Source organism: Anopheles cruzii, chromosome 2 (genome assembly GCF_943734635.1).
Source record: "Anopheles cruzii chromosome 2, idAnoCruzAS_RS32_06, whole genome shotgun sequence".
NCBI classification, from domain to species: Eukaryota; Metazoa; Arthropoda; class Insecta; order Diptera; family Culicidae; genus Anopheles; species Anopheles cruzii.
In genome coordinates this window covers 27,137,602-27,206,730 of record NC_069144.1, presented here as the reverse complement: position 1 = coordinate 27,206,730, position 69,129 = coordinate 27,137,602, and the positions used below count along the sequence as shown (strand labels likewise).

Here is a 69,129-nt window from a genome sequence, read left to right as displayed (position 1 = left end):
AGTAAACCATATCTATTGCTTCCTTAGTGTCTCGGAACAGGAAAGAAAGTATAATATCAAACGGAATCAAAGCAAAAACTCATACTGCTTCAGGAAGCCGCCCCGTACGAAAGACTTCAACGGATGTTGCCTATTGACAGGCGACAAACCTCCGCACCGGCGGGCCACACAACAGCGAACATCGTCAATTGGCAGTAACAAAAGCCAACCGAGTGGTTGGTACGAGGGATTTAATTTTGGCAGCCACCATTACGCAATTGCCAATGTGGAGCACCCAACGGACACGCTTTTGGTGCGACGGAGTGAGTGCAATTTTTTTGTCGTTTCGAAAAATCGTTGTTTTTTCCGCCATTCGTTTCACTTCCCCTAAGGTCGTTCCGAAACCACGACCGACTGAACAGCATCAGCATCGCCCGTTGCCTTGAACTTTTGCCGGTTTCTTTCTCGTCGCAGGTATTATTTGGCCATTTCCGTACTTTTTCCCCCCTGGCGGTACTTTCGACCGTGATCGTCAAGTTGTTCGTGTGCCCGGATTGGACGCTAAACCACGCTTCGCGATGCAGGTGTAGCCTACCGGTGGCCGCTCTAAATTTAGCTTCGGTATCACCTCACACCGCCGCGGCTGGGCGAACCGCGGTGTCGCAGTTTCAATTAAGATTAAGCTTCTTGATTTGGATCGGATCAGTGCCTCTGTGCGCTGGTTTTTTTCTCGAGTGGTCGGTCGGTCGACTGTTTTAGATTTAGTAATTTGGTATTTATTTTTACGCGCAGGTCACAAGGGGTCCATTGGAAGGGTTGCTGATCGATACTTACGGTATCGTCGAGGGCCTACCAGTCGCCCTACCAATGTGTGACAATAAAATGAAAACATTGGTTCCGTCAAATGGACGGACATTGGGTTTAATTGCTCTTAATGGAAGCTGAGTGTCACCCCTTCGCAGTCCTTGGCCCCATTTGATATCAAAAATGGGATTTTTATTCTACAGTAGCAAAGCTGCGAGAACACTTTATGATCATTAATAAACTTATTTGTATTAATGCATATTGAGATAAGATGGCGGATTATAGAATTTGATTGAAAATTCATATTCGTAGACTCTTTCGTGCGGACGAAGCCTTCAATACTACTATTCGATTGTTGACTAAGAGGGATGCCGAATTCAAAATCAGCACCCTCAATCTGAAAAGGGTTTCTATTTTAAAGGTCATGGAGCCAATGCCGACTGTTCAGCTTCGCTAGGCTGTATCGGAATCATTCAGTATCATCTAACTTCCTGTTGTTGGTTTTCATTAGCCTCATAAGCTTACTCGAGAATCTCGAAAGTCTCGCACATCAAAAACAAACGGACTGCAGCATGCTAGAGCTAAGATGGAATCAATGAAAAGATAAATAATTTACGGAAGTACATTTTCGATAGAGTTTATTATTCAGTTCTATTTTACCAACAATATCACAAAATTCGAAGCATTTTGGTTTCTATCGGTTCGATTCGTTATTTACCATCCGTGGGAAGCGACTCCACCGTAAGCCAGATGTGGAGCATAGGATAGGACCTTTTAAAAAATGCCCGAAGAAGGATGTGAAAGGCGCGACCAATTGTGGCCATCGAAAAATGGCACGTTTTTCGCACACGACTCTTTCGTCGTTGCTCTTGGCAATCAAATCGACGGGCGGATTAACCAATGCAGGAACTCCGCTAATACGTTATTGATTGAACGACCGCGACCATCGACATAGTTTTTGGAGGAAATGCAGGAAAATTGTAAAAAACCTTGTAGTGTGGGATAAACGGGTTGTGTATTTAGTTTTGCTTGTAATATCTTTCCGTTTAGATTTAATTAATGCAGGTAAGTTGCACCTGCACCTGAATGTCGTTACGTTAGTCAATAATATAATTGGAACAAATGACGAAATTCAAGTGGCCACTTATGTAATATGAATAAATCATTGCGGCATAATCATTACACGGTTTAATGGATGGACGCATGCATGCAATTCACTCTAAACGTAACCTTCACAGCCCTTTATCATAAGTGATACTTAGGCACCGTGAAAGGGTCGACGATATGCTCCTAATAAGTTACCTGCCATCATTTGCATCTGATAAAACACATAAATCGGCATCGGTCATATAAATATGAAGAAGAGCTCTGTCGACTTTTAGTGTGAACGGTGAGCAGCTCAAGCCCTGTTGTGATTCAGCCGAAAGTGTGCTTTCAACAGAGATGCTTTTGAAGGTAAGTTAGGCGACCGTTGCGATCACCGAAGAATGAAATCTACTTTTTTCTAACAGCTTTTAGCAATAGCCGTCGTGGTACGGTCGAATGCAGCCCAAATGGAAGCGCTTGATCCTCAACATCGCTATACACCGTCTGACAAGGAGAATCATCCGTCAGCAGTTAGTTACGTTAGCTTCGTGAAGCACATCCTTCCCACTTGGCATCGTCCTTCGGTAACCACCGCCAAACCAGCAACTGCTTCACCAACCTTAGAACGCCCCGCGATGGAACTCTCGGCGCCAACAGTTCACAATCGTTTCGTGTCGATCATATTCGTGCCAGTCTGGTCGCTTGATCCTAAGCCCAACATGATTGCACCACAACAACCACAACAATCAATCTACCAACAACCACGATATGGGCCACAAACCGAACCGATCTTCTACCGCAAGAAGGTAGCCATTTCTCCAGAGGTTATGTTTGATGGAGTGCGACCACCAGTTACCAGATATTCCGGAAACTTTAACACCTTGGGGCTCATTCGAACGCCAAACTATTCTCCCACAATGGCGTTCATGAAACAGAGTTATTAAAAAAAGGTAACTCTGCTTCTGTATCAATATGTGTTAAATCCAGTAATGAAATAAAATTTGATTGAACCGTTCCATCAAACATTCCATCGATGACTTCTAATGTTTCTTCTTTCTAGTAGTGGACCCAAGACCGCTTTCTCACTAAACGGTCCCAAATCGACCCGTAATTACAGCTCAGCGTTCGGCGGTTCGGTAGTAAGCAATCATTAACACATTACGCCTGTTGGCCAACGTTCCGGCTCCCTTTTCGGAGATGGAAAAGCTGACCTTCACCCCTTCAGGTGGCTCGACAAGAAAATGACTTCTGTCTACGGCACGTCACGTCACGTACTAAAACCGTTGCCGGTCCACGCGGTTCGCAGATTGCAAATTTGTTTCACGCTCCCTCACACGGCCAGTAGCTGCGGGTCGCGGTGCCGATCAATGAACTGGTCAAATTTTGATCGCTTCGTACGGCCCAGTTTACTTCGCCCCCAGTTGACAGCGAAGGCCTCGGCGGACGCTAAATGCAAATGGTTACGAAACCGAAATGCCACCCGTCGTGGTACTGGGCAAAAGGACCACGATATTTGCGGACGAGGTTTGTACTCCGCCAGTCACGTGCCTGTCCAAATATGTGCGATGGCCAGAGCGATACGCCGAGTAGTAGTAGCAGCGGCTAGTTGTGGAGGTACCTGTTTGCATGCGACAGATCGTTACTAAGTAGGTTCTTCTTGAGCTCCATTAGAAAGCCGTTACTGGGCCAAAGCTTCCGAAAATCCTGTTTCATATTCCAAACCTATGATCGGTTACGTCAATCACAGCCAGCGGGATGAAACCCGAGCATTTCCTGAACCGAGGACCATTCGACCGATGCCCACCGATTTGTAGCGCCCATCACCCGTTCACAATGGCGTCGCGTCAAGGACAGTCCAAGGATGCTGGGGTCCAACGTTGGCGAAAACCGTCCAAACAATCCGGTTTAAAGGTGGTCCTCAAATCTTCTCGGATGCTCTCGGATGCGCGATGCACAGCACGCCTCGGCGCAGGCTGATCCAGTTTCAATTGACCGGGTTCCGAGCTGAGGCGTGTTCCAAGGTAAACCAGGCCCTTAGCACCAGGCCGTTTGCACCATCGATCGGAAGAGTCCGCCCGTTTGCAACTTGCCTGAACCTCCCCTTGCCTATCCGCCAATCCGGTTTCCGCGGGAACAGCGCAGCCCAGAAACCGGTTCGGTACCGGCGGCCCAGTTTCCGCTGTGGCGCACGATGATGCTACAGGAATCGAAAATGGCAAACCCGCGGGTCACTTTTACTTTCCGTTCCTGCGCAAAAGGTTCGCGGGATTTCTTTCGCCCATCTCGCTCTGCCAGCGAGCTAAAAATGGGAACCTACGAAAGTGCGTCGCACCCGCCACGAAACTGGCCACGATCTCGGAAACCATTTTCAAGGTTGCGATCCGACGACGCGCCCGAGCGAGTCGTAAAGAAAGTGTTGGGCCGTCGCCAGCGGCCAGTGACGTAACGTGGCTCCGAAAGGGTCACCGGGTATGAAAAACCGGTCGACAGTCGACCTGGATCTTGGACTGGAGTGGCCGCGCACTACGAACTCTCTCCCCCAGGGGCCTGGGAATTCGTTCCCTTTTCACGCAATATGCCGTGCGTGCACCCCTTTTCTGACTCTATCACACTGTTAATCTCTGCGCTTTGGCTCGATGAAGGGCTTTTCGGGTCATCGGAGAGTTGCCGAGACCGATCGATCATATTTTTCACTTTCGGGTGTTGAGAAAACGATCAACAAGCGAGCGTTTGCGGCAACAAACCGGTCGGGCCCGTCGCGATAAGGTGGATTAATTTTAATGGCTGGCTGGCGAGTTATTGCGGTTCGATTTGTTACATTTTTCGATGGTGGCAACGTTGGGTATTAATTCACCGAAAATAACGGCCCCAAACGGCACGTGTGAACGAAACCGAAATTGATATGAAACACATCATTGGAAGTCATCGTCTGTCCTTCGCTGCCAACGTTTGATACGAATTGGCAAACGGATTTTTTCTGTACGGTTGTTTATACAATTAGTTACATCTAATGGCGGAGCACAATCGCCGTGTGATTTGTCGAGCGTGAAATTTATTTGCAGGAGCCTTGATCACACATGCCGTCCACAAGTTCCCAAGACACCACAGACAGACAGACAGGCCCACTATCGATCGATTCGACTGCCGCCGGCTGCGAGCGTCCTCGAAGCGTTTTCTTTCGTCTTACTTTTCGCGCGAACGTCTTGCTGCCGCGTAACGATCACCTGCGATCGCCGACGATGAACTTTATCCAATAAATGGCGTGCACTTTCGAACGTGTACAGTTGCATTTTATCGTTTTGGAGCCGTCGACTCGATCATCGGACAGTGCGTCGGCCATCAACAATAATTTTCTGTTAAATCTGCAAAATGTATAAAACCGCACCGCATTAGTCAACAAAGTTCTTTCATTGACCTCTAAATACAATTTAACAGTTTACAAGCTTCTAAGCTGTCTTACAAGCTGCGACAAAGAAACTGTTGAAACAAAGTCACATGTTCAATCTATGATTAAATGATTGTCGTACTAAAGGGAGTAATTATTTTTAGTGATCATCGGAAATGACAAAGAGACTGAATTGTTGCGACCACGGGGGCCAACAGGAACATAACGGCGTGTCCTTGGCGTTCCATTAGCTTAAGAATCTGCTCCTTCTAGGCTCATCATCGATTTCGAGACGATAAAAATCATCCTCCACCGGTGGCCTACCGAAGGTGGTGGAAAATTATTTTCCCTCCCCTCAACCACAACAACGGCACAATGGGCACCACAATACACACCTCGAAAGCTGCCTCTTCATCCTGACAGCAACAGAAAAAAAAGAACAATAATTCGCATGTGCTCGCCAGCTACGCCTTTTCTTCCGTTTGGATCGATTTCTGCCAATGTCACGAGGGGTGTGAATTGGCTGCGATCATCGATCATCGCCGGTGGGAACAGCGCTACGAGGTGTGTGAGGTGTGCAACTGACTCACCCCGGCTCGAGAGCGACCTCGGTCCTTGGAGGACCGAGCACACACAGGGCGTGCACAGGGCCAAAGCAATCCAATAAATTATGGACCCACCACGTCGGTGCGTTGGACGTGAACGAGACACTACTCCCATCGTGAAGGTCGGCGAAGCCTCCGCAAAGTCGCCGCCGAGGTGAAGCTCCTCAGAGACTCACCGGTAACGCCAGAGGCCCACCGGTAACGCAATCTTCGCATTTGGCTAACGATTTTCCAATCTAAGTTATGATGTTTGATTTGCGTGCACCGGCGCTGGCTGGCTGGGCGGGTATCCTTGGCACGGTGCACCACCACGGGTGAAAGGTTCCGGTTCTGACCCGGCGCCGGAGACCGGACGAGGTGGACATAAATTAGGCAGAATTATTGCCCGGGCTCGTAAAGGTGCCCGTTTCAGCTAGCACGGATTTGCGTGTGCGATTCGCCTTTTGGCGTTCGCAGTGATCTTGAAATCGGGCCAAAGCGATCGTCCGATCATTATCGTGCCGGTCTGTACCGGAAATCGATAAATGAGAGCCCTGTCGGCATCGATTTCAGGTTTCGGGCGCAGGTGGTTTGATTAATAGACCTAATGCCTTTGCCGTGGGTTGGATCATGACAAGCTAATAAATTTCGGAAAAGAGGTTGTTTAATGGTCTCTACTCAATTTGATCCTTATCTGGTCTGGCTTAATCGTTTCGTATGTTCGTAGCCCATAAACTACATTGTAATAGCACAATAGTCCAATGATTGAATAAATAGAATGAAGAAAGTAAGTGTTCGTCACGCCCGGGGTCGCTGATAAAAGGAACTGACACACCTGCAATATGGGTCACCTGGTGGTATCTGGTCCCGTAATGGCTAAAAGCTTCATAATTCCCGGGCTCCAAACCCGGGCAACCAATTTGTTACATGTCTGTTGAAGTAATTGTAAGCCCCCCGGTCCTGGGCGCCCCAGTCCAGACCCTCACTTCCTTCAGGTTCGCTCGCCCAAAACGTTTCGCTTGAAGGGATCGCGCGGGACCGACCGAGTGTGGTTTCGTTCGTTGACACCCTGATGCCCTTACGACATGCGCCCGGCCTGACATTCAGCTTCATCCGAGCACCGAGAACTGTTATTTAACTGCACCTCTATAAAACAGCATCCACCGGGTTGCCGATCCGCGCCGATCTGGTGGGCAGGTCATCGAAAGCACCATCGACCGCCATTTCGCAAAAATCGCAAAGCCCATAAGTGTTTCCATCGCACCGCCGGTTCAGCCCCGGTGGATCTTTGAATGAGGTGTTAAATTTGTATGAATGATAATTATGAATAATGTATGCATGGCCGGAGCGTGGCTGGCTGGTGCTGGCGAGGTTGCGCAATGCACACGAACGATGCCACCAATCCGTCGTGACGCCTTGTCCAGCCCACCTAACTCCGGGCGCGACACTCCTGGGCGACGCTGTCTGCCAACGCTATCGCTTTCGTCAAGACCTTTCGGGCGGCTGGGGCTCGCCCCCCGAAGCACGGGGTTAGCCGGTATGATCGATGATTAATCGGACTTTCGGTCGTTGCTGTCGCGATCCACTTGTCTGCTCCAAAAACCCTACGGCAGGGCTTAGGCCCTGCTCAATGGTTCGCAGGCGCAGGATTAAGTTATTAGCTTTCGGCGGATTGCTGTCAGAGGTTCGACTTCGCACCGGGCCACGACAAATGGCCCGTGCTCCGAAGGCAATGGTAGCACTGAAATCCTCTTATGTCGAGCATTCACTCTTCTAATTGGAGTATCGTAGATTAATAGAGAACCTCAAGGAGTCCTAATGGCGCCCCACGTAAGCCCACATAGGTCAAGCTTGAATTTATCACCCCCGAGGGGGTCCACCGTACAGTTCGTTAAACTTTTACCCTCCCCATTTTGGGGGGTGCCCATTCATGGGATGCGCCTTAATCGGCGACAACGCCAGGCGGATGCTGCTGCCTTTGGCCGCGAGATGAGCTGCGCCGATGATCATGACATTGAACTCGAACAACACGCTCGACACACGGAAAAGAAACCGGTCCGCCGGTCGGTCGGTCGGTGGGTCTTTCGAAAGCTCCACTGGCTCATCTGCCCGGGGAGGAAGATGTTACCGTGGCGAGGGTATCTCGCAGCTGTTGCGACGGCTTCATTCATCGGCCCCGGATCGGCTGACACGCTGTCTGGCCGCGCACGAAGCACGAAGATGAACGCGTGAAGATGCGCACGGAACGTTTTACGCACGAGAAGGTGAACGCACGCGAAACCCGTAAGTGGTCGATGGAGCTTGATCAATCAATTATGCAAGACGTTGTTTGGGCTGGTCCCAACTCGTTGGAGGCTCGTTTCGCGTTCCGCGTCCGATCAGCTGTGCTTCGCAGAGGATTTCTTAGCTGAGTATAGCTGTAGTATTTGTTGTGCTTACATTTCACATTTATTTTAAAAGAATTCACGATCGGAAGCCGCGTGGCTTCTTCGTGGCATTGATGGCGATCGAATTTGTCGATCTCTGATTAATGTTTCCGTTGGCTAGAGGCCCGCAGGGTAGTCGGCAGCAGCAACATCGTATGTTGGACACAAGATTCCCACTGTAGCGTCAGCGTCTGTCGATTGCCTTTTGTGGCTCTCCGGGTGACCATTAAAACAAAAATGTCATAAATATCGAAAAACTGCGTAAGCGCTTTTTAGCTTCGCACACACACACACACACTGACACAATCCGATTAGTCCAGTGCCCGGAGGGATCAACACAATCCGGTCCCCCCTTCTTTAGCGTTGGCATCAATTTGTCGGATCGTTATGATTGAACAAGAAGAAACCTTCGAAACAAGACACAAGTTTCAAAAATGTCCAAAAGAGCCAAGCACCAGGTTGTTGCGGAATGTGGAGGGGCCCTTTACAAGCTTCACCTTGTGTCGGTGTCCGGCGCTCATCATGGGCAAATGGGCCGCACGAAAATTCCTCCAATTCGCGGTGGCCCCCGGCCAAGGTAAGACCGGGCTCCGAAACGCTTCACGAAATTGGCCATCGGCGGAGAGAAGTGGGAACCAAAAACAGAGGCACGTTAATCGATTACCGATCTCGCTAAATGCCACCCCTCAACCGCGCAAGTAGTCGAAATTACATTCGACGAGACTCCGGTTAACCCTTCATGATACGAGCGATACGGCCTCAAGGAGGGACCATACGCTTCTCGCTTAAGTGAAACCTTTTTCTATATTCCGAAACAGTTAATGCATCTTTTTATGCATATAAAATCAAGCGTTTCATATCGAAAGCCTCCATTTAATGTTCTGGTATATGAATAACTTATTTCAAATGCACCATTTCACTCAAGGCCCACACCTCACGGGTTAGAACTTTTTTGTCCGTCCGAAACCCGTTGCGAAACCGCGGCTATTGCGGCCAGCCAGTTAAAATTACCATCCTAACTGTCCCAGAAAGGCTTGAGCCATTTATTATCGGCCGACTTACGGCTGCCGAGCCGGGGACTGCTGTACATTGCGTATGTCACATTATTTATCCTGCCTACTCACAGTTGGACCCCGCACGGTGGGGGCTCCTTTTTTGGCACAGCACAGCGCGCGTGTGAACAATATGTCAACTGTGAAAGGTTCGGCGTGTCCTTGGCGTCGGACACATCGTGCGTCGTCTGTGCGATCGCGATGGCACCACGGATTCATCGTTACGGATTACGGATCTTTTCAAAAACGAGAAAAAACGAACAAACGATCATTCTCACCGATGGCGAACCGAAAACGATCCGACCAACCGCAGGTTCCAATTATCCACATCCGATCTACTTCCGCAGCCCTGGTCAGGCTGGCGTTTCCTGTAATATATTGCCCAAAACGGAGGGACCCCCCAAAACCCATCAACCCAACAGCGCCCCAACCAGCGCGTAGGTCATGTAATTATGGGAAAACTAACCTCCCCCCGGTCGCGGTTTAAAGGTTGTGTCACAACGGTCTTCGGCCGAGGTCTGAAACACCCCAAATAGCACCGACAAGGTAATTAACCTGCGGTGGCCCCGTGCGATGCTGTGCGATCGCAGCAGTCGATTGTCTCTCGAATCCGATCTTCCGACGTTTTTGAGGTTCGCGTTTCGATTTCATCTTAGACCCGATGACGTCACCATGGTGGCCTCCTGCTCGGAGGCTTCCTTCGCCGCCGGGCCCGCCACCCGGCTGGGAATAATGGATCAATCTTTTCGCGCGTGTCACCCCGCGTCCCAGTGCAGACTTGGGCAATAAAAATCGACTAACAAGCATGCGACAAAAATAAACAATCGACACCAGCGGGCGACATTCCAACGGCACAGACCGGGGCGCCATATTGGCCGAAATGAAAAAAAAAAAAACGCTTTTAAACGAAAACGAAATCACTAACGAAGTCCTCCGGCCGCTCCGGTTGTAGGTGAGAAAATGGATTTGTTCAGCGGATTGGAGTGGAGGGAGTTGGAACTTGGAAGCCCCAAGTGCCCCATTGATTCACTTTGAGAAGAGTGTGATGTGATAGTTCTCTTTCTCGCTTCTCGTTTCGGAGCTCGTGCCGTGGCCGTTTTTATAACTCATCCCAGAAGGTCACTCCGGTGTGGGCTCCGCACTCCGCTCCTCTTCAAAGTGGCGTGAGGAGGCGCCTGTGACTGTAGTGTCGTGTCGGCGCGGATTTTCATATAAATATTAGGCGAACCGCTTCCAGTGGCATCATTGCACCTCTAGCAGCGACTTAGTGCAGACCTACCAAGAACGCAGCGAAATGGCCTTTAAGGTAAGTTGGTGGTGGCCCCACGGTTCCAGAGGACATTCCGTGTGTGTGTGTTTGTGTGTGTGTGACCAAGTGAACCCCTGTGGCGTGGGATTCCGGTGCATCCTTTCTGATGTCTGTGTCTTGCGTGCCTTCCGTTCCGTAGATTGTTGTTCTGTTCGCCACACTGGCCCTCGCCAGCGCTGGCTACCTCGAGCCGGAACATCACCACCAGGTGTCGTACGGTGCGGCCCCGGTCGCCCACGCCCACTACTCGTCCGCTCCGGCCGTGAGCTACAGCTCGATCACCCGCCACGACTCACCGGCGAAGGTGGCCGTCGCCAAGACGGTGGCGTATGCCGCCGAGCCCTCGGTGCACTATGCCGCCCCGCTCACCAAGACCCTGGCCTACGCTGAACCGTCGGTCCACTACGCGGCACCGCTGACGAAGACCTACTCCGTGCACGAGCCCACCCTGAAGACGGTCGTTGCTCAGCCAGCGCCGCTGTACGCCAAGACCGTGTACGCCCAGGAACCGGCCCATGTCTACGCCCATGGCGCCAAGACGGTGGCTTACGCCGCGCCCCAGGTCCACTACCAGGCCGCGCCCCAGGTCCACTATCAGGCCCCGACGCTGCTGAAGAACGTGGAGTACAGCAAGACCCTCGCCTATGCCCCGCAGTACGTGTCGCAGCCGACCTACACCAAAACTCTGGTCGCCGAACCGCAGCCTCTTTACCACCACCACCACAGCGCGCCGGTCTACGCCCATGGCGCTCCGGTTGTGGCCACCAAGACCCTCGGATACGCCGAGCCGCACGTGTCGCACGTCAGCTACGCCGACAACAGTGCCCACTACGCCTGGTAAGCGTTCCGCAAGGACCGCAAGACCGCGAACCAACCAAGTACTCAGGAAGACACAAACACCTTGCCTTGCCAATATGTTGAATGATCGTTGAAAATACATAACTTATTATGAACTCACGAACTCTCGAGCACACACTTCGCACCGAACGAAAGAACTGAAGCACGCGGGGACACAAGTCCCTAGACGAAGTCTGGTGTGAGAATTTATGGCTACTAATTAAGGCGTTTTAGGCTTAGGCCGCGCGCCTTAATGACCAGCCCGCGACCGCTCAAGGACCGCTCGCCGGGGCTCAAGGAGAGTCGTTTACATCCCTAGGAAGGTTAAGGTAAACCTAGCTTTTATGGCGGACCGGGTGGCTAATGAGAGAATCCTAATGATGGACTTCTCCCAAGCGCTTTCAGGAGCTCTCAATTGCATAAACACATTTTTATAGGCTTCACCACGACTGCACAACTCAATTCGTAGTTTCAAGGGATCATAACATGCAAATGAAGAGCGGGCCACTTCACTTCAGAGCTTTTCATCACATCTTTCTGGTCCATGATTGATATGTTGCCTCAATGTTCCACGTGACCTCGGTACCGTGCGGAACAAAGGCCAGCGGATGGAAGTCCTTACAAGGAGTGGGGCTGTCGAAGTCGAACCCCGATCGTCCGATGCTTCCCGCGGTTTGCAAACCATAGCCCCGGGGTCAGTTGGAGTCCTCGCGTCAGTAGGGCGGCTAGAGAAAGGTTAGATCGGGTGTTGGCCGGCTGACTGGAACCTTAACCTTGCCGGGTGCCCTTCTGCGCATTGCCGGAGGGCTTTGCGGTCGCCGCCATTAGCACCGCGATCGTCGCCATCGCCGTCATTCATGAGTAGCGGACCTTTGCCAAATTCGTAGCCCGTGTGCCTGACATTGAGCCGAGTGATTAATCGAGTTACTCAATCGACATCGTCGGGCAAATCAGCCGGATAAATTGTAGCTCCTGATGCGTTTCGTAACATCTCGTCTCGGCTCGTCACGCCCAGCATCGGCACTTTCTTTTGCTTACCATTCAATTACTGCCCGACTGCGGACCAATGGAATGGGACCGTGGGACAGGTTCGGTGTACCCGGCATGACCCTTTTTATCTTTTTAGCTGCGACTCCTTTTGGGCCCAATCATTCGTTGATGGGGTTCGGGAGTCAATCCGGGCCGTGAGGGGGCAGGGTTTGGTTCTCCCTTTTCTTGCGCCGATCCCTTTATCGCCGGTTTCCGCGGGTCAAGGTGTATAAAATCGAGGATCCGTGCCTCGCAGGAGCGCACTCGCGAACGGTACGGTGCGTAGGAAAGTGAAATTCACCATGCACACTGAACTGGTAAGTGGCCGCCCATTTTGGACTGATGCGAGTGAGTTCACTCACGCAAAACACGGTTCTGCTTTTCAGATAGGACTGTTGGTTGCTGCCGTGGCACTGGCTCAGGCTGGCTACATCGAGCATTACGAGGGAGCCACCAGCTTCAGTTCGATCGATCACAAATTGGGCCAACTGCATGGTGGCAAGCTGGTGCTAAGCAAACCCACCCTGACGTACGGGGTCCCCGCGGTGATAAAGGATCACGCGGCGCACGGCAAACAGATGGTCGGCTACGAGGTTAAAGCTCCAATTAGCACCGTACACTACACGCCGCCGGTTACGAAGACTATCGCCAGCTACACCAGTGTCCCGGTTCATAATGGGCCGGCTTATCATTACTCCGGTGCTGCTGCTGGACCCGTACACACTTCACTGTGTGCGTTGAAGGAACACCAACTTGTAAATCCTGTTGCGTCAACCGTTCTACTGTCGGGCCATTCCGGAGCTCACGTGAACCTACAGGGATCCTCTTCGAGGAATTACTTACAGCCGTCGGCTCCAGCAAAGGGCCCCACATACGGTCAGTTTCCTATTTTGCACTCCAAACCGGTGGTCTTTGTCGGACACACCCACACGAGTCCTTTTAAAGTTACAAACTCCATCGCTCACCAGTCAAGTGGGGCTTGGGCTGGAAGTAACACTGTAGCTGCCGTCGGGGTTCCGGTCACGACCGTCCATCAGCACCAGTATGGAGGTCCAGTTATTGCCACGGCTGGCAGTGCGACCTGGCAAGGATCCAGCTATGGATCGCAGGCCCACAAACAAGGATCTGCCGTTTCCCACATCCACTATGCGCCCGCGAAAGTTACCGGTCACAGCTACACAACCGGGCCAGTGGCTCCTGTGGCAGTCGTCGGTTCCCTCACGCAGTCCTCCCAGGGATCGAGTAGCACCCAGCACATCGTAGACCCTCCGGCACGGGTGTATCTACCTCCCCGTGAATATCTACCACCGCGCGACTATCTACCACCGACCGAGGAACAGAAGAAACCTTCGCCCAATCCACCATCCAGTGCTTCCAGTTCCGGGTCTTACGGCCAATGGCAACAACCAGCCCCCGCAGCTCATCCCTTCAACGGCCAGCAGCACTCGACAAGCGCGATCCATTCGACTTCTAGCACCGTTCACCATCACCCAGCTCAGTATGGTTCCGGGCCGGGGGTCCTGTCAATGCCTCACGGTTCCAATCTGAACCAACCTTCGGCTACGGCTTCCGGCGGGCCACAGCCGGACTGTAAGTGTGACACCCCGGGTACACCTCAATAAACCGTTGACCTCCCCCGGTCACACACGTTATGGTGAAGACGTAGGATGGCTTTTGTTTTTAATGGCGGTCGAGTTCTTTAATGGTCCCCCAGACAACGCCAGGGCGTAGCTTTCACGCCAGCCAGCAATTTTATGTCCGTTCCGTAGCATTGACATTCCTTGCGTGGCGTGGCATTTGGTGCAGTTTGACCTGCCGCGCATAGCTGCATAGCTTTCCCACGCTCCACCCAGAACTCATCTTTGAACGGTCAGAACCCCAGGACAAAGACAAATAACTGGCTCGCGCACCACGCGAGTCAGGACACTAATGTCTCCATTAAGATCGCGCACGATCGCGCACGCGCCCGTGTCCTTCAAACGCGCAACCGACGCGAGTGTGACTCACCACAAGATGCCGGTGCCGTGGCCACTATTTTTAACACACAATATCAATCACGAAGCAAATCGAGATTGTGGCTGCCGGCGACAAACGGTCTCAAAAGTCCGCTCATGTGTGGCTCGTGTGGCGTGGTGCAACTCAGAGAGCGCCACGGAGCGAAGGAAAAGGGACTCGAATTGGAAAAGGGTGGCATTTGTGGCAACCGTTTCCATTTCGGCAACAAAACGACGAATAACAAAACCCAGAAGGCCACCCCGGCCCGGGAACTGGTTTTCCTCCGGGGTAGTTGATACAATTGTTAAGCAACCGGCACAGATTGGACCACGTGTTTGGGGGGCCGACCAGCCGGCCGGCCGGCGGAACTACCCCGGGGTCTGCTCCATCTCTCTCTCTCTCTCTCTGTCCTAGGAGGCTTGCGCACCGTATGACGATGGCGAGGGGATGGTTCGATTAGCTGGAGACAGGTTTTCGGAAGGCCGAACCCGGTGGAGAACCGTGTAGGTGTGACGGGAACCGAGAACACCGTTCCATGTTTATGTAATTTACGCACAAAATGGAGCCATAATTTGCGTGCATTTAAGGTCCCGATGCAGATGGTATGAAAGCATTTAAAAAGGAGTAATTCGTTCTAAATAGAGCGGATACTGGGAATTTCTGTAGTTGCTCCACTGTGGGTTAGAAATGTTTCACTAAGAAAATCAGATTAAGAGCTTATTATGAGATCCGGTTAATAAATTATAATCCGTGAAGTCCTTACCCGTCCTGGGATTTTAAAGTACCGATTACATGACTTTTAAAACTTCAAACTTCATTCTGGAAATTGTAATCATTTAGAAACTTTGACATTTCGAGAAAAAGGGTAGCTATACGTTTGCAGAAAATAGGAAAATATTAAAAACTTCTATCCAAAGAGGAAAGGTCTTCAACTCAATCTGTGCGAAATTTGAAAAGCTCATTTCATTTAAGCTTATTTTCCTCTCGGTGGCTATGTTAATAAGCAGAATTGTCGTTTTCGAGGCTCGGAAAACTCAAACGTCGTTCAAGAGGCTATAAAAAGACAAAAGACAAAGTGTCTTCGAAAATGGCGAAGGAACTGTAACGGTCGATGGCGTACGCTACCGAAAAATGTTGGCTGATTGCGTTCTTCGCGTCCTATCTTTGGAATTCAAAATGTAGTCCGTCATTTCCAAAAATGTCTTTTTGTCTCATTTATAAAAAACGTGCTGACAACATGTACATCATTTATCTAGCAGAACGGACAGAGCTTTAATATCAACAACAGCAAGTTGCGCACTCCACAATTTGATGCTCTCCTAGGCTTCCGTTGGCTCGGTAAGCAGCCTAACAGGATGAACCACGGACGAATCCGCAGCCCGTCATATCTGTAGATATCAATAAAAGAGGCGGTGGCCATTACAGCGATCGTGCAATGTTGCTTTATTAATCTTATTGCTGGATGCAGTCAGTTATGTAACAGTTTAGCAAAATCAACCTTGCTTTCGCTTCGTTCGTTGAATTTTGGACCATTTTCAAGCCTCATTTTAAAAGGTAATTACTGTTGCCAAAATAGTTCGCCCGTTTGGCTTTGACCGCCGCCGCCGTTGGTGGGCGAGATACAGACGTTCGAGGGGTCAACGATAGTTCATATAGTTCGTAATTCGGTTGTCGGTCGGTTGATCCTTGCGACCCGCTGCCAGTGGCAGCGGGGTGGTGGTCCTTAACTATACACGCAATTATATCATGCTGTTGTGCGTTGAACTATATTCGGGCGGTGTGATACCAACTGGAACCGGGTCGAGTCGGGCCGGTAATGAACCTGTGATCTTGTTGCGCTGCGCTGCACGGCGGCATGGTAATCGATCAACAACAACAGCGCGGGGAGACCGTAGCGACAAGGCGGGTCCTGCCCCATGTTTAGGGTCGCGGTGCCGTGTAGAGATTTATTTTTTTCCATTTTTTCATTGCGCTCCAAAAATCAGCGGTGCCAAAGTGGGACCCAACGAGCCAAAAACCTACTTCTTCACCTTCACCATCCCGCAGTATGTCGGTCGCCACCGCTCACTTACCCTTTTCCGCCTGGAGGTGAACCTGTCCGATGATCGGTCGCGTGCGCTGGGATTGACGGACTTTTTGGCAACAGCGCCGAAGGTGGTACCGCCAGCGCTGCGATCACCTTGCCCGCGGTTCCAGCAAAACAACCCGAACTCCAGCACTAGATGCTGTGCGTGATGGATAGATGAAGCATTGATCGACTCTCGTGTGGCCGACGCGTGTGGCATTGCCGCCTAGTTGCTCCGCGAGAGCCTTAACTTCCTCCTGAAGCTGAAGGCTGAAGGTGCTGCCAGCTGGGCGGGACACACACATACAATAGTGGCGCGAAATGAGCCAAATATCGAGCGTCTGTTACCGTGGCCGTAGTTTTATTATCACCACCATCACCACCCAGAGCTGCTGCTGCTGTGGTGAAGTAAAGGCGAAAGTAGGGGGCTCGTTTCTTACGCTCGAATTGCTTCTCGGGCCCCAATGCCACCTCCACGTTGGCGTGGACTTTCTAGACGCCGAACACACGTTTGAGCGGGCCCCGATCTTGGGATGTCACCTCGAAGGTAGAGTGACAGGGAGAGAGAGAGGTCCTCGAAGGTGGGTCGATCCGATGGAAGTGGACATTTGAAGCGAGTGGCGTACTGCAATCGCAGGCTGGCACGGATTTTCGATATAAATAATGGCGGCGGTGCACGAATCGGTATCATTCAGGTCCTCGGTTCATCGGCAGTAACACATCTTACCAGACGACGTAAGGCATAATGGCATTCAAGGTACGAAAGCTCCGAGGGAGCAGGAATCGAGTGTTAAGTGCTCTCAAGTGGATATTATAGTGAAACCATCGGTGACGGAGTGTAATAATGGTTCCATTGCTTTTCTCCCGCGATAGTTCATCGTATTCCTGGCTTCGCTGGCCGTGGCTAGCGCTGGCTACCTGGAGGCTGGCCATGCCGTCCAGTACGCTGCTCCGGTGGCGCACTACTCGTCCGCGCCGTCCGTGAGCTACAGCTCCCTGTCGCACGCCGCTCCGGTTGCCAAGACCGTCGCATACGCCGCCCCGCAGGTGTACGCCGCCCCTCAGGTCTATGCCGCCCCGGTGGCCAAGACCTACTACTCTGCCCCGGCTGTCGGTGCCACGCACGAGAGCACTGTTCGCTCGCACGATGCCACCGTCTCGCACTACTCCAAGTCGGTTGACACTCCGTACTCGAGCGTCCACAAGTCGGACACACGCATCACCAACGAACTGCCGAAGCTGGCCTACGCCCAGCCCGTCCTCGCCAAGCAGGTCGCTTATGCTGCCCCTGTCCACACCTACGCCCATGCTGCTCCGGCTGTCCACACCTATGCTGCTCCGGCCGTGCACACCAGTTACGCCCATGCTGCCCCGGCTTACACCACCTATGCCCATGCTGCGCCAGCCGTGCACACCAGCTATGCTGCCCCGGCTGTCCATAGCTATGCTGCTCCGGCTGTCCACAGCTATGCTGCCCCGGCTGTCCACACCAGCTACGCCCATGCTGCTCCGGCTGTCCACACCAGCTACGCCCATGCTGCTCCGGCCTACACCAGCTATGCCCATGCTGCGCCGGCCGTCCATAGCTACGCTCATGCTGCTCCGGTTGTTGCCGCGCACGCCACCAAAACGCTGACCTACTCGCCAGCTGTCCAGGTTGCGCACGCCACCTACGAGGACGCCCATGCCCATTATGCCTGGTAAGAAGGGTTCTGTCCGAGCGAACGTCCTGAATTGAAACCATCACTCCTGAACCTATTTATTGAAAAAGAAAAAAAAATATGTAAAAAAAATCCCTCGATTGTGATCTCATTATTACGTTTCTGAAAGAACTACCACACACAGCCTATTGGGACACTCTCTCTAGATAATCACGCGATCCATTCATTCTCCGGGATGGAATAAACATATTACAGGATACGTGATCTTTACTGGAGTTGGCTACATATCTGATTGATTCGTTACAAACCATGAAGACTATTGGTTCAGGGTCATCTTCAAGATTTCGTTTAATCCATTCGCCAAATGGTTGGTCCTTTTTGTCAAAACGCGACGAACCTTTGTCGAAAGCTTTGGTAAAACTGTGGCCCTAATCGTTTTCATACAAGCTTTTGACAAGAGAACCATATTTTGGAAATACGCGCACCCGAAAAAGAAGAACGTATATTATTTCAAGAAATTCAATATCATATTATTAAGGCGTATCAAATGCAGCCGTCTCATAAATAGACTCTAAGACACGGCCCTAAACCTAGCATTGAGGCACGCTTTGGTCATGTGAATAGTTTAGTGAAAACCAATAATTTGCTAATGATTCTCGACCTTTTAAGAAAAGTATATCATCGTTTAACACTTGCTCTAGATACTTAACTGTATCAAGTTGTAAATGAATCTTACAAACTTCTCTTTGATGCAAATTTGAGAACCGACGTCAAACGAACTAAGCTGCTCAAAACATTATATTCTGCTTGTTGCCGAATAGTTTTAACTAATTGGTCGCACTCCTCAGGTAGCCATCTTTGTAGCACATTGTAAGACAGGTCCCTTAGATTTTTTTTATTAATAAAACGGGCAGATTACAGCAACTTACAATTTTGGTACACTATCAGGGTTCGAACCGACGTCTTTCACATTTAAATGAATGAATGCCTTGCAGTCGGATGATCCACAAAGGATCCGTAGTAGCGGTTGTTAAATAGCGAACAAAAATGGCAACAATCTGAATATGTTTTAAACATAAATGCTTAATAACCACGCCAAATTGTGCGTTCCGCAAAAAATAACTGTCACTTTTAAAAGTCACCATCCATGAAGGTCCCAATTAATTCCCTGCTAGAGGCAACGAAAGAACGCATGCGGCCGGTAGCTGCCCAGAACAACCTAACACGCCCCGCACGTGAGTCTTAAGCTCAGCATCGGTAAATGTCAAGGTCAACGCACCACTGCCTTGGGGGCGATTGATTTCTTGAAGAAACGCCCGAAACGGCCAAAAGCCAACCGAACGAATGCCTTTCTCCACCAAAAATTGGTGGCACAGGGTGCAAATGGTCAATGGTTGGAAAAACGGTTAAATAATTTAGCAAAAGAGACAAAAGAAAAATAAAAGGAAGTCCCAAAAAACGATAGTTTATCATGATCGATATCGCGAAAACGACGTGACATTAACAGCAGCCAATTTAACCGTTGTTTGGGGAGACAATTTATTAACTTCCTTCCTTTTTGGGGGATGCTTTCCTATTGTTTTTATACCCCTCTCACACACGGTTGAAGGCGAACTGAGTAAAACGCCTTCCTTCTTTTCCTTGTACCAACACAGAGCCTTTTTTGTATCGTACTTCTACGTGTTTACTTTATGGCAACAATTATCACGTGCTTTTGTACCGCTCACTGGGCCGGGGCCGATTCAGCCTCAACTTGGGGAGAAAAAGGCAGAAACTGAAGCAAATAGCTTGCGAAATGTCAAATTTCTTCTGCTGTTGAATGTCCCGCGACACGGGTTACAAGCCAGCAGAACCGGGGCAGGATTATGGCGATTGTGTGTGTGAGCTGTAACCTTCCTTGAAACGGGTTCGGTTTGAGTGTTGTTTATTTTGCAGCCTGACACAGGTCAAGCGGCGGCCACAGCTTCTTGGGCCGACCCTTTGCGGCTGGCGGGCGAGTCCTCGGCGATTCCCGGGTCCTTCAGAACGGTGAGGCTGTATCGGTCTCGGTTCCTTCGTGTGATCGTAACCTGCATCCCCTACCGGCAGCAGCACTGACCGTGGTTACTTTCGTGCCCAGCAGTAATTGGGCGATGGACACGCTGAGTGTCTTACGGGCGACGTCTTACGGACTTATTTTTATTTCTTCGACCGATCGCCCCCCTCTCCACGGTTGGCTGCGTTTTGCGATGCAATCATGGCCGGACACACACCGGACTTGCACTTTTTCTTCGCGTCACGCCGCGCTTATCGTTTGGCCTCGCCGTCGCACCGTGTTCCTTGCGTTTCCCGATGCACCGGGGTCCGTATAAATATACGGTGCCGTGGTACGGAACCGTATCATTGATCAACCGGCGTCTCGAGTAGCAACACTTACTTCTCACCCAACGTCCACCATCAACTCCCCAGGCATAATGGCATTCAAGGTAAGAACGTTTGGGGAAGTTTGTCCGCCCGGCAATAACTGAAGGCAATCCATTTGGCGTTTCGTTTCAGTTCGTCATATTCCTGGCTTCGTTGGCCGTCGCCAGCGCCGGATACCTGGAGGCTGGCCATGCCGTCCAGTACGCCGCACCGGTGGCGCACTACTCGCCGGCATCCTCGGTGAGCTACAGCTCCCTGTCGCACGCCGCTCCCGTCGCCAAGCTGGCCTATGCTGCCCCGGTCACCAAGACCGTCGCATACGCCGCACCGCAGGTCTACGCCGCCCCTCAGGTCTATGCCGCCCCGGTGGCCAAGACCTACTACTCTGCCCCGGCTGTCGGTGCCACACACGAGAGCACTGTCCGCTCGCACGATGCCACCGTCTCGCACTACTCCAAGTCGGTTGACACTCCGTACTCGAGCGTCCACAAGTCGGACACGCGCATCACCAACGAACTGCCGAAGCTGGCCTACGCCCAGCCCCTCCTCACCAAGCAGGTCGCTTATGCTGCCCCGGCTGTCCACAGCTATGCCCATGCCGCTCCTGCCATCCACACCAGCTATGCTGCCCCGGCCATCCACACGACCTATGCTGCCCCGGCCGTCCACACCAGCTACGCCCATGCTGCCCCGGCCTACACCACCTATGCCCATGCTGCGCCGGCCGTCCATAGCTACGCTCATGCTGCTCCGGTTGTTGCCGCGCACGCCACCAAAACGCTGACCTACTCGCCGGCTGTCCAGGTTGCGCACGCCACCTACGAGGACGCCCATGCCCATTACGCCTGGTAAACGAAGGACGCGTTGCCCGGACACGTTGATACAATGATCCCATCCTGATCCTATTTATTGAATTGTTTGTTACGAACTGTTGGATTGTTTGGTACCCTCTGAGGCAACGCGGTCGTACCCCCGCCAGGGAGCCCGGTTGCGATTGCAAAATAAATCAACATCAAGATCAATCTGTTGTGTTGTTGCATTTATCGAATTCGCTGGGAAGTCCGGTTCATTTCGCTAACCGCTCAAATGTCGCGAGATTAAAGTTGCCATGCTGAATGTTAAAGTAAACTAAAACTCTTGTACAGTAAACTTACTTTGTAATAAAACTCTTCCATTGGATGTGACGAGTGAAATACGGTTTTGATGAAAACGAACCACCAAAGACGTGGAATTCAGGCTGACATTCGCCTAAAGTATGAACTTCAACCGAGCTATTCTTCAAAAGAACCACATTTATTAGTGTCCCATTGAGGTGCAAAGTTTCTTTACAAATAATGCAAGAAAATCGCAAAATGCTATACGTTTAAAATGTGTTTTTGAAATTTGAATTTGAATTTTGAATTGGACCACAAGTCTTGCTGCTACCGCCACCTGGTGGTCGGCACCTGAAGCATTCGTTCGATTTCAACGAAATTCGATTTCGAAAGAGAAATCGAAATCGAAATCAAGGTTTTGAATTGCCGTGCCAAATGAATTAGGCGCAGGGAATGAACTCTCTTTAATTGGGTGAACTCTCTGGAATGAACTCTCTTTAATTGGGTGAACTCTCTGGAATGAACTCTCTTTAATTGGGTGAACTCTCTGGAATGAACTCTCTCGAATTGGGTGAACCACCGATCGAATTGACAGCATTTAGCAACTCACAAAACTCACATATTTAACAAAAATTGGGTCTAATCAAACCTAATAATCTAATCAAATGAATGCGAAATTTAAAACACGTTTTCCGAACAAAATAAATCGTTTCTTTGAAATCGCACCGTTAAATCGCGCCAACACACACACACACACTATCGCCGCAGGGCGCACTTACCAACACAATCACGCGCCCCGTAAACACACCCACCCAGCAACAATAAAGCTTCGGCAACGCTTCGGGCGCACGAAAACAACACGTTCGCCGACACACGCTTCCGAGGAATCAGCGGCGAAAGGCGCGTCCCTCGCAACCCGAGAGAAACGGCGGCAATCACTTTCATTGTTTACGATGTGCAGCGTACGATAGAGTAAATCCCGTGCCAGTTGCAGTGCGAATTAATCAACCGCAAGGGGCGCCCACTGAAGGCGCGCGATGGGAAGCCAGTAACTTGGTTGTTAGGGCGCGATTCCGGGCGCGTTGGTGTGTGCGTCGAGAAGCCTCACGGAAGTCGTGGCGCCATGATCCGCCGTGAGTAGCATCGGCGGCCAGGATCCTTCGCGGCGGCGGCGACGGTGGAAGGGTTGCTGGTGGTGGCTGCGAAATAAGTGCAATCATTTACATGTGCTTCGCTTCACTGCACACACGTGTGTGTGCGTGTATGTGTCCGTGCGTGCCGATGTTTCGTCCCCTTTGGTAACTGTTTTAGGGGCCCATCCTGAGGGGTCCCCCTTGTAGCCTCAATGTTTTGTGTAGTTCAAAGTGTTTTAGTTTGTGTATAGTTCAATAAAGAAAGTCCTTTTCGGTGTGTGTCTCGATGTGCTTTTTAATCTGTGTGTCTGTGTGTGTGTTTTTTAAATGTCGATGTCGAGTAGTATAATGTTTCGAAAAGTATAGTAAAAGCGAAAACACACCTTTAGTCAATTGGCTCGAGCTCCAATGGTGCCGGATCAACAATAACGCTACAACAACGCTGCCCATGGTTTGCGCATTTATGCGTAGAAGGAGATTTCCGCCCTCCGATTAAACGACTGCCCAAGGTAAGCTGCTAACCGTGAACCTTCTAACCGATTTCTGAAGATGCATATGCATTGTGCATCCGTGTCCGTCAACCTCTCTCGTTCTCTCTCTGTCTCTCGCTCTGCCTGGTGCTGCATCGTGCAAGAGTAAGTCAACGCGGGACTAAGAAACGCAGCAGGAGGGAACCCCCATCAGCGGCAGAGCATCAGGCACCAACACAACCCTACGACCACGGCTTCGGCCGCGCAAACAAAGAAAGAAGCAACATTCTTACACGCGAGTCACTTTGCGGCGTCCCTGTGTGTTGCGATAATTTAAATGATTTAACTGCGGCTGCTACCGTATTCTTCACACATGTTTCAAGTGGTGCCTCCTGCCGTTTGCATGGGCCCGGTCATGCTTTTTGGGAGTAGCATCTGTGGCATAGCTCATCAACAACATGACTTACAGGTTCCGATGATGCCACTTGAGAAGCAACAGCGCGAAACAGAGGGACAGAGAGCGCTTGTCTTATGTTTTTATTTTGTCGCCTCCTAATCGCCTTCGCCTTGGATGCGTGTGTGTGTGTTTGCGGCGTCTTAATGGCGCTGCTGATTCTCGCCCCGCCAATCAGGATTTCATAACACGGTCGGTCTTTGGTGGGACTGTGGTCCAAAGTGTGGCCCACTAGGCGTGTGTTGCAAAACATTCTATTTTTAGCATGAGCAATAAATTCCTGATAGACACTTGTTGGAGTTAATGGAAAATAGCAACGACCACAATATGCGGCGTCGCGACTAATTGAAGTTTTTGACCACCACAACACAAGTGCTGGCCCATTGTGAAAGTGGAGTACGCGATAGTGGCGTGGATAAAGAACCTCGCCTCGCTGTACAGCTGCGCACTGGAAAGGCGTTGCCCATGACAACGTCGTGGACACACGACGACCACCACGCCACAGGTACTATGCGCGTGATGTAAACAGCAGGTGCGTGTGAGTGTGTGTGTGAGGGCGCACGAGTCCGCGCGCGTCCTGTAAACCGCCATTCAACACGCGGCGGCCGCAACACGTTTTTCCGACCCTTTTCGGGCGCAGGATCGGCAGGCAGGTTCTTCGCGTAGCTTCGGGTTTCGGACCGAAACGTACACACACCTACCCAGCGCTACCTACCTACGAGGACGACGAGACACTGCTCTGTATAACCTTGACTTGTCGATGGCTTCCTTCATTCGGTTCCCTAATGGCCCATTTGTGTCCGTGAACGCGAATAACCTGCTCTCGAATAACCTCTTTCTCTGTCTCTCGGAAGACGAAGGACTTTTTGGGTTCTACCTTTTTTCTTCGCTTCACTTTTTCTGGCCTCTCTTTCTCCACTTTGTTTCACCATTTCGCAAAACAAGACGGTGCAGGTTGACATTCCTTGACCGACCCGGAAGGACACCAGCAGAGCTGGGTGTGTGTACGCACAAAGGATCTTTCTGTGGCAGGACCTTTCGGGGTCCAAACTTTGAACTGCCTTCACCGAGCTGTTGCACCAAGCACCACTTCTCGAGCGAGCAAGCGAACAGCACGACCTCTTTGTGGACTATCAGGACCGACCTTGCACCAAACCGTTCCGTACCCGATTATGACCCCCGCCGAAGCAGGGTCGAGGAAGAAGCGACCAAGGCCAGCGGCGGCGGCGGGGGTGCAATTTTCCGGAACCATGCTGCGTGCTGCGATTCTAGTTTAACCGATGCCCTCCATATAGCCCTCCGCTCCGAGTGGTGGCGGCGGTGACCTAGGCGAGGACAACGTGTGTTACTGGAGCTTCATGCGGAACGCGTTACCAGGGCTGGTGGTGTGTGCCGGCAGAGTGCGTTAAATCGGGTGCAGTAATGCATTTTTTACAAGTCACTAACTACGCCACGGCTCGTAAATAGCGGCCCATCAGGGTCCGCCTCTGTTGGTTGGCCTTTTGAATCGGAGAAAACCAACAAAGGAAGTGTTTTATGCTTCTCCCTTGCAAGCTGCCATTCCATAAATCACAACCGAACCAATCAACTGTCAACGGTTTATTATGCATGTTTTATGTCACTTTGTGATTAGTTTATGGCTCTCTTCCGCTGAGTGGTGGTTCTAATGAGACTGGAACAGTCGCGCTGTGCCGTCGGCGTATACCCTGACATTCTTGGCATTGCTGTTCCTTCGGGATTAAGAGATTTTGTCTTTCTTGATCGAGTAGAACGAATTTCAGAGCAACTTGCCCTTGATTTTGTATTCCTAAGTTGTGTTTAATTTGATTTTCATTTTCAGCAATTTAATTTCGAAAGACACATTTGTCTATTTACGATATGATTCGAAAGGGACAGGGGCAAAAATTGTATCAATAAATGGAAAACAAATTGAAACAACAACAAAAACAACAAACAAATTGTGTTATTAGATGCACTCTGCAGCATTCCGAATCTTGTCATTTGAGCGAAAGATGGACGATGCAGACGCAATTCATGTATTGCTCGACGGCCCTAAAATATTATGTTGGGGAAAAAGGTGTCAATCACTTGGTGCAAGGACTATACGATGGATGCATTGAAACTTCCCAACCAAGCTCCCCGACTTTCTGGCGAGTCACTAAAGACGTGCGTAACATTTCGTTGTCCTGATGGAACAAAACTTTTCTTCTGTTGACCGATTCTGGTCGTTTCTCGTCAATTGCTAGTGACGTTAGAGATCTTAATTTAGTGTTTAGCCACACGGCAGCAGCTCATAGTAAACAATTCCTTTCAAGTCTCACCCGTAGTCTCACTCAGTAGTACCTTCCTGGCCGTGAATCCTGGTTTGACCACCGGGTAAGATGCTTACCAAGCTTAGACTACGATTAATTTCTAGCTGTTAGAGTATCGGCACCACAAACACCATGCACAATTTCGCCGGCCTAGCTTCGATTTTCGCGTTTTTTCAAAGAAAAACTGTAAAATATACCCAATTTTCTTTTTGGTGACTTCCATTGTCAACACCCTGTAACTCACAAACGAATGATACAAACAATAAACAGTGAAAGCATTTGTTGAAAAAACACGAAATATCGATCATAATCATTAAAATCAAAATCATAATCATAATCGTGTTTTAAATCATAAACGTGTTTTGCAGAAAAAAAATATCCTTAAACCCCTACGACACCGTGAATCGATTGCATCAACAACAAATTGCGTACAGATTGCTTACTTATTTAGATGCATCGTATTTGAATGCATAATAAATGTGTTTGCTCTCGCGGGCGCATATTGACGGAGCAAACAAATGCACCACTCACAGCTCACGCGAACCACACCCGCCGATATGGGCTTCTCGCGGTCATTGACTTGACTGACTAAATGCCCAACTCATGCTGTCGCGATCATCACCACCGGTCGGTTCACCCACCGGAACCAGAATCGAAAGCAACACCTCCCAAAAAAAACAGTGAAGCCCCAAATTATGACCGACCTACCCCAACCGTGATGGCAGACCGGGGTTTGGGGTCGAAAGTGGGTGACGAAACGGAGCCACCCAAGCGTAATGGCGTTGACCTTCGCATAGGAAGCGCAGACGAATCGTCCTCAACCCGCGCACGACGACGACGCACACACGCGGCGTAATCCATTGTTCCGGGTCGCGCCATCGTGCGAAATGCAAAACCCAGCTTAAGATCAAACAAAGAGACAGAGAGAGAGAGAGCGAAAGGGAGAGAGACAGTGACTGGATGTCGGGCGAACAAAATATGCGGGGATGATCGATGTGTGTTACTGACCCGGGACAACATACCGTGCCCGGTCAACGTCACACACCACAATGGAAATCCATCCCGCCACCCGAAAAAGCTTCCAACCGCCCAAAAAAAAAACGAAACACGAGTAACCCGCCGACGACGTAACTCCGTAGCGTGGGTGAACAACCGGCCCCATTAACGAACCGGACCGGGACGGAGCTTTTCCTGGCTTGCGCACTGGGCCGATGCTGGCGGGCGGAAAAGCGTGTGAGTGTTGTTTTTGTGTGTGCATCCAATTCTCTCACCCCGGGTGGGGTGGTCCGGCGGGTTGAGCCGGGGTTTTCCGAAGATGCATTTTTTTGTACTTTCCACCGATTTTCCCACCACCCGGTCTAGGTGGCCGCCACTGACCGGATGTGTCACGCTAACCTCCCGAACACAGGGCGGTGGTGTGGTTGACTGATGGTATTCGTAGCCTTTCTTTGTCTGGCACGCACTAGGATCGGGTGGAATTCCTGTCCCGGTGTGTGTGGCTCGCCTGACAAATCAGTGGCCGTAAGTGGCCGTCTGGCGTGCTTCGTGCGGACCTGAAACATCATCAACAAGCGAAGAGCTGGAGCGACTCTTACACTTCTGGTCACAATGAGCGCGGATTTTTGTGTTGTACCAATAGGTGGCCATTATTCCGTAGTCCGTGGTTATTGCGACACCCTCGCTTTACGATGATAACACGCCACTTACAGCGCATGAGAAAGAACAGCTGATCGATAAGATATGCGTTATCGATCGATAAGATATCGATACCCCAACCGGGATGTCGTGCGGTAGTGTGTTGTTCCGAAACTTTATCAGCTCCAAGTCGAAAGTTCCGTTCCGTTGTTCCGTAAGCGACTTGTCCGAAATTCGACAGCTGCGCCGCTTCTCACACGCCCAGAAGTGTAACTACCGCCCAGACCCAGACCCCGGGACAAAAACTACCACGGGGGGGGGGGGGGGAGGACGTTGTGGTGGGTTTTTTTTCGGTCCGCCCTGTTCCGCGCAAGACGGTTGTCCTTGGCAGTGGGAAAAATCTGTGTCACCAGAGTTCATTCGCCGCGCGTTGCGCGCTCGTAGAGAAGTAAATCCGCGTTTTTGCTCAAGGATCCGATTCCGGTTCATCCAGATCCTGGGCTGGTTTGTGGGTTGTTCGGCAACGGTCGGAGTTTCTTGAACTCTCTCTGGCTCGAACAGGGGATTTTGCCTTTTTGCGAAACATCGCTGACAAAGGCGCGTTTTGGGGGGGTGGGCCGAGATATCGGTTCGTCGTCGTTCCGTGAGCGGGTTTGATTCTTATTATGTTTCGTGCGTGTGTGTGTGAGAAAGGGAGAGAACGAGTCGGACCAGTTGAGCGTCGAACCTGTTGAAGTCGAAGGAACAACGGACACACACAAGACACACAGTTCATCGGCGGAGTGCGTCGTCAGGCGAAGTTCGCGCATGTCGCGGGGAGCAACTCTTGCGTTCCGCGAGCCACGAGAGATCTAGAGAGAGAGACCGCTCGACAGTGGGAGAGCGAGAGACCCAATGTCGGGGGGGCTTAAACCAGTTTTGTGGCGAGACTTAACCTATCAAAGCTCAAGACGTCGTCATGGCGCGGGCCTGCGGGCTCTCTCTCTCTCTCGCTTGCCGCATTGGTGGACCTCTCGACAAACACAGTTCAGTTTCAAACGTCGTTCGTGGTGGATGCGTCAACAGCATCGGTGGCACGATTATAGCATTTAAAGGCTCCGTTCCTCTAGTGTTCCGGTTCCGTCTTTTTTCCGTGACGATTGTGCAATGATAAAAGTAATTAAAACTGTTAAGAAGACAATCGATTGGTGAACGAAGGCTAAGAAGTCCAAGAACTCTAGGACACAGCTTTGTGTGGCGAAGATCATCGGACGAGCCGCGGGTGTGTGTGTATGTGTGCAGTGCACGAAGCATTAGAGGGGGCCAATCCGCGGGTCCGCGGTACGGGACTGATAGACCTCTCGACGGCAGAGGAACGCGTGAAGGATCGCGTGCGTGCTGCGCGCTGTGTTGGGTGATCGGAGCCGGGTTTTGAGTTGCGCTTGAGTGTGGAGCCGTATTCCGTTTTTTCGCTCTCTACCTCTTGTGTCACTTTGCCATTTTGTACAAATATAGCAGAGCAACAGCAACGGCAGCAGCAGCGGCCGCAACATAACGACTGCATTTTTGCAGCTGCACATTCTGCTGCAGCGCCGGCAGCGGACGGAGTGACAATCTTTAATTTCCCCCCTTAAAAGGGATGTGTCTTGCGGCTGTGGCGATCGAGCACAAACGTCTCTTTATCCGCGACGGCGGCGGCGGCAGCGCGTGTTATTCCGTTTCGGTAGCGTCGGCGACACTGGGAATTGCTGTTTAAGGGGAGTGCCAGTCTGTGTCATGACTGCGGTGACCTAGTGGCCCGGACAGTGCAACATATCGGTGTTTTAATTCTACCGGCCAAAGGCGGCCGCCAGCCAAATCCATTCAACCGCGGCGCGCGGCCGTGTCCAGCGTGTCCTGCAAGCGGTAAGCGAGGAATTCGGTCACGTTGAGAGTGTACACACACGGTTCCATAACTTCCATATTCGGTCCATAGCGATCGGTGCGCTCTGAAGGTTGTTCTACCCATTTCACGGACATCCTCCTCCCGAGCCGAGGTGGGTCTCTCGTGATCGTCTCGCATCTTGGGGTCAATAAACCGCGAACTTTTCGCGCTCGCGGTCTTACGCATCATTGGTCTCCCGACGAAATTCTCCCCCCCCGAAGGAATGCGTACGTGAGCGTAAGAAGGTGCTAATAATGCTGTGACGATCGGTGGTGGGGCTGATCGCCGCCAGACAAAACATGCAAATCAGGTGTATCCAAGAGAGTGGCAGAGAGAGAGAGACAGCGTGGTGTTCCTGTTCCGTGTGGTGTCCGCGGAACAGTTTAAAAACATAAAATGGTGGCTCCTCCGGTCGTGGTGGTGTGATTCCTGATGATGATGGGATCAGCTATTTTTATCACCCTGGCCACCTTCGGTTTTGCGATCGCCATTAATATGTCGAAGCAACATATTGGGTTGTGAGGAAGAAGCAAGATAAACGGACAAACGCATCGTTCGTTGCCACGTTCGCGTTATCGCGCCGCTTGTGGTTTGGTTCTTTAAATCAACGACATGTCGATCAGATAAGCGCAACGCGCTCTCATACGCAACACGCGCGCAACAGCTGCTTGGGGGGAGCACAGTTTTGAAGGATAAACGTTGGTCTGTGTGTGCGGTCTTGCTTCACTGCAACATGGAATTGAAGGCGTTTTTTTTTCTAGTACCCGTCTTAAAATAGCCTGTTGATATGTTTGCCCCGCTGTTGACGAACCGCGGTTCCTCTGTCTGTGGGATCCTCGAGGAACGCGTTCCACCGATCGCCAGCTAGCTGTCTGGTGTGTCTAGTGGAACGGAATGAATAAAATAAACCCGAAATGAAATCACGTCACGTCAGTGTGTCCCAAAATGGACAGAAAAATGATTACCTTCGACAGGAAACGCCATCTGGTACGGGATGCATCGCCGGGATCTTGTTTGATGGTAATTAACCGCCACCAACAAAAAAAATGACTGGGTGTCGTGAATGCGCTGAATGTGACCTCCAATCGCCAACGATCGAATCGCCATCTTGTGCATTCCACGATCCACGACTGTCTGCATACATTATGCTGCAACGAATCGTTGAAAAGCGGCATGAGTCATGCCATTGTCCGCGGGCTCTCCCCCGGCCAGTGGCTAGCTACCGTCAGTGCAATACGATCGATGTTTATTACACTCTCCAAGCTATGCGCTGTCCGTTTAAGCCGCAGATGCAAACAAAGCACACCTTCTTCTTCCGACTAAGTTGAGTGGGAAGTGTGTTCCTGTACTCTCGATTGTTTGCTCCAGTGCGTGCTTTTGAAGTACGTGGCGTGCATCGAGGCAGGCAGGCAGAGGCACGAGTGGCTCTTCGGCAGCGGCATAAATCTATCAGCATTTTCTGTATGCTCTGTGACGAACGCGAGCCCCTCGTAAAACGGAGAACACACTTCGCGCTGACCGAACCGCGGCGAACTGCAGCACACACTTGCCTTTATCGCTTTCCGCTGCGCCCGATCATCCAAAGACACCATCTCACACTCCAAATGGCCGCCAAACCTGTTTCGCATGGCATGATGGGCCCTTCGGATCCGGAGCGGCCCGGTGTCCGGTAGTGACGACCATTTGTCGGTGCCCCCTTTTACATAGAGCCAGGTCGTACGTGTCTTTTGATAATTTTATAGCTTCGCTTCTTTTTACCATTTACCACCTCTTTTCTACTTCTGAGCTGAGTGAGCCCACCGCGCATTGTGCATCTGATGGCGCTGTGTGATGGTGGGGTGACTAATGGTGAGATTTTAATCGTAGAGAATTCGCATTCGAGGAGGTTCGCGGCGCAGGTGAGCTGATAAGGCGCGGCTCCGACAGTATGAGGACCCATATCAACTTTGCTAGTGACGCTCGCTTGGAAATTAATCGATGAATCTAATTGCATCAGATTCACATATTACCAGGTCCAAAAGTCGAAAATGATCGATTGTGTAAAAAGATGTCTCTAGCTGTCAATTTGGTTCTCCTAATTATGCTTTTTTGTCAACATTAGCTTGTTTTGATATCTGACAAAGGATTTCATCTTAAAACGAAAGATCTTTTAAACGGCAACTTACGTTTAGGGGTGTTTGGACATGCCCACTTTTGTGTCTGAAAAGTTCGAAATGCGGACATCTTTGGTTCTGCTACCTGGTGAAGGAAACTGCTACAGAATCGCATCAAATGCTTGTCGAAGCTTACGACGATCATGTTCTTGGAAGATCGCAGCGCTTGGGATGGTTTAATTCGCGGATCAGTTAAATTTGTGTCAATACGCCATATCCCTGCGGTTGAAGGTTCTGAGAAAGATCCAGAAGATTGGAAAATGGGTAAGGTAATAAAGTAAGGTAATTTTGCTCTACGACAATTCGCCTGGAAACAAAGCAAAACTGCTTCAAGATTCAATCAAAGCAGTTGGCTGGGAGCTGCTACCCTTTCGGCTGTATTAACCAGACTTGGCCCCTTCCGATTATCATTTATTTTCATCGATGGGACACGCATTGGCTGAACAGCATTTCGATTCTTAGGAGGAAGTCTTAAATTTGATGACTAATAGGTTTGCTTCAAGAAACGAAGAATTCTCTAGGCATCCACAAATTACCAGAGAGATGGAAGAAATGTTCAGCTAGCGATCGCACATACCTTGAATAAAATAGAGTTTATAATTTCAATGCCATAAACAAGTGGTTTCTTTGAAACGAATCTCATTTTCCGATTTTAGACCTGGTATATTGGATTGATCAATTTATTTGAATTAAATACATCATTTTGGGTGGGCGGAAACGATCAACAATAAAAATGTCCTTAACGTGTGTCTTTGTTGTCTCTCCCTTTTTTCGGTAGCACACTGCCAACCGGTAACGAGCTTTAAATCACGATGAATGATCTCCTGTGCCTACAAACGCTGCGCTCGCAGCTGGCCGATCTCGACTTTTACGACGTGGAGCAGGAGATGATGGACCACCGCGTGCTCACTGCCAAAGAGTGCGAGGACATCCGGCACGAACAGAGTGACAACTTCCGGCTAGACCTGATGTTCATTCTGCTCGAATACAAACAGACGCACGATCCGCAGATTGTGGCGCGGTTCATGGACGCGCTGCGCCGGTACTACGACTGGATCGTGGAGCTGTGGGAGAAGACGCGCAACAAGGACAACCTGGAGTACAAGCGGTACCTCTCGTACCGGAACGAAACGTCCATCCCGTCGCACGACTCGATCAGTGTGTACCGTAAGGATCAACGGTGGATCATACACAAACACCTGATGTCGCTGCGGCACGGTGCGTCCGAGCAGCGCTACCTTTTCATCATCGGCAAAATCGGCACGGGCAAGCAGTCGCTGGTGTGCCAGGCGTGCGAGGACTACACGATCGTGAAGCAGATGAACTACAGCATCTTTTACCTCGACCTGGCGTACTGCAACACGCAGGAAGCGGTGCTGGAGATGCTGGAGAAGCTGTCGGTACAGTTCGGGGACGCGGACAAGCAGGACGACCGGGGCATCAACTACAGCTACCCGTCGAACATGATCGACTACTGGAAGCGCACGTTCGTGCGGAAGTTCGACAAGAAGTTCGCCGAGGGCCTGCTGGTGTTGGCGCACGTGCGCGATCCGAAGCTGATCCGGGACTTTGATTTCAAGTGCAAAACGGTCGTCATCTCGAGCAACAACGACGTGGTGCAGACGGTCAGCGAAACGGAGCGGTTCGTCGTCGAGCTACCGAAGGGCTTCACCGAGACGGAAAGTCTGGAGCTGTTCGCTCGGGTGCTGAAGAAGAAGAAAGCAATGCTGCCGGACGAGGCGCACATCATCCACCGCGACTGCCAGGGCAACCCGTTTCTGGTCAACCTGATCGCACTGCGCATGAGCGAGGAGAGCCGGTGCGAGGTACCGATCAACTGGGAGCAGCACGTCGAGAACGTCAAGTTCTTCAAGTACGAAAAGTCGAAGAAGATCGCCAGCACGATCGCCAGCACGCTCAGCCAGTTCAGCGAGGAGGAACAGCAGTGCTTCCGGGATCTGGTCATCTTCCGGGACAATGTTCCGCTGTCGTTGCGTGTAATGTTTACTTCTATTCCGCTTGGCACCCTCCTTTGGTACTAACACTGTCGGTCGAATCGCTAGTCCCACCAACTAACAACGAACAACTCCTGTCGAATTCTCGTCCCGTCTTGTCACTACTCACACAACCACACACACTGACGCACGCCGTGTACTTTTGTTTTATCAGGTGCTGGAGATGTACTGGCAGAAGGACAAGGAAACCACCGAGAGTATCGTGTCGAAGCTGGAGCGCCGCGGACTGCTGGAGAAGCGCGTCTGTAAGAATAAGTTGTTTTATATGATGCAATACATTTGTTATAACGAGATCAAACATCCACCGAACGCGGGCATATTAAACCTTCATCGCCGTCTGCTAGAGAGCTATAGGTATGCACGCTTGTTCCTAATCCGAACACACACACACACACACACACACCCCGATACATCCGGTACACTGTTTGCAAAAATTCAGTGAGAATCCACCTCTGACTAATACACCTGGAAGATTAACATCCGTCAGCCATGCGGTCTGTGTCTTGGTCATTCTTCAACGCCGATTTTTGTTTAATCCCTTCCCTTCCTAAGCATTCGCGAAAAGTTGGCCCATCGTCGAGAGCTGGAGTTGATAAACGAGTTTCCGAACGATGACTACTTCCACTTCTACATCGGGTACCACATCGATGAGGCGCGGGAGTACGATCTGTTCGAGCAGCTGTACCAGGACTTCGGGTTCCTGGAGCAGAAGCTGCGCATTGCCGGGCTGGCCAATACGGTAGGCGATCTGCGCAAGTATCAGGATCACATTTTCCCTCAGCTGGAAGACAAGGACTCGCTGATTGACACGTTGATCGATTTCCTGACGGGGGGCGAGTGTCTGCTGTCAGACGACGCACGGTTGTTGCAGCGGGCGCTCAACTTCCCCGGCGAAATCGCACTGATGGCCGAGCGGCAGGTGGAGAAGTTCCGAAACCGCGTCTGGTTCCGTGATGTGTAAGTGTTGAAAGCTGGTCCGGATGATCTGTAGTTAATCTGATCGGTATTTCACGCTCTCTTGTCCCCCCACAGGGCTCACTGTTTGCAGACGTCGGTGGTGAAGCTGTGCAACCGTCCGTTGAAGGTGCGGTTCCTGGACTCGGAGCACGTCTTTGTGTCGCTGGCCAACAACGATATTCAGCTGGTCAACCTGTCCGTGTTCTACAACATACCACCGGTGACGTTTAAGGACTGCGACGGTGATCAGATCGTCGACATACAGAAGATCAACCACTTTTTGGTAGCTCTGAACAGGCGAGGAACGATCAAGGTGTGGTCGACCAAGAACGTGCCCGACAGTCCGGATTATCGCCAGCCGAACGGGATTTCGCGCGAAGCCGAAATGACGCTCAAGGCGGCGAGCGGATTTAGCAGCTTCTGCGTGCTGCGGCAGGACAACCACACGGAACTGATCGCGATCAGCGAGGACGGTGTGCTGTGTGTGTACAAGGTGTACACGTCAGTGTTTCGCACGGACAAGGCCGACATCAAGTATCCGACCCAGATCCGGAGTGCCTACTGCTTGCTGCCGCTGAAGGAGACCAGCGGCCGGGCGAGTGGAGCCGTGCGCCGTTGCCTGTTTCTCGCGATCGATAACGGTGTACCAGTGGGTCTTATCTTCAACATGATGTCCACCAGCGTGGAGGCGAAGTTTGAAGAACCGCGGGTCCTCACCGTCCATCAGCTCGGCGATCAGCTGCTGTTCGTGAATACGCACCAGATCCGGTTGCGCTCGATGAAACCGTCGATCATGGCACCGATCGTGGTGTACGATAACCACAACGGGGACAACACGTGCAGCGTCCTGACGGAGGATTTGCGCTACGTGGTGCTTGGGACGGAGCGTGGCGTCTCCATCATCGACATTGGCCAGCAGACGGAGATCCGTCGTATGAACATTAGCCACTCGATCATCGATCTCGACGTGCTGCTGATGGACCCGAGCATGCTGCACGTGCTGCTCGTGTCAACGGCAAAGGACGGTGGCAACGCGATGAACCTTTACAGCATATCGCTGGCGTCGGGCAATCAAGTCGTGAGCAGTCAGTACCAGCTCGAGGGTACCACCGTGTTTCACGCCAACCTCGACGATGGCGCTGGCGAAGCGTCAGTCCTGCTAAACACGATCGATCGCCACTGTACCCTGCAGCAAATGCAATTGGCCGACACAGATGCCGAGGTGGGTAGTGGACACGAGCTTTCGTTCCAGAACGAGAAAGTCAACGCACCGGTCACGCAGCTACTCAAGGCCCAGTCTGCGTACTACTTGGGGCTGGAAAATGGCAAGCTTTTAAGGCTGTCCTCGTGGCGCAGTGACTCGGAGGTGGAAGAATTGGCCGCTCTCGAGACGCAGGTGGAGTATCTCGAGTGCTTTCGGTGCGTGTCGGAGCTGGGGACGGTGTCGGAGGTTGTGGTTGTGAGTGGAAAGTCCTGCTGCCTGGTGTTTGTTGATGAGCGCGTGCAGCTTGAGCTTACCGATACGATACGGCACTGCTACCTGCTGTACGACCGGTTCCTACTGCTGATCGGTGATCGCTGCTCCATTCAGGTTAGAGTTAGAGCCACTGTTCCCTGCCCATGAAAGCATGACTAATGCATCCTTTTTCCTTTTCGTTTCCCGTTTCAAAACAGATTTATGACATGGAAATGCAGAAACTAGAGTTAGTACAAAAGGAGATCGAACGATCGTACGGGGCTTCCTCGTACCATCAGTCAGTCCGCTCGTCCGCCCTCATCCTCTGCACGTCGGACGGTATCGTGTACCACCTGGGGCTTCCGCAGGCGGCCATTGAAACGTCCGATCTGGCACCGTTCGACGAGCTGCTGACCATCAAACCGAGCGCCGGTCGGCGCAACAACGAGGTGATCTGCAGCTGTACCGTATCGTCGGATGCGGAGTTCCTTGCCATCGGTTGCCACGATGGGCGCATTGTGCTACACCTGTTGGAGTTGAACCGGCAGCTGGCTGTCCTGGAGTCGCACACCTTCCCGGTGACCGCGCTGTACTTTAGCAACTGGGCCGAACCCGGTGCCCCGCACATACTGGCCAGCGTTGGGGAGCAGATCGTGTTCTGGAGCGTCGACTACGTGTACAACAATCAGCCCCGCAAGAGCACCTCGTCGGCGCGGCTTTCGGGGCGTTTTTCGGCCCGCAAAGTCCTCCCAAACACCAGCGGCGGTAGTGATTGCATGTCACCGAGTGCCATCGACATTAGCCGTCGCTCGACCGGTAGCAACCATTCCGGATATTCGACGCCCCTCTACGGCAGTCCGGGGCAGCAGCGCTTCATCTTCGGCGATCGCTTCGAGGAGTCGGCCCCTTGGTGCGACAAGCGTGGCTCCTCCGACAAACCGCACCTGCTATCGTGCATCAAGCTGGTAGGGCGCTCGAGGCGCCTGATAGTGAACCGGGACTTTAGCAAATTCCTGACGATGGACGATGAAGGCTACGTCCACTATTTGCGCTTCTATCGAGCACATTCCTCTCTGGCCCGGCAGCTGATGCCGCCGCCGACGGCAACGCCTCCTCCGCCGTTGGTCACCGTGGCCACGAGTCCACCGGGGTTGGGCTACAATCGGTGGAGTGGAATAAGTAGTAGCACCGCTGGCTGTACCACTAGCACCAACGGTGCCCACGCATGATGGTTAGTCGCAAGCGAACGTACGTTGCGGATCACCGTCTTCTACCTGCTACTGTACGTCTTCTACAACAACCTGCTGTAGGGTCGCAGGACGGACGAGTGGCCACTATTATACCAACTATAGCAGCGATCGACTAGGAAAGCGATGATCCTCGGTGGTCCCCCTACGAACCGGATTCGTTCGCTTGCGAGAGTTTTCAGTCCGTGCGTTAGCGGCGGCATCCAAAAAAGATTTCCTGCAACATTTCCCAACCAAAACGGAGTGTGGACGTTAGACACACCCTACAAATGGTTAATTTCTTATTAGTTCATGTTCTTCGGTAGTCGATAAGATTGTTCGCGACGAATCCAGCGCGATTGTAGATAAAATCGGCAACACGAGAAACGATGTGTGATAAGGAGTGGTAACTCAATTTTATACACTTTATAGAAGTTGAACCGCAAAGTGCTCTCTTACCCATACGGGCACAACCACTATATTTTAGGCCACGCGGACTCGAATCGCGGGGACTCTTTGCTGCGCGGAGTCGAGTCGGGTCACCAAAAACGCCATTAGTAGACAGTAGTAGTGAATCATTGGCAATCAATCGTGAAACACGCCGGACCAGTGGACCCGGCAACCAGGTGCTGCCGTCGGCTGGTGCTGGATAGATAAGTGTTCTTTTCTCTTCATAGCGCAACGCTGCGGCACGTTTTCTAAGAGGTTTCTTAATGCATTTTATCGTACAAACGCGAGCGCAACGAACAGAGAAGATTGCACAGAGATTTATTGTAGTCTAATTTTGCTCAAGTAGTATCGCTTGTAGTGACCGGAATAGAGCTGTGCTTCTTACGTACGTTTAGATGTCTTTTTAACGATTCATATTTAATGGTGCTCCCCGCGAATGCTGCCGACCGTTTGTGGCGGCATTTGCTGTGGTTTCATCGATAGTCCCCAAAAACACGCGACATTCCATCGTTGTAAATATTATGCTCCGTTTTTGTGACATCATAGCGAAGAAGCGGGTCCCTTCCATGCCCGCCCATTTCTTAAGCAAATTGTGCGAATAAAAAGACTTCAGTTTTATACAATTTTGTGCAGTCTATTATTTTATTGTTACTCTATAAAGTGATCGTGATTAAAATATGTGATGATAGTTCCGATACACACTAAAGCTCCGTAAAGATATTTATTCTTATTTTGTGACCATCCTCAATAGCTATCTCTTCGTTCGTGATAGACTTTCGAATGAGGGTCTTTGATGGATCTTCCACCGGCATTGGCGTCTCCGGAGGGGTCTTGGTGAACGTGCCGGAAAGATCGGTAAGCTCATCGAGAATTTCTGCAATAAAAACATCAGAGAGCTGTACGGAACCAGTGACCTGTGTGGCCACAGCCAACCGAAACGAACCTGTAATCTGCAGATCGATATCACCCTTGATGCTTTCATACATCTCTGCTGTCTGTAAGCGTTGCTGCTTTTTGAAGATTGCCACTCGGAGGCTGTTTCCTGTGAAAATGAAATCATTCGATCAGCGATCGCGCATGATTTTGAAACCACGGTTCGTTTCCTACTTCTCGGGGTTTTTCTCTGTAACGATCCTTTTTCGGGAGACGATGCAGCGAGCATCTGGCGGTGTTTGATAATATCGGTGAACGTGTTGATTTCTAGCAGCGAGACAGGCTCCAACCTACACTTGGTCGGTTCTCCGCGTCGACTACGGTACAGTATGTTGGTGGAGGACATCCGGATCTGGTTGGCCGAGAACAATCCGCGTACGCTTTCTTCAATTTCCTTTCCCACCGGAGAAGCCTCGGTATTCTTTTGCTCGCGACAGTTGTCCTTTTGCGGGACAGGCTTGGTATTGGCTGCTTTGCTGTTTGCGAGGGCTTGTATCTTGCGCAGCTTACCCAAGAGCACCCGAAAACGTTTGATTACACGGCTCGTATCTATCGTCGGGTCTTCCTGGGTTCGTTCTACGATCGCCCGGCACTCTAGTGTCATCGTGCGGTAACCGGTATACGGTTGCTTAAGCGGTTCTTCTTGAAGTTTCGTTTCGGGGATGGTTTCTTCTAAATGCTGTAAAAATATCGCGGCCTTTTGCACCATTTCCAACCCTTGGGCAGGATCGTACCCCTTTTCGAGGGTATCGATCGCGGAATCCAATAGTTCGATCAACGATAAGGCGAAGGCGCTCGTATCGACCACCGCGTTAACAAGCCGCCCGAGGTTGGCCGATTCGTCTAGCCAGTGTTCCTCCAGCAACGTTGTGCTGTTGTCCGACTTTAGATACAGCGACGGAATGAGGTACGAATCGAGTGCTTCGATCGAAGCTAAAGCACTGCGGATAGCGGACGAAACTTTTAGGTCGTCGGCATACGAGATGGCAAACAGACCGATCTGCATTAGTCGATCCACGTAGTTATCGAACGGTTTCGTTAGCTCTTCCATCTCGTCCTCGTCGGTGGTGCTGCTAATCCGCTTCCGGAGTTCGGCCAGCAGCCGTCGATCGGTGTCCCCGAAGGTTTCGTACACCAACCGCAACAGACATTCATTCACGCGCGTCTCAAGTTGATAGATGGCCGCTTCCAGTACGCTGGCGCAGAGCTTCTTGTCACTAGAACCCGTCTCGCTGGGTGCAGCACGCTCCATTGCCGCGCACTCGCGAAGAACCTTCTGGCAGCAGCAGGTGACACGTTTGCGATCTTCCTCCGGAAGCACGTTGCAGAATCCGAACGTCTGTGAAATCAGTGCCTCGAGGACCGATCGGATCCGTCCGCTCTCGACAATCACGGAGCGATACGCTGTATCGTACTCCCCCTCGGAGTACTCCTCTTCGCTGGCCACCGTCAGCGGACCCACGAGGCTGAGGGCCAGGTCGAGGTAGGTGACAAAGTTTGATTCGGTCACACTCTCGGTTGGGCCGCCACCAGATTCCAGGGTCGTTTTTAGTTGCTCCAGGCACCAGATGATTCGATCGAGAAAACATTGCCTCGACTGTGGCAGTGGCTGTCGTTTACCGGTCTTTTCGGCTGGGTTTTGTTCCATCGTGATGGTTTTCTCTAGCCACCGGATACACGTTACTATCTGCGAGATGCACAGGAAACATGTTTCCAATGTTCCGACGTTGCCGTGGCTCTCGAAGATGAGGTATTTGTGCACGATGCGTAGCAACTGCTGTAGATTGGCGCAGATGGACTGGGAAAGGAGAATGTCGTTAATTTTAAGCACTTCGTTCACAACGTTTTATACTCAACATCGAGCCACGGAAGTCCAGTCTGGTCAGTGGAGATGAAACCAAGGTACAGATTGTCCTGTGTCTTTTGGATACACTCTTGCAGAGCAGGAAACATTTTTGCAACAAGCTCCAATTTCACAACAAACAACAAAAGCTCAATTTCACAAATTTCGACCGTTGCTTTTAAAAGCAAAACGGAACGTCAAACTGCGGACTAGCGTTACGGCATGGTAACGCTTCGTAACGCAGCATGTTTCCGAAGGGATGATAGCGTGACAGCCGGCTACAAAACATCACAACAAACTTGTCTTTTTCGGTTTTTTGTGAAAATACTCTTTGAAATAGCATTATTGTGGAAATAAAATTAACATAATGGGTTTATTAACCAACCCGTCGATCTCGCAAAAAGCCAAATACTGCCGAAAGTTGGTGAGATACAACACATTGATCTGTCTGTTGTTGTATCTGCTGGGCGTTGGCTTTTTCTGTGCCCTGCCGGACAATAACTTCAGTTCCGCGACCTACTTCTCGGAGAATGCCCTTTTGCCGGGACTGGTCAACTCGGAGCTGGACATGGAAACGGTGACGCTAGTGAAATCGCTCGCCGGCGAGCTACAAAGGGAACGCGAAAATTACCCAAAGGGAATCCCTTATCCGTGGTTACTGGCCAAGATGCGGCGGTTTGGATTGGAAACGCATACACACAACTTTACGCTGAATTATCCGTTCGGTGGTGGCAAGGTAAGTGAAACAGGGTTCAATCTTTTACGGTACATACTAAGCTATTTCCATTTGTATTGTAGCGTTTCACAGGAGAAAACGTGTTTGGAATCCTTCGAGCGCCTCGCATTGCGTCGACGGAATCGATCGTTATCAGCGTTCCTTATCGACCGCCGGAAACGGTTCACACGGATGTTGCCGCGGGTGTGCCACTAATGCTGGCGTTTGCTGACTTTGCCCGCAAAAAGAAGTACTGGGCAAAGGACATAATATTTCTGGTCACCGAACAGGAGCAGCTGGGAATGCAAGCTTGGCTTGAGGCGTACCACGGTGCCGAAGATGGCCCACGGATACTGGACTCCGGTTCGCTACGGGCCCGAGCCGGCTCCATTCAGGCGGCCATCAATTTGGAAGTGCAAGGGCTGGACATTAGTCACATCAATTTGAAAATCGAAGGACTAAACGGACAGTTGCCGAACTTGGATTTGCACAACCTGGTGCAGAAGCTGTCGTCGAAGAATGGGATCGTTGCCGGGTACAAGCAAAGCTCGGTGAATCCAAAACGGTCGTACCGTTACCAGGACAAACTGTACAACCTCTTGTCGATGGTGTTCTCACAAGCGAGCGGTGTCCCGACCGGAAACCATGGGCTCTTCCACAAGTACGGCATCGAAGCACTGACGCTGGAAGCGGTGAAGCGTGATAAGCCGCATGCCCAGAACCAAGAAGTCGGTTCGATGCTGCGCATTATCGAGGGCATTAGTCGCAGTTTGAACAATCTGCTGGAACGCTTTCATCAGAGTTTCTTCTTCTACATTCTCGCAGCGAACGATCGGTTTGTGTCGATCGGTGATTACATGCCAAGCTTGGCTCTGATGGCCGGCTCGTTGTTGATAAAAGCGTTCATTCACTACCTTGCGATCTACTACTCCGACGATGACCCAGCGGAGGGCGAAACGGAGGTGAAGGAGAAACCCAAGACGGACATCGGTTACTTCTCGGTCGGTCTTGTGCTTCTTGTGGCGCACTCTATTGGAGCGTTGGCCATGTATTTGCCCAACAGCACGCCCATCAATCAATATTTGCACCAGGCCGATCTAGCTACGCAGTTCGGATTCTTCACCCTGTTTGTGACCGTTTCGACGATTGCCGTCACCTTGCCCGCGTTTTGCTCGCTCACACCGATCAACACCGATGCGCTACAGGTGGCCGTTTTGCTGGAGCTGGGCACCGTACTGCTGGCCGTTGGAATGCTAAACTTTTCACTCGCCTTTCTACTGTCGGTAGCGTTGGTACCATTTATCATTCTACTGCGACCTACATTTGCGTCCACATCGAGATTGTAAGTAGTTTACGTTAGTCGCGTGCTGACTGTTCCTTTACTATCCCTTCGGTTCAATTGCAGACTATCATGGTTCTGTTGCCTGCTGCTTCACCCGATGACGGTGCTGTACCTGGTGCTACTGGGTCTAACGTGGAGCCTATTTCCCGAGTTGGCACTGAAACCTGTACTGGGAAAAGCTCTTGTGGCCACCATGGACGCATTAACGTACTCCATTGTCGATTCCATGGTATGCTAACAAACAAGTACATTTACAGTTACGAATCGCACTATAAACATGGTTCTTTCTTCTGAGCAGATCTACGGAAACTGGCTGTTCGATTTGGTATCGCTCATCTTCATTCCCTGCTGGATTCTGCTTTGGGTCTTGCTCTTTCCGAAGACTGACACCAAAGGTGGCACAAAATTGAAAACCAAATAAATTGATTTATTTAAAAAGGCTGTTACATTAACTACGACTGGTTGTCCGTTTTATAAGTTCCTTTCCTTAATTTTAACATAATTTAAGCCGTAATAGTGCACAGCAATATCAATAATAATGGTGCAGCAATATCCACAGAGTTGCTGCTAAAGGAAGGATTAAAATATGTATAAATATTTATGAGGGCCAGCGCTTGGATAGAAAAGAATCAATAAAGAACACTTGCGTCGAAAGTAGATAACCAAATATGACCGCTCTGTACGGTCGGGAACGGAAAGATGAATATTTACTCCCATGGCGTGTGGGGCAAAGTTTTACTTCCACGTACGAAGATTTGCTTTGCCCACCGGAAGCCAAAAAGGGTCAGATACCCGCGGGAGGAAAAACCGTGGAAACAATAGATCGTGGATGAACGGAAAAGTTGCGATTATGATGGTATGCAGCATCGGGTTGGTATTAAATTAATTTGTCCGGATGTTTCGCAGCATGAATCAATTGAGAGCCCACACGTTCCGAATGCGTGACACAGTGGGCAACGGGGAGTCCGCTTTTCTCAGAAAACGTAAAAATAACACGAAAGAGGCCAACAGTTCGAGCCAAATGAGGGCCGGATTCGTAGAAAATTAATGAAAGCAAACATGTTGTGCACAATGTAATCTGCCCAAAGGCACGTGCTTCCACTGCATCACTCCACGCCGGCCACTTCTTTCCGAATGGCGCAAGATTAAGGCAGAAGAAATGAAACATGACGCAAAGCTTCTTCGGGCATAAGAAGGGCCAAATTCCTTGTGCATAATGCAGCACGCGGATCTTCGGAAGGAGTTTGCAACGCGGCGCGCACCACGCCAGCGCAACGAGATGATGCAGTCAGGGCGTCCGCATCCTTTCGGTGTCCTCCTTTGGACCCACTCTCTCTCTCTCTCTCTCATTCTCTCTCTCTCTCTCTCTCTCATTCTCTCTCTCTGTTTGAGTTTCAGTTTCAGTGGAACGGCGAACGATACGCAAGACATTTCCATATCTGACGCCAGGAGAAAAGTTATGAGCGTAAGCAAACATAATCCCGTTTGGCAGAAGTCATAGTGCCGCACATACACCACACACACACAAACACACACACACGGGAGCGCGATGGCTCCGTGGCCTTGTCAGCATCTTCCGGGTGCATGGCGAAGAAACACACACCATCCGTTAAAGGATTGTGAAACCCCTCCGCTTCCGATTCCGGTGGCCTGCCGTCTGTAAGACGGCACACACACATGTGCTTGGTAAAGAAAGTTGCCCGTGGTTCGGAACGTTCTTCGGATGCGTACGGATTGCACGTTTCCAGCCACGGTCGCGGCGTTTGCGGCGTCACTAACGAACTGCCACGCCACGTGGAAAGGAAGCCGGGTGAAGATGTGAAATTATGCTAATACTAAGGAAAATATGAAAATTGGTATTCTTCTCGCTTAACTTTCGGTACGTTAAACAGCCAGCAGCAGCAGCAGCAGCTAGGAAGCCTGCACGCCAGCCATGGTTCGTCGTGACCGCGTGTGAGTGTGTGGATCGGAGCTTTCTTTGAATTCCATCTCTGGCCAGACACCGGCAAAGGCAATTTATTGTTCTTTCGTCAGATTTCGTCTGATTTATGTCCATCATCTTCACGGTACACTTCTTGAGCGGCCATTGGGGGTGAGATGTTCATAGCTTCAAGCTCAATTGAAATCAAACCTCGTTTAGAAAGCACACCTATCATTGCACACCCTTTGAACCGCATGCAGTACTATTTAAAGAGGTAAACCCAGACGGTTCCAGACGGCCACCCTGTCTCAGCAAGATAACCCACGGAAATCTATTATCGACTCGGTGGTTGATAAAAAGACTCATTTTGTTGTCCGATAAACTTTCCGTTACGATAAACGGTACTTGAGGGAAGCTGATGCGCGAATAACGACTTGCAGACCACTTCAGATAGCGCCGTAAAGGGCGGGTCCGAGCGATAGTGAAGTTGTATCAATAAACGCCCTATTGGACTACATCACGCAAATCGATAAAAAAAATCCCTAGAACAACAACAACAGTTTGATAGGCCGTCTCGTGGGATTTGGGATGTCCATTTGATCATATGTTGTTTTGTACCCCGGAGTCCTCTAATGGGTTACAAATGGCCCGACTAATTCCGTGGTAACTTTTCGTACCACACGGTTTGCTCTCGGGTCTACCGCGGCCACCGTGACTCTCGGAGCCTTGAAAAAGCTTAAGCGCGTAAGCGACTTACCGCCGTGGTGGTGGTGTTGGTGTTGCGCCAGCGATCGCTGGGTCCGCGATATGCGTTCCCTCCGATCAGTCTGCAACTTGCCGAGATTCCGTTCGGTTGTGCCTTTTGTGCGAATCGCGCACCTCGTTTGTTGCCCTCTCTGTCTCTCTCTCTCTCTTACGGCATAATCTTACCGATCGGTTCGAGTGTCGCGCGTTGTTTTAGTTTTGTTTTGTGTTCCGCTCTCTCGACCCTCGACGCACTCGCAGTGACGCATTCGGCCATGAATCCTGCCAAATCATCGTCAGCTAATGGCACCAACAACGGCGAAGGGTACCACCAGCGGTCAACAGGTAAATCGAACGCGTTGTCTTCCATCAGAAGTGACCGGGCGTATACGTCATCAGCGATATGGCTTATCGGGACACGATGCGTCCGACAGATGACACGCGCTCTGTAACGTGTGCCCGCAGTCAGTCACGGATTACGATCCGAGATTACGATCGCTCTGCGTATCGCATTTAATATCTCCCTCTGGCTCACCTCATTGTGCCAGGATAAAGGTGACAGGACTTGGCGCCCATCACGTGATCGTGCGCTCGCTTTTCGGTCGTGCACACAGCCACGCACCGGAGATAACCCAGGGCTGTGATTTGAGTTTTTTGTCCGGTTTTCGCCCACCGTGCTGAATGTGACTTTGGCGCAAGGGCACAAACTCTGTGGGCTCGCACACGGCACGCCGCCGCCGGGAGCACGATTGGTCGCCACGCAACACGCTGTCGGACTTGGGTGTGTGTGTGTGTGTGTGTGTAATCTTGCGCGGCGCGAGATTAGCGCAGCGTCGCGTCTCGCGCTTGTTTACGTTTTGACGCGGGACGCGCCGTGCTGAGCGTCAAGGCCACGGCGCGAGATGCAATTGGTGAGCTGGCGCAAGAAGAAGTGAATGGATGGTTCTTTATTCGCCAATTGCACCCCGTGACGTACTTGGTTGGCCACTTCTCTCGAGGGGTCACCTTACAAAGGCTGCGTAAGCGGGGTGAAACGACCTGAATGGCCGCATGCGTTACGTGTCCCCCCCCAGGGGTTATGTCACGCGAGTCTCCGCGAATTGGACCGACACAACGATTGTGACGATCCCTCTCTCTAGCGGAGCCGCCGCTGGGTCTCGTTCGCTTTAATTGATCGACGCTTCGAAGCAAGCTTTCTACGGTGTGCCCTCGAAGGTGTGGTCCTCTGTGGACGAGTTTCTCATTTTATGATGGCGCGCGTCTTGGGCGTGATTTAGTAAGTAATTGTTGTTTACTTTAGCAATTTATCTTAAAAGAAAACGCAGTCCGAGCATGAGAATGCAAAAAAGCGGGACGCTGTGACCGAGTGATAACCGATTCGGGCCGGGATATCTCTTGTGCGGTTCTTCCGTCCGACGCTACGTTACATGAGGCCGTTTTGTTGCCCCTGGAGTGGCTCGCAAGAGGGCGTCGAGAGCTTAACCAATATTTGATTCAACCGCCCCGTCTTGTTTGCGAATGTTTACCATCGCATCGACGATCGCGACTGTAGAGCCAATGATTGCGTGACGCGCAGATTCCCAGCGAGCGATGTGTGATGAACGTGTTGCTTCACACATGGGCGGTGGTTTTTGTCTGCAAATCGCATCGCTAAATCTGCGTAAGTTGCGCCTGGTTTGACGTAAGGTACTGAGGAAACTGATTACGACGACTCTAAACAATACGAGACTGATCATTGTCATCTTTTAGGTGTCACTTAAAAAAGGAACCAGAATTCATTCCGGCCCCTTATCGGCACGTTACCGCTGCGTTCGTCGGCATTTGCAATGCGCATACTGAGAAGCGTGTCTTGCACGTGACTTGGTGGAGTCACCGATTCTGAGTCGCCACCGGAGCCGGGGTGAATCGAAACGTTACTCGCGCTCGCGTTTTTGCTGCCGTGCTCGTGTTAAGGCAGAGGTTACCCCGTAAATTATACCTCAGCTTATGGCACCAACGTAATGTGGAATGTGTTTCTTGTTTTTCGAGAGGGTCGTTCGTGACCCCCTACACACGCTTCTGGTGCCTCCGATTGGCTTGATCGATTCGATCGTTAGTTGTGCGATTGTAGTCGGCCACTTCACACTGTGCAATTTTACAGCCCCATTCGGCCTGTGCGTAAGATTTACTACTCGAATAAAAGCTGCTAGAGTTGTGCGAAATGAAACGATTCGGTTCGTGGTTGCAAGTTTTTCGTGGTGGTACCCACGAAAAAGAAACGTCTTCCACGTCCAGCGGTTCGTTGCCTGAGCTCCAGGTGCTTCCTGGTGATGATTCTACGAGTAAGTTTGATGCTAGATGCCCAACCAGACCTAGATCCTGCTCAGTGCACCTTCTATTCTCGGGAAGAGCAGCACCACGCACCACGGGGGCAGCTCCAAAGCGTCACATGCACCTCATCACACGTGTGTGTGTGTGTGCGTTAACCTAACCACCGTCTAAAGTGCATTTTCGCGGTCGCGCCCTACCGAGGGCACAACGGAGGAAAAACGCTCGCTCTTGTACCCGATTCCTCGCGTTTCACGGTTGATGCCGATCGCGAATCGCGAGTGTTTGTGTTGACCGTCCCGGGGTCGAGATATTGGTGAGCGTTACGGTGCGCACTATGCTGGGTCCCAATGCTCGGCGGGACGCGATGCGCGGCCCGCTTTAGTAGCGGCTTGCCTGCGCACTCGATCGGATCGTGGTTTTTTGCGGAACCAAAATAGTCGCCTCGCAAAAAAAAAACTGTTCCGCGGAAGGGGGCCGGACCTGAAAACGTGACACGTGAAACGAGACTCTAATTTGTCTGACTGTCTGCTCTCCCCCCAGGCTGCGGTGGTCACCATCATCATCACGCGAATCGGCGCGACTCGGAGGGAGCAGAATCGCTGGACGGCGAGCAAGCGCTGGCCATCATCCGGCGGAACCTGAAGTCGAGCGCCATGGACACGGAGGGCACGCACTTCGACTGCAACTGTCCGCATGTGTTCGTCGTGTTCGGTGCATCGGTAAGTGAGTTCGAAGCCGGTGGCTCTCCAGCGGCTCCTGTTCTGAGGCGTTTATTTTTAAGCGGAACCGGCACCGCTTTCGAGTGCTAAGAAAACGGCGGATTGCTAAGTGGTCACCACCACCTTAAGCGGTCACCAACGCGTTGGGTACGAGCGTTAATTTATGATAACTAAATGACGATCGGCGTTCCGGGAGTTTTCGGGAGCGGGTCGAATGAGTGGAATAATTTCGCCGATCGGGTTCGTACTGTGTGCACCGAACCAAGGCAAGGCTAACTGTGGCGCGGCCGCGTACCTGTGGTGTGTTAAATGGACCAAGAAAGTGTGGTCATGAATGAGGGTTTTTTGGTGAAAATGGCAACGTTCTTGCGGTTTCTGGTTAAAGGTTTCCAAACGTCTCCTGGAGACTACCGCTGGTTTGTTATGCTGAATCAAATCACGGCTTTCATTAAATGTCACGAATCGGGAAGCGTGAATATTTCGGGAGCAGCTTTAACAACAAACACACTTCGTGAGGAAAGATTACCCTATTTCCTTTGTTTTACTAACAGTGTCTTAATATCTGACTCGCGCCATGCGGATTAAAGGCTTATTTTTTAAATAGCATTGAACCGGTTATCGGCTCATTTGCTGATTGATTTGTTTGCTTGGAATTCAAACGGTCCTTTGGTGGGTTTGCTCTTTTATGTCGCATTTTGCGAAGGTCGCACTGAATATTAAATTACCGTGCGGTTTTCCATCGGTTACCGGTCGCCGTATTGTTCACCACAAATTGCATCGCTCGGTAAACATCTGATTTCCCCGGGTGATAACGAAACCAGAATCCTTTTCCCATCTGGTGTGCGGTTACTAAACGAAGCGGTATTAATTTAATTTAAGGGGAACCATATTTTACTGAACTGAGTTGGTCGACTGTAGTTTGAACATGTTAAGTTAACAGCTCGTGTACGTCGTTGCAGGGCGATTTGGCGAAGAAAAAGATCTACCCAACGCTCTGGTGGCTGTTCCGTGATAATTTGCTGCCATCGGCCACGAAATTCATCGGCTATGCGCGCAGTAAGATGACGGTGGCGGAGCTTAAAGAAAAGTGCCGTCAGTACATGAAGGTAAGGATCTGCGGGATCGTACATTTGGCACGGCAAGGCATAACGTTCCGCACGTTTCAGGTAAAGGACGATCAGCTGGAAAAGTTCGATGAGTTTTGGTCGCTCAACTTCTACGTCGCCGGCAACTACGACGCACGGCGAGACTTTGAGCTGCTGAACCAGGAGATTAGCAAATTCGAGGTCGGTCGCGTGGCCAATCGGCTCTTCTACCTGGCCCTGCCACCATCGGTTTTCGAATCGGTTACGGTGCACATTCGTAACACTTGCATGGGCGAAAAGTAAGCATGGGGCGGAGCACGCCTTGAAGGTCCGAAGAGAATGGCTCTGAAATGTATCTTTCCCCCTCGCAGGGGATGGAATCGGATTATTGTGGAGAAACCGTTTGGCCGTGACGCTGCCACGTCCAACGCGCTCAGCACCCACCTGGCGAAGCTGTACAGCGAGGATCAGCTGTACCGGATCGATCACTACCTGGGCAAGGAGATGGTACAGAATCTGATGACGATTCGGTTCGGCAATCAAATCTTCAGCCCCACCTGGAACCGGGCGCACGTGGCGTCGGTGCTGATTACGTTCAAGGAACCGTTCGGAACGCAGGGCCGTGGTGGGTACTTTGACGATTTTGGCATCATCCGCGATGTGATGCAGAACCACCTGCTGCAGATACTGTCGCTGGTGGCAATGGAGAAACCGGCCACCTGTCATCCGGATGATATACGTAACGAGAAGGTGAAGGTGCTGAAGAGCATCCAGGAGCTGAAGATCGAGGACGTTGTCCTCGGGCAGTACGTGGGCAACCCGAGTGGGCCGGATGAGGACTCGCGAGCCTCGTATCTGGATGATCCGACCGTACCGAAGGGGTCCGTCACTCCGACGTACGCGCTGGCGGCGCTGAAGATCAACAACGAGCGCTGGGATGGTGTTCCGTTTATTCTGCGCTGTGGCAAGGCACTGAACGAGCGCAAGGCCGAGGTGCGCATTCAGTACCAAGATGTTCCGGGAGACATTTTCGATGGCAAACCGAAACGTAACGAGCTCGTCATTCGCGTGCAGCCGGGCGAGGCACTGTACGTGAAGATGATGACCAAGTCGCCCGGCATCACGTTCGATATGGAGGAGACCGAGCTCGACCTGACGTATGGTCAGCGGTACAAGGACGTAGCGCTGCCGGATGCGTACGAGCGCCTCATCTTGGACGTGTTCTGTGGCTCGCAAATGCATTTCGTGCGCTCGGACGAACTGAGTGAAGCGTGGCGTATCTTCACCCCGCTGCTGCACTACATCGAACGGGAGCGCCCGGAACCGATCAAATACATATACGGATCGCGTGGTCCGAAGGAGGCGGACCGGAAGTGCGATGAGAACAACTTCAAGTACTACGGCTCGTACAAATGGCACCAGAGACATTGAGAGATGGCGCGCGCGTGAGCTGCAGTGTGTTCCGGGCGGATCTTTCAAATCAAACCCGACCGGTTCCGCGGCCTATAAGAGGATTGTTATTTATTTATGTACACACACACACACGAGGGCAACGTTCGTTCTTTTTACAACTAGCCCTCGCCGATTATCATTCCCTGTGGTTGAAGTTGTTACTGTGACAAGTCTGTTTGTTCTTGATATTACTCGCCCGCCTGCGAATCGAAAGAGGATGCATTTTCTTTTTTGGACCCTATTTGTTTTAAAAATAAAGAATGTCCGGGGAGCGATAATTCAACGTCCCTGGGTCGTTTAAGTTTCGTTTTATGATTTATGATTAAGAGAAGTGTTGAAGAAACGTTCCACTTTGCTCTAGAAAATGAGTGGATTCGTTTAGAGTGCTGCTACACAAAAAAATCATGTTTCCATTTCATGAAAGGCGTGTCCACCGACTGATGGCTGGAGCGGACGAAACCAGAGAAAAAAACGGCGAAAGGACAGAAAGTTATTTGTCTTGTCATCATCATACGCAATTTTTCTTCGCGCATCCGATCCACTGCCGATGATGGCCTGGGACGATAGAGCGAACGTGAGTTCCAAAAAGGAAAACAAGTGGACCAACAAAAGGCGTTGTGATTAATGAAAATGAAGTAACCGGTGAATTGCTCATGGAATTATTGATGTCAAGCAATATTTTGTCCGCAAATTGGGAGTAGAAGTTTTTCGAAGAGGGACACTTTGGCTAGGACATTACTTGGGGCGACGACCTTCGACGAAAGATGTGAACCATTAGCAAGTCCATGGGGGGCCGACGGTCCCACCTAATCGATGTCGGATGGCAAAAGATGAAAATGTTCATTCATTCTAATTTGGGATTCTGTTCTGCGAAGTAACGCCTCGTGACACACGATATGGGTTTCTGTAAAGGGGAATTTAGTATTACCACTCAATAGTGGCGATTGTTGCATTTGGTTTGTTATGAAGTTACATCTGTACTTGTGCAGTTTGAGTAAACCCCAGTGTACAGAACTCCTATTTGTAATGCTACAACAGCCAACAGACAATTATGTAAACGTACCGTTTCTTAATTGACCGTGAATATTCATGATCTTTCGCGGAAGGTTTGGTCCAAAAATTTCCGTCGACTTTGTGCAGTAATTGACGAACGATCGCCCGAAATGACCAGCCTCATTATGCAGGATTCAGAGCGGGACTTTTTGACCCGAGCTGGAAGACAAACTAATTGATATAACGTAGACAAGCAAGCAGAAGAGTGCCGAAAAAATCGGCCCAAAAACTAAGAACTAAGCGGGACGAAGGCACCCACGACGAGGTCACGGAACAAATTAGTGGAGCTTTCTGTATTTCGTTTTTCCTTTCCGGGGCTTTGCGACAGACACACAGATGAACTAACGAGACACCGGATACTTTCGTCCGGTTCAACGTCTTAACGGTCTGACAAGTTGAACGCGCGCGCCACGCCAGCTTTCCGGCCAGCAGCCAGTTTGGCTCATTTGCTCATCAATGATTAATGGTCCGGGGCTACGGATAGGAGGACACGCGTTTTGCTAGGGCAGCAAACGGAATTAAATTTATTAATGACTACGGGCCCGGGGTGGATGGAAAAATGCATTGCACCGTGCGTTTCCTGTGTTTTTGTGTGTGTTTGCTAGTGACATTCCATTGTATCGTGGCCGGAAGCTTTCGGATGGGGATCGGGGACCCCAAAAGGATCCGTGGAAGTCTGCGGGAGCTGCTGGTACTGGTAGTGGCGGTCATTTGTTTTCCACTCATTTCTTAATTAGATAATAAATGAGTGCGAAGAAGTCAAGTCGAGCCGTGTTGGACCGAGGAGAAACGTGCAGAAATTAAATGTCACGCGATGAGATAAGCGTGGCCGGTGGGGCCAGTAAATTGGCGCTTGGAGAAACATTAAACATTGATAGGTCCGTCCGGTCGCGATGCGCTGTTGGGGTTTATACTTATTTGGGGTTGAATGGAGGCGCCTGGTTGGCTTCTGTTTGGGGCCGATGGAGTCGCATGGTTAGTGATGAAATAGTGCGATGCTCTGTTCATTTGTATCCGTAGCTTAATTTCGAAATGATTTTATGGACTATATATGATCCAATAAAAAAAAATTAATGTTATTGTATCGAAGGCGTGAATGACTAAATACATTTTTTCCCCGGATATATTACTGGAAAATTGAATGGAATTGCCAACGAGGTAGAAACCAAAAGAAAAGGTATTATGAACAAATAAATTCGCGAAATGTATCAACCACTTTCCCGCTTGTGGATGGATTACCGTGAATGCGTCAAAATACGTATTAACAGGCTCATAATTTAAATCGGAATAAAGAGGCGGTAGGCTGGCGTTCAATTGGATCGGGCCGCGAATTTGCCGCCTTTTTTCAGGTCGGTCCCAAAGTTTCGGACATATTGGCAGAGTAAAACCGAGAGAGAGAGGGAGAGAGAAAGAAAGCACCCTGCAGCCATTTTTAATTACTACCGAAATATTAAGCTTTATTAATAAATCTTCGTTGTCTATCGATCGGGTGCGGCAGACGCAAAATGCCCGGGAAAACCGTCCCGAAGAGAAAAACCGTACCGAAACGTATGGCGAAAATGGCGACTAAATTCAACGACGAGTCGAATTGCGCGGCCAGCGTGTCGCATCATTGTGGTTCCGCGAGTGTCGCGATTGCAATATTGACCAATGCACCGCCACCGGTCCCGCTTTTCGGTTAATGCGTAGCAAATAGAGCGAAATGAGTGGAGCGAACGAAAAGAGCAAATAAAATAAAATAAACGATCGGAAAACAACATCCGATAAATGGATGAGCCCGATAAGCGTGAAAAAGCTGCGGAAAAGCTTAAGGCGAGTCCTTCGTTGCCTCTGCACCGGCCAAATTCATCACTCGTTCAGGAGGGCGGCCAGTTTTTTCTCTCTTCGCATTCCATGTTTGCTAATTGTATAAAATGATACAAAATGGAACAGGAAACTCGCGAGTCACGGAAAATGAACGAGGCGCCAAACATGCACACACACAAACACCCACAGAGAAACGTAAGGAATCTGGCCAACGTACAAAAATGTCTGGCTGCTGCCAGAGTAAAAGCAATGAAAATTAACGTACGCTCGAAATTCAAATAACTGGCATGCCGGTAATTATTTTCCTCTTCGTTTAATTGGCAACTTTTCACCCTGCCTTGGCGTTGCCCTGTGCTACCTTCACAATGTGATCAATGGCTTTGCGATAGCCTTTGGGGTGATTTTCCGGGGCCATCCGGGGTCGCGCGGTTTGGTGTTTGCCGGATCGCTACAATCGCGCACCATATTTTCGATATTGTGAAAAGATTCCACCCTCAGCACGGCGCTTGAGGCCCCGTTTTTATCGTCACTAATTCAATCGTTAGTCTAGGTTCCGTAATCGTAATGATATGTGCTTTCATGTTTGGTCAGGTTTCGCGACTGATCTGCATTGATATGTCCTATGTGGGGTCCTATCATTGTACAAGTAAATGTTTTCCTAACAATGATCTTTGAAAGTAAATGCTTAGCAAATCGTGTCGTTCCTTTTTATTTGCTGCCCATTTCAGGAAAATATTTTCTTTCGTAGCCTTGTCAGCATTGATTGCTGACTACAACGGCGTTGAGCGGTCGTTTCCGTTAATGTTGGTCATGGTAGCCTTTGGGTGGAGCTGTAATAGAAATTGGGGCCAAAAGCATAACATAAAAAGTACCACTAATTGGATATTATCGTACAGCATTATTTGTATCAACATCTCCGCACGTAGTATCTGGGATTCCCTAGCACTAACGATTCTATAATATCTTCCCATCGGTGACAATCCGCCTGCAGCCAGCCCTCGCGCTTCAACTGACCACAGCCCTGATCGCCAGTGGCAGTGGACAAGGTTTTAGGGCTGGCCGCTCCCGGTGAGAAGATATTTATTTGCGCCGGCCTTATCAAACTGTCACTTTAATTCCGCCGCCCCGTACTCACCGAGCACGGTCAGCTTGGCCTGGGCACGGATCGGCAGGTTGTGCTGGGCCGGCCCGACCTGGCACTGGTACTGGGCCGCGTCGTCGTACGAGGTATTGGTGATGCGCAGATTGTAGACCCCGTCGCTGTGGTTCTGGTTGAGGGAGAACCGCGGGAAGCCGACGATCTCGTTGCCGAAACCGAGCGCAAAGCCGTCCTTCGTCCACTGGACCCAGCCGGCGAGATGCTCGACCTCGCAGCGCATCACCACCTCATCGCCCTGGACGGCTTCGATGTCCTTCGGTGTGATGCGAAAAGCTTGCTGGGCCGGCTCGACGTCCGCTGGCTGTGTGACGTCCGACAGTGCCGCACACCAACAACCGCCAACTGACCAACGAACCACCACGGGGGGTGCAGGCCAGAGAAACCCATCCAAGGATAATCCATCCGGTGATGGACGTGCGGACACATACGACGGCAGGACAGGGCACCGCGTTGTTGTAGCAAGCAAACGACAAACGGAAGAAGACGGATCAAGAAGGTGGTCTGTGCTGCGATCGATGACGCCGTTTTTGCCTCCGTGCGGCCGTTTGGCCGCTTCCGGTGGGGAAATAAATCTTTACCATAATTAATTTTAAATCAATTTACTACAATGATTTTCTCCTAATGGTTACAGGCTCGGCGAAGCGCCGGCGCTGGGGCACCGGGTGATAATCTAATGTCTTTAGCGTCTTATCGACGCCGCCTGACTGCTAACGGATGGCGATGGAATGTAAAGGTTATAGGGCAAAAAGCTCAATACAAAATGCTAACATAAGGTAAATTTCGGTAAAGTTTTTCAACGGTTTTATAAAAATACTGTATTACTTTGAAGAATGCAATATTTCTTTTAAGTAAGTTAATTTAATATTAAATATTTTGAGAGTATATTTGTTGAAAAATCTGATGCTTTCAAGCATGTCTCTATTTAGCTTCATCGTTTCGTGATCGGTGAAAAACTACATTCCCACCTTTCGAGGGCCGAGAACTACATTCCCACCACACGTTGCTCCCGGGGATGGTACACATGCACGTTTGTAATTTGAATTTTTATGTTGTACAGCAAAACAACGAACAACACCAGCCCGTATCGCACGGATGGCTCGGACGAAATGGCAACAAACAATGCAACAATGCCCCGAAGGAACTACTTTCATGTTAGAAAAATCTCCAGAATCAACGGGGCAACAACGGACCTAGACGGGCGACGCATCGCTACGGACGCTATGTCCCTCTAGTGGATGGGATATAGTTAATGCAACAAATTGTAATTTATGGAGCAATCTGAGTGCTCGTCTGGTTTTCTTTCGTTCGTCCGTTTTGTCCACAGCCCGAGCCCGATAGAAAGAGAGAGTGTAACGTGGTCTCCCTAAGCAGTGTTACATTTACCTTTTTCCGCCACTCCGAAAATGGCCACAAGGGCCTGGACACATCGGATTCGATTGCTGATGCTTTACACGATCGTGAAAATCGTTGGCAAAACTCCTATAGAATCTGAAACCAGGAACCACCGGGTAGATTGTTTTATTTGACAGTGATTAAAGCGCCAGGCCACAGGATGTGTCAATTCTTCCCAATTTCACTAGGAAATCACTGTCAATCGTGGACAAATGCCATCAATATCCAGATGCGTGTGCTCCCAAGGCCTAACGATTCGGGCATGGAAAGCCGAGCATCATCCGGGGTCCGAGTGGACTCACACGGTAGATAGACGTCAGCGTGCACCATCGCATTGTGCTCTAGGTTTTCTTTCCGGTTGGAAACATAATTCACTCTTGATCGGCTTGATTCGAAATGTCAAGCCCCCCGGTCGCCGGTTGCAGGGACGCAGAACTGTAACATCCTCGGAGAGCAATGAATCTTCGGTTTGGTCCCAATTAATGCCCGGTCTGGGTGTGTTTCGGGTAATGATAAATGCAAACGGTTGGGCGAAAAAATTGATGATGATTTCCACTCGACCAAGGATGGACATATGAAACGCCTTTTGGCACAGAATTGTGTCTAGAAGAGTGTCGCGAAACTCAGATTTCGATATGTTTGCTAATCAATATTATTTGATTCTCGGTGTCAGGGCTCTGATGACGTAAATTAGATTAATTATCACTCGTTAGAGAATGCCAATCACTCCGATTTGATTTGGGAATGAGTTGACCAAGCAGCAGCTTAACAAAGGCTAACGCACCCGGATTTGCGCCGAATTTCAAAATTGTCAACAAAGTTGGAACTATAACATTGTTGATTAGAAATGTTATGCTTAATTTTATTATTATTGTTGAAATGTATGCATAGAATGTACGAAAACGGTTCCTCACTTACCGATGCTGAGCGTGATGGAAATGGGGATCCATTTTGCTGCAAACTTCATCCTTTTGGATCGCATTTCACCTTCCAGAGGTCCTTTCGGAGCTGCCCAGCGATTGCACTCCTAAGGAACGGAAGTAAACCAACAAAAAAGAGGACCATGAAAATCCCGAAAAGGACACGGAAAATCAGAACAGATTATTTCTCCAGCTGATTGCAGCAGCTAGGGGATCCCGGCAGATGTTGTATCAGATCGGCTTACGGCGAGTATCGGCCAATCACCAAGACGTGCTCCATGCTGCCCGTTGACGACTACGGAGGCGCCTGACCTCGATAGTGTTTGATTGCTTAACCCCTCGGTCGGCCGACCGGCCACCGAGCCATGCCAAAGGACGATGATTGGGTGTTTATCGTTGGCTGGTAATCGGATTAAAGTCCTTCCCGGTTGTCTCCAAAGCCCACTACTATCCGATTCGGGTTCGGTGAGTTCGAAGGGGTTGACAAATTTTACAATCCACTTCATTGCAATGGTATTATGAGCGAAAAGAAGAAGCAAAGAGCCAACCTCTCGATTCGAACGTCGTTCGTGAGCTGTCAGCAGTGGGTTGCGCAGGGCAGCATAAATTGAACACACAACCCCATTATGCGTGGAGGCAAATGCATCATACGACACCACGGAAACCACATTTCGGATCCTTCCCGAAACGGAGGGACTAAATATTTAACACACATATAGCTCACTAGGGGGTCCAGCGTTTGCCTTAGCCATGTTTGCATGTTGGACCCATTTTGGGAGACCGCAACTGCCGGAGACTCGAGACAGCAGCGAAACAAAGAGCAAGGAGACAAAAAAATTCCGAAATCGGCACCAAACGGTCTGACGGGGATCGACGGTCTAGTGTGGGGTTTACTGCGTTGCGGTAATCATAAAATTAAAATGGAAACGAGACAGTAAACGAGGTTGGAATGCGGAAAAACGGTCCGAATTGCCCTTGGATCAAGGGATAGAGTAAGAAAAGCGCTTGGGATGCTATTCGCCCCAAAAAGCTAGGGAACGATACCGGCGAGCCCGGCAGGGTGTGTTCACTTATCGGTCATCAGGATGTGTGTGGCCCACGGCTGAAAGTGTCTATCATGGATGGGAAACGAATAAAATGATGCTTACGATGACGCTGGCGCAAATTGACGCATTTCACCGAACCGAGGTCAATGTGTAAACGATTTGTGGGCCTTTTAAGTGATCAATATTTTATAAAGAGGCTGAACCGGGAGGCTTACAGGAACGAATGTCAGACAAGATTACATTACCAAGGTTTTGGTTGATTTTGAAGTAGCTTAGACAAAATAAAGGAACGTAACGTTTTGTACAAACAACACAATTGCGAAACAAAGAACACAAATGTAACACAAGAAATAAAATTAAACAAAAATGCACGAGTTAGGCTCAACTTAATACACTTTGGCATTATTTTGATGATCTTTTGTACAGAATCAACACAAAGGGCATTCAAGCTTTGTTGATGCTTCGTGGTGCGTGTTTATGGTTCACGTTCTAAACATTGCGCTTTTCGAAGCCGTGTTATTTCGTGTCCTTTTGCGGAAAGCGGGACCGTTCGTGGAACGCAATTCTATGATGTTCGGATTTTTATACGCTTTGCTAGTCGTTTAGCGCCGCGAGAGAGAGAGAGAAGCAGCTTGCCTACTAGGACCTCCGTCCTTCTGGGAAGTGACACGCAAAACGGAGAACAATGGAAAGCTAGCCAGTCTTTAAAAAAGCCACTTTCTTATCAGCATCGTAATCAATCCAGCGAAAAAGCGTGACGTCACGGCGCCGAGAATGTGCCGTAAAATCGACGCATACCAACGTAGTCAACACACACGCAAGCACGACACACTCGGCACAAGGATAGCTCGTGGCTGCAGGTCAGTTCAGCGTAACACCAGCCCGCAACAGCAATCACTCTACCACAAGCGCCAGTTCCAGGATAGGCCAGGCGGTGTCGCTATTTCTACGATAACGGATGCACGGTACGGACCTTTAGCTTACCCGCACGTCAAACCACGGCTATTTGATGAAGGATGCCAGCAACTTCCGCTGGAAGCTGAACCGTCTTCGTTTGGTGGCGTTTATTTTCTCGAGAAACAGTATTTACGGCCGCTGTCAAATCTTCCGAATGTTTGGCACGTGGTAAGCGCATGCGCCCAGCGGGAACCCATCCGGCAGCAAGCTTTCGCATCATTAAGCAAAACGACCATCTCCATCGCGTGATGGGTTTCCAGTTTCTCGCCCCGCGGTGCGTAGAATGTTTGATTTGAAATTCGAAATTCCGTACCGTTTCCGAAACCTACGGTCTGCTCGGATGATTGCCTACATTTAGGGGCTTTCAGCGCTTTGAATCGTTGTCGAACAAAAAAACTTTAACGTATGCGATGAACGATCCAAGTTCGTGTAGTATTTGCCAACTATCGTACTACTATTCAAAAATGAACCGGAAGTACCGAAATCCGATCCTTAATTAAGCCCATAGGCCCGTAGGCTTCGATCGGCCGGGAAGCGAAGTGATTCGACGTCAAACGCGTGGCCGGAACCACTCGACACGTGAAATATCACACGCAACGCTAATTAATCAAAGCCCAAAATTTAAATTGACACCATACACAACCGCACACACACACACGCACACACGCGTGCACGAACCTTCTGAAGCATATTTGTTTTTCTTCCCTGTGCACTCTGCACTGCGGCACCATATAATAATGTGGTGGCAGCCTGGTATGTTGCGTTGACGTCCTGTGGCGTGTGTGTGTGCGCGCGCACGGGGCTGACTTATAACCTTAATTACAACGCAAACAGCATGCCATCGATAACGGGTCGAATCAGTAATTATGTAAATTAAATCATTGCATCAACCACTGACCATGTGAAGGGGCAATTTTGGAGCATTTCCGACCCTGGTCCCCGGCGGTAGTGTAAAAAAGAATTATCCACGCGGGCGCCTAGATTTGTAACACAATGATTGATTTTTGTTTTGGTTCACACCCTGGGCCCTTTAAGGTTCTGGTCCGTACCTCTTCCGGTACGGAGCCCGGTTTGGCCCCGATGCTCCTCGACCTCCACAATTAGGCCCGGCCGGGGGTGATTGATTGGGTGACCGGTCAGGTCCGTTCGACAGGCTCGGTGGAGGACGTGAACGTCTGGAAATACGTGGCATAATTACGTCGAGCATTGTTTGGGGGGCCTGTATGTTAAGTGTGTGTCGTGCCGGGTGCTAGTCCGACCCGCGGTAATTTATTCCCATTCCGGGCGGCCAATTAAAAGGGCTCGCAAATGAACGATGACCTACCGAGCGTGGCCCGATTCAAAAAGATGGGCTGGACCGGACGAGAGATGTGCTGGCCGGTACAGTAGCTGAATTCCTGGCAGAGCCCCATTGCGCACAGAGTGCGGAACAGTGTTTTGCGAGCCGTTTTATGAGCTCAATCAAAGCGGTTCGGATTGGTTGGGTGTTTGGATTGATTTATTAGCTAGCCTGGAGACTGGAGCACCAAGTAATGAAGCAGTACACGACGACAGGGCTTTCATCGGTATTGCAATCGATTGATTCATAATTTCACCCGACGTCGGTTGTGTTTGCTTGTGCAACGTTTATGCTCTGCAGCTCTCGCAGGTTTACGATGCACTTTGATAATTGTACGGCCACTACAAGAAAACCACGAGCGTTGGCTCTGTGCAGTGAACGATTTGAGGTTAATTTATTGCTCTCTGCAATGTTTTCTCGAAGTGCTCAGGGCTTCGAAGTAATTTGATGCAGTTAATCGATTTTATGCTGCACACTGTAATAAAATCGCTTCCAATTAAGTACCGATGGCTTTGGTAGGATCATGTTTTTTTTGTTGATGGAAAAGATAGCTCATCGAACATCTAATCGAACGGCTAAATCATATTTGCGCTTGGACCGGACATTATGAACCTCAGCGCAACTCCCGATGTACCGGAATCGGACCGTTTGACCGTTTTGTTGACTGACCAACTAATAATTGCTTTGCAGTGTTACGATGGATTTACTGGGTTTATTGGAAAAGTTATATCAAAGACGAGGCAACTGTTGCACCAACCAACCAACGGTGGCGCACGTTCCGCTAGCCTTTAGGTTCTTCATTCATAACACATTACGCGGCACGGTCTATGCGGCCCGAACGCACCGCAACGAATCTGTTATTTTGCTATCGCAAACATACGCACGGCCTGAGATCGCCAGGAAGGAAGCTTTCGCGCTGGCAAGTTTTCCAATTTCAACGTCATTCTTTTGTGTGGCAAGTAAAATCGGGGAAAACTTATTCAATTACAACCCGCGTTACAAAGAATCGACTCGCGCGGGTTTTTAAATGCTTGCCCGGAGACGAATCGGTTGCAAAACACGGACGGACAATCAGATTTTCGAAATGCCCCAAAAGAGGGTGCTGCCCACACGGTTCGGTTGTGTGCCAGTGCCAGTTTCCCCAACTTTGCAACGATCAACTTAACGCAAATGGCTCTGTTTTCGGTACACCATCTAAAGCGAAAGCTTACCGTCGGCGGATGTTTCGGCGGAGCGTGTAAAATTTGTTCGCCCAGCAATGGAGAAACAATTAAATTTATTATGAGACCGCATATGAAATCTATAAATGCGCCGGACTTTACCGGACCCAGCGCTATGGGCAGCGTGTTGCAATGGAGTGCAGAGTTTCGCTGGCACCACCGACTTCGATAAACCACAGCAGGGCGTAGCCACAGCGACCGTTTGGTCGCTTTATCCTTGAGTCGTCCACCGGTCCAACGTCCACCAGTAACTAGTTAAAACCCTTCATCCGGCAAGATGAAAGCTGTCAGAAGTTTGGCTCGCCCCGCACCTCCCGCAACGATGTTGCAGAGTTGGCCAGCAGAAAGGCAGTGAAACGAAAAGCTACATTTGCAGCTACAACGCTCGTGGTATTCGGACTTTCTGAACTCTCTTGCGAGTGAACCGATGTGCGGCCGTCCACTTTGTCCGACCGGTCCGGCCGTACCCGACGTCGGTTTTCGCCAGATGGAAAATTGCATTTCACGGTATTAGCACCAGTGCGCAGCGGAGTACGTCCTGGCCGAAAAGGCAGGACCAAATTTAATTGGTAACTAATTTTTCTTACCACGCACCGAAAAGGCACGGATTCGTAACGTCGCTCAAAACGTTCATGAATGTGTCGCAGTAAGTGGTTGAAGATGTGAAAGGCCGTAACGGCGTCGTTAGCGTGACCGTGGCAGGTGACAGTGACACGATCGTACGGTCAGTGTTAGTGTGTTTTATTTTACTTAGTAGTACGATTAATTTCGTTCTAAAGAAGTACTTTAGTAAATCCAGCTGTCATCATCATAAAGGGCTGTACATCATTAAAGTTCCGACAATACATCAACCTTGAGCGTATCAAACATAAAAGTTCATAGTTTAGAAGGCATAAACAACCACCGTTTGAAGGAACCCAGTGTACAGAAGCGAAGACGAAAACCAAGTCCCCGGAGTAATAAAACGAGAATGATTTATTTACGAACACCATTTACAGACCCCGGGCCGGCTTGGGTACCGTCTAAAGCGTGTATATTAAAATGAGCGACCACGGCGAACCGCACCGAGTGCGTGTCGAGTTTGAATTCAAATCTACCGAAACGATACAATAACGGGGCAGAGAAAGTTTGGTCCCGATGCCCTCTCGCTCCCGGCCGACCGGGGGCCCTTCCAGCGTAGTAACTTCGTTGGTCGCGCGACCCATTTCGGCAAAAGTTCATTTGGCATTAATCCGAAACCAGCCCGGCCCGGCAGAGCAGTGGCCCGAAAATCATATTGTTAACATCGCCAGCATCGCCAGCATCGCCAGCTTCCGGAACAATAGGTGGGACGCAACATACAAATACCAAAAAAAAAAAGTTCGCTTCCGGGTTCGCCACTCGCCTCGGACCGGAAGTGCGGAAGACCGGAACGGGCCGGAGCGGCCAGCGACCTTTCGTTTCGCCAGTGAGTGGAGCGGGCCAGGGCGGACCGGAACATAATGGCGCATTATGTTGATGGAGGTGGCGGTCCGATGGGTTCTTGGCCCCGGACACTCATCGGACTGTATTTGGCGAGTGTCAGCGGGTCTGTCGTCGTCGGCGTCGATGCTGGCTCTAAATTTAGCCGAGCCTCGGAGCCCGAAGTGTCGGGCCAGGGCTGTATGCAGAAGTTGTTTTATCTTCGCTTTTGGGGTATTCATTTGAATAAACATTATTCACCGCCAGGATCTTGATTAAAAAGCACCGGAACGCGCGGTGGCGGTCGGTGGCGCACCGCACCGCTCATCGGTTGCGGAATGCAGGAAAGTTCGTCCGTTCGTGGTGCCTTGCCGAGGGGGGGGGGGCCGTTAGTTTTCGGAGGACATTCGGCTCACTTTCACACCGGTGACGGGGCGGCGGAATCGGGGGGCTCGGGCTCAGTGCTGGAACCGATGAGGGGGTGCCGTTGATGAGTGTCTCTGTGTCGATTGCGGTGGGCAAAAGTTTTACAAATTTTTGGCCGGCAATAGACTTTTCTTTTGCCGTTCCGGGCGGGCTTCATTTCGGAAGGAAATTTGTAAACTTCCAAACAAACCACCAATGGTGAGGCCGGCCCACAATACAAGAACGGGCCGAGCCGGGAGGGGGAGATTTTGATGGGTGACCAGCGGTCGGACGGGCGGTTTGTGTCGTTCTTTCTTGTGGTTTTTGAAACACGCCAAGAGCTTGCGCTGTACGAATGGAGACGCCTGGTGCTCGGTAGAAGCAGAAGGGCCTTTTTAATGGTTAGCATGGCATGAAACAGGGGAATGTCTTGATGAAGGTTTTGCTTGCATCTTAATCAATTAGGTTGACCCTTTGAGTGAAGGGAGAAGTGAATCATGAAGCGAACCGTGGACTTACCACCCGACAGGATCGCCAATCCTAGCGCGAGCTAACGAGCGCATTTAGATGCGAGCGCAGTGGCGACACAGTGGCTGCCTGTGGCATAATGAGGTTGATACACTTTGGTCGTACTCGGTGCAGGGATTCATTAAAATATGTTGTCCCAGAATGTGCCTCTTCACTTGTGACATGCATTCGCCACACATCAGGTCCGAGTTCGAGCAAAAAAAAAAAAAAGTAAAGAAATAACTAAAACAACCGCCCAACGTGACCAAAAACTGTGTTTAGCTCGGACCGCTCGCTCGAGTGTTTGTGTACTTTAGATGAAATAAATCCACCACCCGTAGGGATAATGAAATTTCCATCATCATTACTTGCGCACGGATTCCGTAGAGGTCGGGTAATGGAATCAGCGCAAAACCTGATCCATAATTTCATCCGTTTGAAGTTTGTTTGTGGCAACGCAACTGTTTTGCATAGTAAACGTTCTCGGTGTCGTCGGTGGTGGTGTTAAATATTCTCAAAGCATAAAACTGATACCCATTCGGCTTGCAGACGGTGACAGGGTGCAACAAGACCGGAGCTATCCGGGGGTTGACTCGTGCCAAACCGGGTGCCGATTTTCCTTTGATAACGTTTTTGGCGCAGTACGGCGACCGGAGTAATTAATTTGATTCTGATTGATATGCACGAGCGCACACACACGCACATTTTTTTGTTATTAAATTGCACACAAATATTTCATCAATCGCTCGGTTTCTATTTTTCTTCGACAGTTGAAACAATGCCCGGTTTTGTACCTGCAAATTCCACTTGGCATCAGCTGCATACACATTTCATTTCATTAGGTCAGTTTGACCTTTTTTTAAGGATGTCCTTTGTAGGCCAGTGCTCATTTAGGGCCAGAAAACAGACTATTTAAATGACTTCATTCCGCACATACCTGCGTCCGTTGGTCGCTTTTCGCGCGCAGGCAATGGGCAGCCCCGTAATGAGCGGCGTGAAAATTTCCCTGTCCCTGTCATCGTCACTTTTTGCGGCAAATTTATGAGGACCGACTACTGGGCTGGGCCGACCGACCGAGCTTGGTTTTCGTCTAATTTGTATTTAAGTTCCACCGTTTTCCCAAGAACGGCACTGCTTCGAATTACTGTTCGGCCGGGTCGGACCGAAAATAAAATGAAATAATGCCCCGGCGGCTGGTGGGCAGTTTCTTGCGTCGGGCACTCCGATTGCCTCCGAGTGCGAACGGAGGCAATAAAAGCGACCGCTCTGGACCGACCGAGCGACCAACCGAAAGCACACTTCGCAGCCATAAGTAAGCTGTATATTCATGATTATAATCCTTGCAAATAGAGTCTTCTGCGTTTTATATCGCTCATCCTCATCCACAAAGCCGACCGGCCATTCGGTGCGGGGTTGGCCCGACAGGCACACATTCTCTCTCTCTGTCTCTCTCTTTCTCCGGCCATTAAAGCCATTCGCCAGACGGCTCACTGTGGCGAAGCAGGAGCACAGCACGGTGGACTGAGTTGGCCCCCTTCTCGTAAGATGCCATACCGTGGAGCTTAGTCGCACCAAGAGTGGGTTTTCGCGGGGGGGCCTTTTGATAATAATAAACATCGCATACTTCATCGAGCAAATCCTGCCCCGTTATTTTAACAAATGAAATGTAAAACGAATGCAATGAGGCTGAATTGTGCCAACGGACCGGACGGCTGGCGGAGACCACCGGATGATTGTAATGGATTGGGCCAGCTTTCGGGCCAGGCAGCCAGCCAGCCAGCGGCATTACCATAATGCTCTTAAGCCTCTCTCTATCTCTCTCTGTCGGAGGTGTTTTCTTTCGGATACCTGGAAGCTGTTTCGAGAATATTCTTCATGCTTTCACCAAGACAATAGTTTGCGAGGAAGCAATAATGTTGCGTGTAGAAATATAATTTCGGTCAACTTGCGAAAAAAGCAACCTCAGATTTATGCAAAATGTGTAACGCGAAATTAAGGGAACATGAAACGGATGGCCGTTTAAATCCGGTCGGTGATTAAAAGACGAATTGATATTTCGTTTTGATACGGCCTCGTTAAGAGCCTCGGCCTCGCACTGCTCGAAACATTGTCGACTCAGCTGCACAAGACACTCACACACGCACACCCTTTGGCCGTATTTATGACACTTGGCAGCAGCCGTAAAACTGTGGTTTTGGTGCGGGTTTATTCGTACATTTTACATTCATGGGGTGGCCATAAATTAGTGTTTTAAGTGTGATTTTTTATGCGCCACCCATAACTCTGCGTGGCAGAAGCCGCACGCCACACACGTGACAAACGGGCTTGCGTGGCTTGCGTGGCCCTGGGCATCGTTGGGCTTTGTTTGTTTCGGGGATTTTAGGGACAGAGATGGTCGGGGACGAGCCGGGAAGTTTAAGTGCTACAATCGGTGGGAATTAGATTTCTTTTATTGATTTTTGTGTGCCATTTTTGGGGTCGATTTGAAGTGAGTACTTTTAATTTTATTGAACACCCCGTGGGTGGCGTGTAAAATGTTTTCCATTTCATACGGCGCGCTGAGCTGAGCCGAGTCTCGAATGGAGCAATAGATAAGAGAATAAATTGGAAAACAGTCATAAGCACTCGAAACCGGGAGAGGGGGGCGGTTTATGTGGCCCACCCGCAACCCGTTCGGTGCTTTGCACGTGCATCGCTGAAAGCTAACCAACTTTTGGGGCTAGTTTTAAAAATGAAATTAAATTCAACATCTGCTCCCACGGCCCACGGCAGCCAGATCGCCTTCGGTGCGGTACTGCGAACTGACCAGATGTGGCCCGGCCCGGCACGTCGAGAAGGGAAGCTTTTTGTTTGACTTCGAGGCGAGCGTCAGAGCCGTGAGTCGGTTTGCGCAGCACGCAGCCCGCGAACTCCGACCAGCCAGCCGCAGCCAGCTCCGGAGGTGGCTACGGCAGGAACCGCGGTTTGCGCGCGGGTTGCGCACAGCTGTGTGTGAGCAGAAATTAAATTAAACTCGAAATAAAATTATAATTATACTTCGAACGCTCACGGCCAGCCGCAACGGGCAACGAACCTGGCAACGGTTGGCCGGTGTTGGAGCCACAACCGGCCGCACCATTGTTGGCCTGGGGCCTGGGGTGGGGGGGCGGCGTTTGTTTGGTTGTGTTTGCATTTTTTGTCCGTTTGGCGTAGATTCGCTCTCGGAACGCAAAAACTAACGAAGTACTACGAACTGTAGCCAGCGCGCCAGCGATTTCCGAGCACATTGGCCGATTGGCACGTGGCGCACGGTGGAGGCGCTTAAAGTGCTTCCAATTTCCATGGGCAACCAACATGTGCCCACACACACACACGGGCGCCAGGAAGGATTCCGATTGGGCAAATCCTTGGCCAACGGCGGCTGATTGGCTGTCGGATCAAATCTCGAAACGAGTCACATGTGTCTGTCGTGTTATGCTAGGGGTTATGCTCGAAAATAAATTATGAACCTGAATGCTGAATGAATCATGTTGACAATCAGGCAATGATGCGTGCTTGTCAAAGCAAGACCAGTTTCGGAGCGATGCACCGTCACGATACAAACACGGTACAGTTTATTAACATGCGCCGGCCGACCAATAACAACCGGGAGGGGTTCGATTACCCACAACAAGATGACCGTGGCCCATAAGGACCATGTGTGTCGCTGCCGATGATGGTGGCCTTGTTGAGCGATGTTGCGATTGAAGTTGGTACGAAAGTCCGATTTTCTTGGTAGCAGGAACATCAAAGAGCTCCGAAGGTTATACTGGACGATGTTCCAAGAGCGCAAGACTGGAGTCCGGTTTGGTGAATGTAGAGCAAAGTGAATATGTTCTACGAATATGTGTTCCTTACATTATTGATTGATGATTAAAACAATTTTGCAGGTCATTTGTACCTGTGACTGAGCAGCATTTATTTATCAACGGGTATCTTTTTTCTGTTGTTAACTATAAGCTTTCGTCACTGTCATATCGATCTAGACTCGAAAGCAGTTTGATTGACCAGTTTTTCCTATCGATAAGGTTCTTCAGTGCTCGTTCGTTCGTTCGTTTCGGTGATCCAGTTATTAAACCAATTGAAATTTGATTTATAAGATGTACGACCCACCAACGGACGGACAACAAAAACCAAGGTTTCCGCAAAGTGAAATCCCAATATTAAATTATAGACAAAATGGTCACACATTAATTTGTTTTAGAAGACAGGCTGTATCTAAATTATTAGGGGCTTCGTTCAGCGGCATACTGCGCTTAGGTCCCCTGCCGCCCCATTACAAGGAGAGCCAACGGGAGGGCACCACAAATCTTGCGCCGGGAAATAAGATGCCGGGCCGGGAGATCTGCGTACAAATAATTCTTCCCCAAGTAAGCCATTTAACATTTGCCGCCTTGCGATATCCGTATGGTCGGTCGGTTCTTCGGAAGTGGTTTGAATGTTTCTTTCATGTGCGCGGTGGTGCAGGCTTCGGAACATACGCGCGCCACCGGACATCGGCAAATGGGGTCACCGCCAAGGACGGAGAGCCAGCGCCACGGCTTGCCCTGGCACCTCCAGTTCAACGGCGACAGTTCTAACGCCTCTGCGGTCATGGCCGGGTGTGTGCAAATAAAAATGTAAAATTGACTGGCAAAGGGTTGTTTATTGTTGTTATTTGTGATGAAATATTCAAATTTAACGACCCTACACTGCGTGGTGGAGTACACGCGCGCCCGTTCGCGCTCGCTCGCGTCGGTAATAAATGGTTGCGGCGCTTCGTTAGGGTAATGGAATTATGAGTTGTTTGAATTATGGCGGCCGGTGGCCCAGCCGGTGCCCACTGCGGTAGAGGATGCCGGGCCGAACACCCGCCACCCCCCGGGAGGGTCGCCCGAGACCCTTCGTCAAGAAAATTGAGGTCAAAAATGTACGCATTCTCCTAAGGCGC

The 69,129-nt window shown here is 50.4% G+C and overlaps 8 protein-coding genes across 8 annotated transcripts; 6 read left to right on the top strand and 2 right to left on the bottom strand.

Annotated features, from left to right (window-relative positions):
• The first annotated feature begins 10,610 nt into the window (after positions 1-10,610).
• Positions 10,611-11,466, top strand: LOC128278765 (cuticle protein 16.5-like). Its single transcript, XM_053017494.1, has 2 exons — positions 10,611-10,622; positions 10,765-11,466. The coding sequence occupies exons 1-2, from the start codon at positions 10,611-10,613 to the stop codon at positions 11,464-11,466; spliced, it is 714 nt and encodes a 237-aa protein (XP_052873454.1).
• Positions 11,467-17,296: 5,830 nt separating this feature from the next.
• LOC128268513 (larval/pupal cuticle protein H1C-like) lies at positions 17,297-18,255 on the top strand. Its single transcript, XM_053005633.1, has 2 exons — positions 17,297-17,308; positions 17,425-18,255. Exons 1-2 carry the CDS (start codon positions 17,297-17,299, stop codon positions 18,253-18,255), a joined length of 843 nt encoding a protein of 280 aa, XP_052861593.1.
• A 1,149-nt stretch (positions 18,256-19,404) lies between these two features.
• Positions 19,405-21,467, top strand: LOC128278764 (larval/pupal cuticle protein H1C-like). The gene is made up of 2 exons (XM_053017493.1): positions 19,405-19,447; positions 20,722-21,467. Exons 1-2 carry the CDS (start codon positions 19,405-19,407, stop codon positions 21,465-21,467), a joined length of 789 nt encoding a protein of 262 aa, XP_052873453.1.
• Positions 21,468-30,518: 9,051 nt separating this feature from the next.
• On the top strand, positions 30,519-38,443 carry LOC128277900 (uncharacterized). Its single transcript, XM_053016503.1, has 6 exons — positions 30,519-30,636; positions 32,548-33,766; positions 33,939-34,138; positions 34,337-34,741; positions 34,817-36,332; positions 36,416-38,443. Exons 2-6 carry the CDS (start codon positions 32,582-32,584, stop codon positions 37,424-37,426), a joined length of 4,317 nt encoding a protein of 1,438 aa, XP_052872463.1. The 5' UTR covers positions 30,519-30,636; positions 32,548-32,581; the 3' UTR covers positions 37,427-38,443.
• A 131-nt stretch (positions 38,444-38,574) lies between these two features.
• Positions 38,575-40,759, bottom strand: LOC128268067 (serendipity locus protein alpha-like). Its single transcript, XM_053005076.1, has 4 exons — positions 40,664-40,759; positions 38,981-40,604; positions 38,817-38,915; positions 38,575-38,747 (listed from the first exon to the last, which is right to left on the bottom strand). Exons 1-4 carry the CDS (start codon positions 40,757-40,759, stop codon positions 38,575-38,577), a joined length of 1,992 nt encoding a protein of 663 aa, XP_052861036.1.
• Positions 40,760-41,012: 253 nt separating this feature from the next.
• LOC128267839 (glycosylphosphatidylinositol anchor attachment 1 protein) lies at positions 41,013-43,127 on the top strand. Its single transcript, XM_053004786.1, has 4 exons — positions 41,013-41,385; positions 41,448-42,706; positions 42,770-42,935; positions 43,005-43,127. The coding sequence occupies exons 1-4, from the start codon at positions 41,017-41,019 to the stop codon at positions 43,125-43,127; spliced, it is 1,917 nt and encodes a 638-aa protein (XP_052860746.1). The 5' UTR covers positions 41,013-41,016.
• A 2,346-nt stretch (positions 43,128-45,473) lies between these two features.
• On the top strand, positions 45,474-51,220 carry LOC128268745 (glucose-6-phosphate 1-dehydrogenase). The gene is made up of 5 exons (XM_053005940.1): positions 45,474-45,716; positions 48,222-48,400; positions 49,360-49,506; positions 49,567-49,784; positions 49,857-51,220. The coding sequence occupies exons 1-5, from the start codon at positions 45,647-45,649 to the stop codon at positions 50,914-50,916; spliced, it is 1,674 nt and encodes a 557-aa protein (XP_052861900.1). The 5' UTR covers positions 45,474-45,646; the 3' UTR covers positions 50,917-51,220.
• Positions 51,221-54,594: 3,374 nt separating this feature from the next.
• Positions 54,595-60,682, bottom strand: LOC128278763 (irregular chiasm C-roughest protein-like). The gene is made up of 3 exons (XM_053017491.1): positions 60,595-60,682; positions 54,932-55,297; positions 54,595-54,626 (listed from the first exon to the last, which is right to left on the bottom strand). The coding sequence occupies exons 1-3, from the start codon at positions 60,680-60,682 to the stop codon at positions 54,595-54,597; spliced, it is 486 nt and encodes a 161-aa protein (XP_052873451.1).
• Between the last annotated feature and the right edge of the window lie 8,447 nt (positions 60,683-69,129).

What these genes read in the sequence shown, in the direction of transcription:
- LOC128278764 (XM_053017493.1), top strand. Translation starts at nt 19,405, where the DNA reads ATGCGGCCGGTAGCTGCCCAGAACAACCTAACACGCCCCGCAC. An exon ending in CAACCTAACACGCCCCGCAC is followed by an intron (nt 19,448 to 20,721) that starts GTGAGTCTTAAG and finishes CAATAACTGAAG; the next exon opens with GCAATCCATTTGGCGTTTCG.
- LOC128277900 (XM_053016503.1), top strand. Translation starts at nt 32,582, where the DNA reads ATGAATGATCTCCTGTGCCTACAAACGCTGCGCTCGCAGCTGGCCGAT. An exon ending in CGTCTGCTAGAGAGCTATAG is followed by an intron (nt 34,139 to 34,336) that starts GTATGCACGCTT and finishes TCCCTTCCTAAG; the next exon opens with CATTCGCGAAAAGTTGGCCC. An exon ending in GTGATCGCTGCTCCATTCAG is followed by an intron (nt 36,333 to 36,415) that starts GTTAGAGTTAGA and finishes GTTTCAAAACAG; the next exon opens with ATTTATGACATGGAAATGCA.
- LOC128268067 (XM_053005076.1), bottom strand. Translation starts at nt 40,759, where the DNA reads ATGTTTCCTGCTCTGCAAGAGTGTATCCAAAAGACACAGGACAATCTG. An exon ending in CTGGACTTCCGTGGCTCGAT is followed by an intron (nt 40,605 to 40,663) that starts GTTGAGTATAAA and finishes CTCCTTTCCCAG; the next exon opens with TCCATCTGCGCCAATCTACA. An exon ending in ACAGAGAAAAACCCCGAGAA is followed by an intron (nt 38,916 to 38,980) that starts GTAGGAAACGAA and finishes TCATTTTCACAG; the next exon opens with GAAACAGCCTCCGAGTGGCA.
- LOC128267839 (XM_053004786.1), top strand. Translation starts at nt 41,017, where the DNA reads ATGGGTTTATTAACCAACCCGTCGATCTCGCAAAAAGCCAAATACTGC. An exon ending in ATCCGTTCGGTGGTGGCAAG is followed by an intron (nt 41,386 to 41,447) that starts GTAAGTGAAACA and finishes TTTGTATTGTAG; the next exon opens with CGTTTCACAGGAGAAAACGT. An exon ending in TTTGCGTCCACATCGAGATT is followed by an intron (nt 42,707 to 42,769) that starts GTAAGTAGTTTA and finishes GTTCAATTGCAG; the next exon opens with ACTATCATGGTTCTGTTGCC.
- LOC128268745 (XM_053005940.1), top strand. Translation starts at nt 45,647, where the DNA reads ATGAATCCTGCCAAATCATCGTCAGCTAATGGCACCAACAACGGCGAA. An exon ending in AGTGCCGTCAGTACATGAAG is followed by an intron (nt 49,507 to 49,566) that starts GTAAGGATCTGC and finishes CGCACGTTTCAG; the next exon opens with GTAAAGGACGATCAGCTGGA. An exon ending in AACACTTGCATGGGCGAAAA is followed by an intron (nt 49,785 to 49,856) that starts GTAAGCATGGGG and finishes TCCCCCTCGCAG; the next exon opens with GGGATGGAATCGGATTATTG.
- LOC128278763 (XM_053017491.1), bottom strand. Translation starts at nt 60,682, where the DNA reads ATGGGGCTCTGCCAGGAATTCAGCTACTGTACCGGCCAGCACATCTCT. An exon ending in TTTGAATCGGGCCACGCTCG is followed by an intron (nt 55,298 to 60,594) that starts GTAGGTCATCGT and finishes TTCGTTGGTCAG; the next exon opens with TTGGCGGTTGTTGGTGTGCG. An exon ending in GGCCAAGCTGACCGTGCTCG is followed by an intron (nt 54,627 to 54,931) that starts GTGAGTACGGGG and finishes TTTCTATTACAG; the next exon opens with CTCCACCCAAAGGCTACCAT.